We start from the raw sequence: 72089 nt of genomic DNA, 5'->3' as shown, positions 1-72089 counted from the left end.
CCACCATGCCTGGGTAATTTTTTTATTTAGTAGAGATGGGGTTTCATCATGTTGGTCAGGGTGATCCACCACCTCGGCCTCCCAAAGTGCTGGGATTACAGGCGTGAGCCACCACGCCCGGCCTTCTCACTTTACTAATAGAATAATCATATTTAAGAGTCAGAAATTTTCTTTTAAAACAGCAATAAGGAATATGAAACATGAGAATAAAATCTAGAAACTTTCCACTTGAGTAGAGAAAAATAAAGTTGATGATAGATCATTTAAAAAGTGAAAATAAGCTCTGAACTGAAAAGAAACCCACACATCCCCAGGGAAAGCCCAGTGGCAAATACACCAATAGCTTCTTTCTTTTCCCTGTGGACTCCAATTTCTCAGGAATACACATTTTCAGGGAGAGCCAAGATTCTATTCTTGACACTGGAGGCAATAGAGGGAAGTCAATACAAACAGGAAAAAGTCAAGAAGTTAAAGTGAAAAATGCAAGAAAGGTCAAAACCGGTCAACGCTTATCTCTCACCTCCACAAGCTCAAGTCCGGACTCTCAGTGTGGCAAAGGAGACTCCGTGACCCGGCCAGGCCAGCCTCCTCTGCCTTGTCTCACCTTCCCTTTAGCCTTCAGGTACACTGGTTTGTCATGTTCTCGCACAAACCAGGCCGCCTCATCTGACCTGCTTCCTGCCGTGCCACTTTTCCTTTGCCTGCTTCAGGGCTGCCCATCCTCTCATGCTCAGGAAGTCTTCTCTCACGTCCCAGTAGTCCCATAACAATGACATCCTATCTCTGCCCTTGACCCCTGTTTTGTAATTGCACTTTTGTATGACTGTCTCTCGGATCAGCTAGTGACCTGGACAGGGCTGGGTCCATGTTTACTACAACAGCATTCGTTCCAGGCATGTGGCCCTTCGTTAAGTGAATAAATAACTGGGATATTTGTAAACTCTCATTCAGCCATTTATTCAACTTTTGCTGGCAAAAATCTCCTAAGCAATGTTCCAGGGACTGTGAGGGTAACGGGGAAAAGAGAAAGGAAAGGAGGAAAGGAGAGAGGGGATGGGAGGGGAGGGAATCCACAGTGAGCCCTGTGTCCTTAAAGACAATGCCTTTTAATTGTGGAGTGGGTGGTTGGGCAGGGGTAAAGGAGATAAATTTAGGATATGTTTAAAAGTTTGGGAAGGAGAAAAGTATGAAAGAGAAGAAAAACAGAGTACTCTTATAACCACTCATTAAGCTGTAGCCATTCGCTTCACAGTTCTAAGCATGTTTGAAAGAGTTCAAGTCAAAAGGGAATGATGTTGAGAAGTGCTTTGCAGGTAAATTATATCTTATGATTATAATAATGACTACATAAGATATTAAAATATAATTGTGTTATATATGTATACATAATATATAATGCTGTATAATAATAAAAATCATTCAGTACTTTTCACTTTCCAGGCATTGTGCCAAGCATTTACACACACTTTCTCATTTAATTCACACAACTTGATATAGTAGGTATTAATATCCTCACTTCATAAATGAAGAAACTAAAGTTTAGAAAAGTTACATAACTTACCCAAGATCACACAGCTATAGTGCCTACCTATCTTGCATATATATAAATAATCAAAAAGATAAATAAATTAATGAACTAAAATTTCCCATCACCATACATAAACTGACTTATCCAAACAGTAGATGTTCTTGGAAAGAGTTTGCTGATACTATTGTCTTTTACAAAAACATCACCTGTGTCTCCAACAAACCAATAATTCTTCCTCAAAATGGAATGCTACCTTTATTTAGATTCTGGTTAATTATAAATGAATTACAACTAGTGAATTGTTTCCTTGAAATTTGTCCCAAGATTTTCAGGGAAAGGTTTATAAAACAAAATTGAGGTTTTAACCACATAATTTAACCATTCTGTGGGTCTTGAGACATTTATTGACATAAGTACTTCAGAATTACAAAATAGAGAGATCTAGGGCTCTGACTGTTAAAGATTAAAATAAAATTACTTAAGAAGCTTAATGAATGCAAAATACCTTTTTATTTGCTGGGAACACTGAGCAGGAAGTTCTGTGGTTGTTTCATTGTGTGCTCATGAATTACTGTGATTATGTGTTTTAAGACAATTTATTTTTATTTATATATGCTTCTTTGAAATCACTGCTACTCACATTGCCCTTTATTCATCATTTTTCTTATCTAAAAATGTAAATCTTTGTGTTTAGGGATTTCTTTTTTTTTTTTTTTTTGAGATGGGGTCTCGCTCTTTCACCCAGCCCGGAGTGCAGTGGCACAATCTCGGCTCACTGCAAGCTCCGCCTCCCGGGTTCACGCCATTCTCCTGCCTCAGGCTCCCGGGTAGCTGGGACTACAGGCGCCTGCCGCTGCGCCCGGCTAATTTTTTGTATTTTTAGTAGAAACGGGGTCTCACCATGTTAACCAGGATGGTCTCAATTTCCTGACCTCGTGATCCACCCACCTCGGCCTCCCAAAGTGCTGGGATTACAGGCGTGAGCCACCGCGCCCGACCAGTGACTTCTTAATTCAATTAAAATCCTTTGTCTCAAAATTTTGAAATGACTGCTTTTGCAGAATTCAATATTTAAAATCCTTTTATATCCTTTGAGCAGAAACATTAAATGTAATAATGGGCACTAATGAGCAATAAAACTAAAAGGCTAGAATTAAATTGTTTCAAGTCTTTATCAAAATTTATTTTCAATTCAGTTCTCAATGGAAGATTCATTGAGTTCTGCTCTGTCCTCCCTCACAGAAATTGTGGCTGATGGTTCTGGCATTGTATGACCCAGCTCTCTTCTGTCTTCCTTGCATTATTCTTTCCCAGATAGAAAATGTTTGAGTTGACTAATAGCTTCCAGTATGCCTCCTTCATAGCGATCTCAAGGAAAGAAACGCTCTGCCCACCTGACTCCAAATTGAAGGATTTTGTTGTTGTTTTACTGCCCTCGAGCTCAATGGAAAGGTTGGATTTTTGCCCCTGGCTGAAGTCTAGAGCGTTCTTAAGAAACGATGTACTCTCCCTAGTGACTACACTGAGTAATAATGGAGTCCAATCCACCTAGCCCATAGTATTTGTGGATGCAGTGGATGCTATGGTACAATGTCTAGATGTTCCCCACGCTGGACTGAAGAATTTATTTCCTCCTGTTTTGAATTGCCTCAACTGAAAAGAATTTACCTCTCCCCAGGCCGTATCCCCTACCCAGATCAGACCACATTCAACAGTTGGTCCATGTAGGGGTAATAAGGCCCTTCAACCATGCTCCAACCCAGGACAACTCTGAAGGGCCGATATGGTTTGGCTCTGTGTCCCCACCCAAATTTCATCTTGAATTGTAATCCCCATGTGTTGAGGGACAAAGGTGATTGGAACACGGAGGCAGCTTCCCCCATGCTGTTCTCATGATATTGAGTGAGTTCTCATGAGATCTGATGGTTTTATGTGGTGGTTTCCTGGCTCTTTACCCTCCTGCTGCCTCATGAAGAAGGTACCTTTCTCTTCTGCCATGATTGTGAGATTTCCTGAGGCCTTCCTAGCCATGCAGAACTGTGAGTCAATTAAACCTCTTTCCTTTATAAATTATCTAGTCTCAGGGAAGTTCTTTACAGCAGTGTGAAAACAGACTAATACAAGGGCTATGTTAGCTCCCAATCCCTGGGACGCTGAGACAATCCTGAGACTCCATTACAGCCCATCTTCTCCCTCTCCATATCCTGCTTCCTTTCCCTTCCCATCTACATGTGGTGCTCCAAGAGCACTGCCCAATAACTTCCTACACTCTCGTGTCCCTCTCAGAGTTGGCTTCTAGGGGAACTCAATCTATGACAACAGACAAATCCTCACTTTGACAAAGGTACCACAAAACTTAATTTGTTAAATATTTCAATCCCAAACAACATTACATTTAACCTTTTTCTGGAATCTAAAGAAACTACTATATGGTGTTATTGTCACATACTGAATCTTCATTCCATTTCCATTTTCTAATCAAGTCATTTCATTAATTCCTTCAACAAATACATTTTGTTCGCTTTTAAAATTGTTTATAATTTATTCAACAAACATATTTACTTGATACCAAATTTCCTTTCTTAAGGCACTCAAAGCATAATAGAAAGAGAAACAATTTCCCCAATAGCATGAGAAGTATTAGGTGACAGATAAAGAAATGATATCTAAGCTGAGTCTCAAGGGACAGGTAGGCTAGGCAGGATGTGGAGGAGGGTGTCCCTGGTAGAGAGGGCAACATTGAAAAGGCAGGGCGAGATTAGAGTTCATTGCACAATTCAGGGGTGACAAGGAGTTCATTACAGCCATAGCAGAGGCTGCAAGCAGGGAGAGTGGGAAAAGAGGGTGGAGACTGCAAGGTGAGAACAATGTCCCGCAAAGGATGATGGGCCTGTTCTTAAAGGCCAAGTACAGGATGACACGATTATACTTTATTTTTTTTAATGTTACTTTGGTAACAGGATAAAGTTTGGATCAGAACAGTACAAGACTGATGCTGGGAGACTGACTGTAAGGAGGCTATTTTAAGAATCCAAGTAAGAAATAATGAGGGCTTGAACAAAGGCAGTGAAGGAGGAAAGAAGGAAACAGACTCCAAAAACATTACAAAACCAGACTCCACAGGACTTAGCAAACCACTTAGAAATTGAATTGTTACTTCTTGTCATATATGTAAAATATCATATATATTTAAAATCATATTAAAAATATTTTTAAATAACACAGTTATTATTAGGTGATAATGTTATAGGTGATTTTTAATTTACTTACTTTAAAAAATCTGTTTTCTTATGAATTATTAACAGAGACCTTGTACAAATTTTGTAATAACTAAAAATAATTATTAAAAATAAGTAAAGACAGCACAGTACCATTTGGCACAGCCAGCCAGATTTTTATTTCTAGATAGTGCTCTCTAATAAGAGGAAACAGAGCTTCTTGGAGAAATGGCTGATTCCAGGGCTGGGCCAGGGTAAGTACAAGATGAGCCCTAAATATCTTGTGATGCCAGCACACAAGAAAGTGCCTGACAAAATGTTGGAGGCATGTTAAATGGAATCAGGGGCCTCCATCAGCCCAGTTTGAACAATTCATCAGCCAAGTTTGTCTGGCTATAGTTATCACATAAAGCATATTATAAATTAAAATTGAAAAATAATATTTAATAGTCAATTTTAAAATAATAATACGTTATTTGTTAATGTAACGTATTTTTGTAAAAAATAAGTATATTTTCCAAAAAATTGGTTCTGAAGAGTTGTTTTATACTTCATAAACAAAATAATCATACCAACAGATTATAATCTAGAGAATAAAATAAGAATCCTTGATTCTATAACTCTTATAATGGAATGGATAAGTAAGCAGGTGAGGGAGAAGAAAAAGCACTTCCTTACCACTGAATTCCAACGAAACAATGCAGAAGGAAAAAAGGAAATAGAAAATCACCTCTGTAAAAATTGTTTCAGGCAAGAATCAGCAGCAGTTGCTAAAATCAGTGGACAGGAGTATCATGAATGACATACAGAATAGCTCTGTAAGTCTCACAGTGTCTTCTCACAAGGGTAAAACAACAGGTGAAAAAATCTGACAGACATCACGGGGACCAAGTTATAATTTAACATCACCAGTAATGAAAGAAATTGACATCATTTGTCTCCTGATGTGAGGTACCAAGGGGACACAGCACAGGTTCTGTGGTATTCTTACAAAAAATGTATGATCTGAATTTAACCACGAGGAGGCATAAAAAAATTCCAGATCAAGGGCCCTCCTTTAAAATAACTGGCCAATACTTTTTTATTTTCTTGAGATGTTGCCTTGCTCTGTTGCCCAGGCTGGAGTGCAATGGTGCAATCTTGGCTCACTGCAAACTCCGCCTCCCGGGTTCAAGAGATTCTCCTGCCTCAGCCTCCCAAGTAGCTGGGATTACAGGCGCATGCCACCACGCCCGGCTAATTTTTGTATTTTTAGTAGAGATGGGGTTTCGCCATGTTGGCCAGGCTGGTCCTGACCTCAGGTGATCCACTCGCCTCGGCTTCCCAAAGTGCTGGGATTACAGGCGTGAGCCACCGCACCAGGCCTGACCAATACTTTTTAAAAGTATCAAGATATCAAGAGTAGATATCAAGTATCAAGATAGATAAATAAAGAATGATAAAGAAAGAGGAAATGTTTCAAACTAAAGGAAAATAAAGGGGCATGATGACTAAATCCAATGTAAAATCCTGTATTGGATCCCAGATAAGAAAAAAAAAAATTAGACAATTGGGCCCATGAATTAGATCAGCAGTTCTCAACATTTTGGTCCTATGATCCCTTTACCTTTCTAAAATATATTAAGAACCCCAAAAGCTCTTGTTTATGGCTGGCTATAGTTATCATATTAAGGATATTATAAATTAAAATTGACAATTAATATTTAATAGTTCATTTAAGGATAATAATATATTACTTCTTAATGTAACATATTTTGTAAAAAATAACTATATTTTCCAAAAAGAACAATTGTTGTGAAGAGTGGCATTGTTTTACACTTCTGAAAACCCATTTAATATCTGGCTTTCTGGAAGAAAAGTTGTTTCTCTGCCTGTGCACTCAGTCCATTCACATGTCATAAAGCCTCAGGAAAATGCACGAGGAAATGAAAGCGAAGAAGGAAAATCATATGTAGCATTATTATGAGCAAAGTTTTGACCTTATGGTTTCCCTGAAACGTTTTTGAGAACCGCTAGGGGTTCCTGGACCACACTTTGCGAACCATTGCTTTAGATAATAGTATTGTGTCAAAGCTAGTTTCCTGATTTTGACAATGAGACTGAGATTTTGTAAAATGTTAACATTTGAAGAATCTGGGTGAAGAGTATAGGTGAATTATTTGTATTATTTTTGTGACTTTTTTTTTTTTGAGACATAGCCTTGCTCTGTTGCCAGGCAGGAGTGCAGTGGCGTGATCTTGGCTCACTGCAACCTCCTCCTCTCGGGTTCAAGCAATTCTCCTGCCACATCCTCCTTAGTAGTGGGATTACAGGCGTGCCACAATGCCCAGCTAATTTTTGTGTTTTTAGTAGAGATGGGGTTTCACTATGTTCGCCAGGATGGTCTCAATCTCTTGACCTCATGATCTGCCCACCTTGGCCTCCCAAAGTGCTGGGATTACAGGCATAAGCCACCATGCCCGGCCAATTTTTGCAACTTTTTTGTAAGCCTGAAAACATTTCAAAATGCAAAATTTAAAAATACAGTAGTAAACATCAAATAAGTAAAGCATTTCAAATTTCAAAAGCTGAGGAAAAATACATAGAGGTAGAGGGAAGCTGAAATCAAGAATAAATTCCTGGTTTCTGGATAGACGTTGGCAGGGGTAATATTCAAAGTATGTTTCAACCTGCATGGCATTGGTACTGACACAGCAAAAGCCCATGAGCAACCATGACAGTTCTACCAGTACACATCAGCTAAGGCTAGTGGCATTGCTAAACTGGAGAATGTAAGAGGAGAAATAAGCGGGGGAGGTAGTGGGGGAACGGGCAGAAAAGGCATGTTGCGAAAGATGGCAAGTTTTATTCTGAATTGACCTCAATTTGAAGGTGAAATGCAAGTGACAGAAATCCCACTAGAATTAGTTAAGATCAAGGGGAAATTTACTGGGAGGCTCACATAACTACACAAAATGAATGCTTACTGAGCCTCGCTGAGGATGAAACACTTTCAGTCTCCCTTTCTCTTTCTTTCTCTCATCTCTGCTTCATTCTCTTCTACTGCCACCTGGCGTTTCCACTGAGCAGGGAACATGACCACAAATGATTCATGAACCTTACTCCTCCATTCCCAGAAAGAGCCCAATCTCTAATCCCAAATTCGGTAATACGGGGAAACCAGTCTAATTAATCCAGTTGGGTCACTGATTGGCCCATTCTTGGACCAATGGAAGGTGGCCAGGAAAATGAGGAACTATGATTGGCCCAGCACAGGTCAGGGGCCTGTCTTACCTGGAGCATTTCCCTCTCTTCCAGAGAGACAGAGCCAATAAGAAATTTCATTCAAATTACATGTTTGAAAGGAGAGCTTCCCATTGGACCAGTGTGGCTACTCAAAGCAGACAGTACAGTAGGTGGCCACTTCATAGTCCCTGTGGGGAGAGATTCAAGCGGAGATTGCAGGAAACCCTTGAATATACCTTAAAACAAAATCTGAGCTGACGATAAAAATTAAGGTTTCATCAGCACATATGTGATCTTTATATTCTCATTAAATGGCAACTCTCTATTCTCCCCCACCCCAACACAACCCTTGGCAACTACCATTCTGCTCTGTTTCTACGAGTTTAACTATTTTATTTATTTTTTAGTTTTTTTTTTTTTTTTTTGAGACGGAGTCTCGCTCTGTCGCTCAGGCTGGAGTGCAGTGGTGCGATCTCGGCTCACTGCAACCTCTGCCTCCCAGCTTCCAGCAATTCTCCTGCCTCAGCCCCCAAGTAGCTGGAACTACAGGCGCACACCACCATGCCCTGCTAAATTTTTTGCATTTTATTAGAGACAGGGTTTCATCATGTTGGCCAGGCCAGTCTCAAACTCCTGACCTCAAGTGGTCCTCCCGCGTCGGCCTCCCACAGTGCTGGGATTACAGGCGTGAGCCACCATGCCTGGCTGAGTTTAACTATTTTAAGTATTTCATGTATTAATAAGTGGAATCGTACAGTATTTGTTCTGTGACTGCCTTATTTCACTTAGCATAATGTCCTCCAGAGCATATTTCTCTGCCTCCGTGAGTTTAACTTTTTTTAGCTCCGACTTATGGAGTGAGAACAGGTCATATTTGTCTTTCTGTGCCTGGTTCATTTCACTTAACGTAACGACCTCCATCCACTTCCATCCACGTTGTGGCAAATGACAGGATTTCATTCTTTTTTACACATGAATAGTATTCCATTGTGTATATATGCCACATTTCTTTATCCATTCATCCATTGATGGACACATTGGTTGATTCCATATCTTGGCTATTGTGAATAGTCACAATACACATGGACATGAAGACACCCCTTTAACATACGAATTTCCTTTCTTTTGGATATTTACCCAGCAGTGGGATTGCTGGATCATATGGCAGATCTACTTTTAGTTTTTTGAGAAACATTCATACTGTTTTCCATAGTGGCCGTACCAAATTACATTTCCACCAACGTTGTATTAGCGTGTCTCTTTCTCTGCATCCTCACAAGCATCTGTTATTTTTTGTCTTTCTGATAACAGCCATTTTTACTGGGGTAAGATGATATCTCACTGTGGTTTTGGTTTGCACTTCCCTGCTGACCAAATGCTTATTTTCTAAAGCCATCATTCTTTCTACATGTATTTATGTTACCTTTTTACCATAAGGAAGCGCTTTCTCTTCTCCCCATTATTGCTTGTTTATATCAGTACAGACTCATGAGTTTTTATTTCATTCAATGGACCACAATCCATTACTATCATTACGGATTTTGATGCTCAAAGTGTCTTAGATTAGGCCAGAGGGGGCTCCAACAAGCTGGATAGTGTCCTTTAAACATTCCTTCATCAGTCTACTACCTGGCACCACAATATGCTCCAGATTTGTCTTAGTTTATTTGGGTCGCTATAACAAAATACCATAAACTAGGTGGCCTATAAACAACAAAAATTTATTTCTCACAGTTATGGAGCCTGGAACACCCAAGATCAAGGGAGCTTTCCCTGATACATAGATGGTGACTTTCTGCTGGAGAAGGCAAGGCAGCTCCCTGGAGCCTCTTTAATAAGGACACATTCCAGTCATAAGGGCTGCAACCTCATAGCCTAACCACACCCCAAAGGCTCCACCTACTAGTGCTGTCACCTTGGGAGTGAGAATTTCAACATATGAATTTGGGGGGGCGGGACACAAACATTCAGACGATAGCACTGGGGATATGGTAGATCTTTCCAAACAGTTAAATTGATTTTACCTGTAGACAACACTCCAGGAAAAAATGGAGATGTTCAAAAGAAGCTGCCAGGCAAACTATCAGCTTCCAGAATTGCTGATTTGTATGCTGAAATAAGTCTATAATTTAGCAAATTGACTCACTAAAATGACTGGGCAAGTGGAATGTGCTCTAATGGGACTTTTGACATCCCGCCCTCTACACAGGCAGCTGTAAACACATTTACTATCCAATCTCAGAAGCTCACATTGGTGATCATTGCAATACATGCCAGAGATTTTACAAGAATAAACAAAATGCTATTTATACTGACAGCTCGTCTCTCACAGTTCATGACCTAAGATAAACATAATGGTAAGCCCTCTGACTGGACCTCCTATAACCCTCCCCTTGGTGCCCTTGTCAGCCTCCATCCTCACTCCCCTCCGATCCATACCGCATGCTCCTTTCAGAGCAATCTTTCTGTAAATGCAAACCTCATCATGTCATTGCTGGGGAAGAAACTCTCCAGTGGTTTCCCATCACAAACCATTAATGTCTAGATGCCTTAGCCTGGCACACAAGATGCCTGTGACGTTGCCCAGCACACTCCTCTCCAGGCCCTTTAAATAAAACCCCACAAGCCCTCCAAGGCTTTGCTGCACTGTGGCTGCTCCGGATTTGTTCCATGCCATTCTGCCCATCTTCTGCCTTCTCTGTTATGCCAACCATTTTCCAGCTCTGCACCCTGGAGCCTCATGTCAGTCATGCCCTTTGGATCTGCAGCTTGGGCTGGAAATTGCTCTCTGGCTTTCCCTTTGACCAAAGTTCACCCGGCAAATGACTCCTGGCCTCTGCTTTTCTGTGTCAGTACCTGGAACTGTGGGTGAGAGGCGTCCTCCAACAGACCAGTCTCTGCCTTTCTTTTCTGCCCACCTCCTGTTGGCTGCCCCCAAACTGCCTTGTACATAGAAATATCTTCAGTTTCTTAAGAACAGATGCTCTTCTTTAACATCTCCTTACCTCATTGCCTCGTCTACTTGGAATTTCCCCCTCCCCACTACCTGTCACTCTCCTTCCTTCTCACTGCACACTTCTTGCAGGTAAGTTCTAATTCCATTAGCAATCAGCCCTCAACTAAAGCCCCATCCCCATTGAAAGTCCACCCTGGCCCCTACTTTCCTCCATTTTACTCTCATTCTCAACTGCCCAGGCAGAGATGGGCTTTCCCTCTTCTGCCCTCATTTGGACTTTTAAATACCTTTCTTTTTTTACTAATTACACTGTAAGATATTTTGAGTTTATATCTGAGTCTCTCCCTGGAGATTCTAAGACTCTGGTTAAGGAGAGGTTTTATTTGCGTTTTGTACGTCCAGGACTCAGCCTAGTGTCAGCAGGTAGAATAAACACAAGAGTTCTAGATTGAGTAAATAGAAAGAAGAATCGCAACCGAACAAACGAATGAGTTAAATATGCCACTGAGTTCATCATATATGTCTTCTGTTCACTCAAATACAAATATAAAGGGTACATTGATATAGTCTTTCACACTTTCACTTACTGTTTTGAAAAAATGCACGGTAGCATTAAAGGAAATTTTATAAGAATTGATAGGTGTAAGGCCCTACCCCCTCACACTACTGTTTTCTTTACCCCAGGTTTCCTTTTTTTTTTGCTTATATTCTTCTCTTCGGCAGATGCAGAATCAAATGTTGTGTAATTTTTATTTGCCTTTTTAGTTAAAATTGTCCTCTTAATATTTTACACATTGCTAAATCATTTATACTTTTTTAGAAGGATTCTACCAATTTGCAATGTACAGAAACATTTTTTATCACTAAGAGTCAGTCGATCTTTATCTGATTTTACTCCAAGTTCAATTTTATTGCAGCAGTAAATTTTGAGCTCCTAGAATGTTAAAACAGTGTCTCCTATCTCTGTATTCCTGGTGCCTAACAAATAATTGATACTTAATAAATATTTATTGAAAATATGAAGGTATTTTACTTATTGTATATATAAAAATTATATCAATAAGTATTTATAAATTATATGTATTTGTGTGTGTGTATATATATATATATATATATAAAAAATTTGGCAGAGCAATCTAATCTAAGTTCTTTGCACATACCCCGAGCCTGAGCAGATAGGCAGAACCCCACTGAACCAAATCTTTTCTAAAAGCATGATGCTGTATCCTATACTCAAAGACTGCTGAAGGCAACCTCACAATCTTCTTTAATAGCTCATTTTAATGCCAATAACTGCCAAATCAGAAGGCTGTTTGCTTCTTTCTCTCTAACCAAAGTTACCTACAGTACAAAGTAAGTGTATTTTTTTTTTTCTTCCTTTCCCTCCCCTTTTCTCTTTCTTTTTCTGTTCTTGGTGAAAACAAACCAGTTGGCTTCTGGATATAAGCTTGCCAGGTCCTCTCTGAGCTTCTCATTCTCACAAATGAGGTAAGATCTTTCACTCATTTTCTATATGAGATTCTGGGGGTAGTCTTTTGTTTTAAATACACTTTTTTCTTTCCTCTATTTTTATTCCGTCTGATTCTGGAATATGTGTGCTCTAGAAATTCAGAATATGGTTCATGTTATTCTGTATTCTAATCATAAATTTCTAAACTTAAAAAAATACCATTACAAAATAGAATATGATATGATTTACAAGTTATATAAATAAACTTTTTTGGAGTCGGCCATTCAAAGTAACATATATTTACTGGAGTCATTTGAAAGAAGGGCCATGGTAAGGCTGGGTATGGAATAAAACGTAGCTGGTGACTGATCACTCAGAATCCTGCCTCAATGGGAAGCATCCCTTACTCTGAAAAATTTACCAGGTTGTAACTGAACTCTTTGGAAATCTAGAAATTTAATCATTTATGAAAGTTAAATTCACTGAAGTTTGAAAAACAGAAACCAGAGTAACAAACTAGTCATTTGCAATAAGAAACATCACCACCAGCCAGGGAGCTGCGCATTCTGGTTGGCCCAACTTCTGCTCAGGCCAGACACACGGGAGTGCCAGGGAGCTGCGGGACAGCTAGAATAAGCCTAGGGATCTCCCTGCCAGCCAACTTGAAATACCATGTTCCCAAGGCACTGCTCCACGAAAGCACAAACGTATGCTTCCTATAACTGTTAAGAACACAGGCTTCGATGTCTAACAGAGCTGGGTGAAAATCTTGGAGCCATCGCCTTAATATCTATGTGAAATTAACAAATCATTTATCTTCCATGAGCCCATTTCTTCACTTGAAAAACAGCATGTCATAAAGTTGTGTGAAAAATGTACATAAGGCACTTGGCTACATGTCTGGTATATAATGTGGGTTTAATGAAGGTTCTGGTTTCTTAGGGTGATGCTACACACCTTCATTTGATCCATTATATGGGTTGACTTAAAATTTATCCCTCTAAGGACAATCTTGTTTTTCTTCTTTCTATCTTTAATCATTAATTAATCACTTATTCGTACATTCGTTTATTCAGCAACTGTTTATTTTGTGCTAGGAACTGTTCTATGCACTAGAGATGCTGCTGCGAACAGAACATATAGAGTCCTTACCCTTAAGGGACTTACATTCTACTGGTGAAAGACCATAAGCATGAAACAACATACAGTATGTCGACATTTACATTTAATGGTGTAATGATTTATTTTTCCCATAACTTATTTAATTGGTGGTATTTTCCCTTTCATATTTCTCTGATAGGATCTCTCATTTCATTTTCTTTTAGTCATTGACTTGCTTTTATGTGATTTTTTAGATTTCAGTGATTTGGGTTTCAATTTAGAGTTGATACAAGAATGATAGAAAGAAAGCAGACCTTTGCTCCATTGTGAAGAAAGAAAAATCAGGAAAAGGAAATCATAGTGAGGAATTACTAGACATTTACTCTATTATTCTCTCTCTAGAAAGGTCAAAGATTTTGCCTAGTGCTGACTCTGAGGTGAAATTTAGTCATACTAATATATAAACGACTTATAAGAACATAAATTGCTATTCCTCTTCAAAATTTTTGCACTTGATAACTGAAATGTTGCACTTAGGAACATTGGGATTGATTGCATTTATGTGTTAGAAAAGTGGATACTGGAACCTTCTAGAAGTATCTAGATCACACCCTATAGGCAGTTATTAACTTCCATGTGCTTCCAAAAAAGGAACTTAGAATACTCTTTAGAGTCCTAGAGGTGAGAATATTTTCTCTCTATTGGTCCCAGAATTTCTTACCATCATTCCCTCCACTCCAATGTTCACTTCCATGTCTGTCTTTGCATTGGGGCCATCATAAAGAATTGGAACAGTGTTTAAAGGAGGAGAAAAGGGAAGAGGATGACCAGTTGAAGAGAAGTTTCAAAGATTCTCTTTGTTCTTCAATTTTGGCAGCTGTTGAAGATAGGGCTCTAGAAGACAGAAGACCATATAAATGCAAATTTTGAAAAATTATTGCAATATCCTATTCCTTTCCTGAAACCAAAAAGCAATGATTAGTATATGCTTGTACATTCATTCATTCTTTTTTTTTTTAACAAACTTGATTAAGTAACATTTTTTAGAATACAGTCTTCAAAGAGCTTATAATTTAGTTGAATGAATCTAATCTGTGGTTTTCTTTTTTCTTCTTCTGAGACACTTGTTTTGTGTATCTCACAGTACATGCCAGAAATTCTGTTTGCACGTATGTATTAGTCCATTCGCACATTGCTATAAAGGAATACCCGAGACTGGGTAATTTATAAAGGAAAGAGGCTTAGTTGACTCACAGTTCCACATGGCTGGGGAGGACTCAGGAAACTTACAATCATGGTGGAAGGCAAAGGGGAAGCAGGCACCTTCTTGACAAGGCAGCAGGAAAGAGAAGATCAAAGAAGGAACTTTCAAACACCTATAAAACCACCATATCTTGTGAGAACTCACTCATTGTCACGAGAACAGCATGAGGGAACTACCCCCATGATCCAATCACCTCCCTCCCTCGACACATGGGGATTACAATTCGAGATGAGATTTGGTTAGGGACACAGAGCCAAACCATATCAATGTGTGACAAACTCTTGTTCAGTACCTGGGGTTGTACACTAGATACCACACATTGGCTGTAACTCCACCACTTTCTGTTCCATTCAAGAAAGTATATCAAAATGCAACAGAGTGAGAAAGACTATAGGAATTCACTGTATTCACCATAGGAATAACCTTGAATCTAGTCTAAAATAAAAATTAGGATTTGAATCCACATCTAATGGATGCCAAGTGGTGCTTGCAGATGTCATGCTATATGCGTTACTCCATAACACTGAAAAGTTTATACATAGTAGTAGTATTGTCAATCTTTTGTAGATTAAAAAAAAAACTGATGTTCAGAGATTAAATGACATGCCCAACGTCACACAGCTAGGAAGTATCTTTTTAAAAATTTAATCTTGCTTTGTCTGACTCTAAGTGCTTTTCCCACCGTATGACACCATTTCGCCATATCATCTCTGGATCCAAATCCGTCTTAATCAGACCCAGGAAAAACAATATGACTCCAATTAACCAGAGTGCACAGAGATTGGGGAGTTCTGGCTAATGTTTTGGTTAACTAAGACATAACTCTTGCCTTAATTCATCCAAAAGCTTTCTAACAGTTATCAGTTCACTTTCCACCCTAAGTCAGCATAGTATAATGTAATCCTGCCTTGATGATTCAGGATCTTATGTGTCTCAGAGCCATCATTATGAACAGCAGTTGCTACTGAGAAATTTTTTAGTGAATGCAGGAGATACAGGTGATTGGGTTGAATGCATGGGGAGTTCGGGATTACTTGGAGGACAAATTCAATTATACTGTAATCATCTAACTTTTCTGTAATCAGAATGGAAAAAGGCCCCCAAATTAAGACTAATCAAATGTTTCAGTTGAGTTGGGTTCAAATCAATCAAGTTTACTTCAATTTTTGTAACTAGCTGACAAACTTCATTAAAAGTGACTGTTTTTCTCCTTTTGCCACTTGGCAAATAACAAAAAAAATATGAAGCTTTCCCTGATTCCTGCGTACAGTTGTGTTACCCCATCATCAGGGAGAGAAATGAGCTGTATAATTACTGTTTGAGACATGAATCATCCTTGCTCGGAGGGTCCAGACCTGTTTGACTCTATAAAAGGAGCTCAAGGTCGAAGTGCAAACGTGCACTGTCTGCCATCCCCCAGGCTGATATAATTACCAAGCTACTGTGAGGGGATGAAGGTGCTCCCTGCATCTGGCCTTGCTGTCCTCCTCATCATGGCTTTGAAGTTTTCCACTGCAGCCCCCTCCCTAGTTGCAGCCTCCCCCAGGACCTGGAGGAACAACTACCGCCTCGCACAGGTTTGTGAATTTTTGCCCAATTCCTTCTTGCTCCTCTGCCCTAGAAAACCTAAAAGGGCATAGTGAGAAAATAAGAAAAAAATTCTACTGTTCTTTTAAAATCATTTTATGTAAGTCCATTGAAGTCTAACTGATGCTATCTTCTGTCCATCTAGATTGGTGTCTGGTGCATATTAGGTGTACCATGTTACATGACTGAATAAATACATGAATATATATCTACCTAGCTATCTTGCTTCATAAAGAATTCCAGGTGGCTTGTGAAAACCATACAATATAAAAGGAGCAAACAAGTACTTCCCAGGAATGATGTAGGAGGAAAAATAGAAGCAGAAAAATAAAAACCGAGGCATAATCCGCACGCTAGAGGCAGGTTGTGAATTTAGTGCTAAGCTTTAGCAGTCACAACAAAGAGATTTCCTGTGTTTACACTTTTTAAATGGCTCTTATATTCAACGTAGCCCTGATCAAAATTTAAAGTGGACTAAGTTCTTCCTGGGTGCCAACCCACTTCTCATTTGAGGGCCTTTTCTCCCTAAAGCATATTCCCCAAAGAAGTAAAAGTTTATGTACAAAGTACATAACAAACTTTATGTAGTAAGTACAAAGTACAATGTTTATGTACTGAAACTTTTTGTATTTTCCTCTTTTAAGATCTCTCCTCTATGACTGCTGGAAAGGGTCTGATAGAAATGATCCATATTCGAATTTCTCACAAAGACTACTTGACTCAAAATGATTTCTACATGTATATATATATATATGCTTCCAAGCATTTTTTTTTTTTTTTTTTTTTTTTTTTTTTTGAGACGGAGTCTCGCTCTGTCACCCAGGCTGGAGTGCAGTGGCGCTATCTGCATTTTTTGTTTTTAAAAGAAGGGTGGCATCCTTAACCTAAAGAAATGGATGTCTACGGATGGAATTTCCAACATTAGTGAAAGATATGTAGAGGAAATGTTTTTGCACACAAGCCTCTCTTTCAAGAGTCTGCCAACATTACAGCACATCTGTGATCACCAGCTCTGCCTCAGGGCTGCTTTCCTGACTGCCAGGCTGCACCTGTGTACCGCTTAGCTGTCTGCATCGTAGAGCTGATTTGCACCCATGTGCAATGGCATGTCCCTACCGATTGTTTCTGCCACTCATCCTTATTAACTGGTCAGTTCCCCGGCCATACCAGTCATTAAACACTTAAATATCAGCCCCACAGATGAACAGCACAGCTGATGCCCAGCACAACCATGTTGAACTGAACTTCTTTTGACTTTAGCCCACTTTTAGATGAACTAAATTCGAAATAACTCAGGATACTGGGATCTTTATTCAATTGTATTTTGTCCGTGCCACCTACCTTTAGGTGCCTTCTTCCCAAATGTAATTTTCCCTACCCTGCCTCATGCCACTGTGATTCTGAAACTAAAGAGGTTTTGTGACCTCCAGAAGGAGAGCCATGCTGAGGCCAGAATGGATCTGAGGTGTTGGGAGACCCTCCTTCTAATCCACAGTTCAGGGAAACTATAGTTGGCCCTGCCCCTTAGTTTGCAGATTGTCTATGATTGCTTTTGTGCCACAATGGCAGAGGTTAGCCTAGAAGCAAAGAATATTAATTATTGGTCCTTTGCAGAAAAAATTAGTCACCCCTGACCAGTCTATTAAGGAATTAGGCTAGACCAGCCAAGCACCAGTTTCATGGAAGACAGTTTTTCATGGACATGGGAAGTAGGGGGCTGGAGGGATGATGGTTTTGGGATGAAACTGTTCCACCTCAAATCATCAGGCATAAGATTCTCAAAAGGAGCATGCAACCTAGATCCCTCACATGAGCAGTTCACAATAGGGTTCCTGCTCCTATGCGAATGTAATGCCTCTGCTGGTCTGACAGGAGGCAGAGCTTAGGCAGTAATGCTGGCCCACCACTCACCTCCTGCTGTGGGGCCGGGTTCCTAACAGGCCACAGACTGGTTTCTGGGTACAGCCCAGGAGCAGGGGACCCCTGGGCTAGACACTCTTGGGTGGAGCCATTCGTGATGTTCTAGCTGGTCAGGAGTCAGCTAGGCACGTTTAGAAACAGTAGCATGGCCTGGGAATATTGGGGACCTTTAATGATTCCTTACTTCTTCCTCTCCAAAATAAATCGACCCTTCTCTGTACCCCTTATGACATACTCTCAGAAAGACCTTAGACCAAGGAGCAGGAAAACTTGCCCACATCTCCTCACCTGACACACAGCACCTTCTGCCTGCAATGGCCCTGGTCCTCAGCTCTGGGCAGGGAAACTCGTCACTCCTTAGGAGTCTGGAATGATCTGGCCGAATCTCTAATGAGGATCACAGTGACAAGAAAGAATTATTTAATAACATCCCACCTTATAATTTATAGAAACGTTATATAACAACCTCATCAGCCTCATAAAATCACAAACAAAAGCAGTAAAATAGGCAGCATAAGTTCATGTATTGAATGCTTACAGCGTGGCATGTGCTGGAGAAATATGAGGCAATCAAACAAATCAAGCCCCTGTTCTTATGCTCCTTCCATGAGGATGAGGGAGCTGGTGGGAAGGCGCTGGGAGAAGATAAACAAGTCAACCAGTGAGTGCATAAGATTGTTTCAGAAAGTGATCAGTGAGACTGTAAAGAAGTTAATCAGGATGACAGAGAGTTACTTTTACTTCATTAAAAGGTACTATTTCAATCCTGCCCGTATGACCAGCCAGAAACCTTTTGTGCTCTAAGACTAATATCTTGTGCGTATTTTAAAGAAATAAACAACTGGTTATAAAAATTATGCAGGTTCATAGTAAAAAAAAAAAAAGTAAAAACCCTATCTTTAAAAATATATCATCTTAACTCCATTATAAAGGTTTAACCACTGTTAGTCCCTTAGACTATATCTTTCATAATACTTTCCTATGATTCAGGGCCAGGATTAGTGTGAGACAACCAAAGCAGGAATGCATCCTGTATTTAAAATTTTGAAATTTTGTTTATCATGGATTTTTTTGGCATTTATTTTGTTTTTTTTAAATTCTGCATTAAATTATGATTTATCTTGATTACAGAGTTTTTGGTAACCCACCACTGGCCTCATCTCAGCCCTGGTGATATGACTGGGATGGTATGACTAGATATCACTTATGTTTATAAACATGGCTCATGTTGTAATAGCAGTGGTAAACACGGCAAACATGTTTTCCACTTTATTTATCATGAGCATCTTCCCTTATATAACCTATTTTGTGAAACAAAAACTAGAATGTAGAGTGTAACACATAACCTAACAGGAGAACAAAATATTTGAAATCAATGATCTCAGAGACACAGAGGACCTGGTCTTATACATGGAGCTTAACCCTGAGGAGTATAATTGAGACATTATCACAAGCATTGCATTATCACAGCGTCAACTTGCACAGACAGGAACAATTCATCCCATAAACCTCATCTTGCAAAAAAAAAGATGAGAAACATAAATACTTAAGATGGTCTAACTAGAGACGGAATGGAACCAAATAGTCGCAGCTTTGTTTTAGAACACCTAGGCTAGCTTTCAGAGCCTGGGCATTCCATGTTCCCTCTCCCTTTTCCTCCTCTTGGCTTCTCATCTCACCTAAGGTTTTTACAAGGGACAACAACGGGGAAAGTGATCTTCTCTCACGAGGAGGGCAGGGAGTGAAGGATCGGCTGATCCTGCAGTGAAAATATAGTGTACCCTCTCCAAACATATAAGTAATACTTGATCCTTTTAATTTTTTCCCCAATAGTAACTGTTCATGATCATTGTAAAAAATTTTGGAATATAGGAAGGAATAAAGCATAAATTAAGTCATCCGTAATTTCATTACCCAGACATAATCAACATTAATATTCAGGCAGACTTCCTTTTATTATTGTATATGTGGGTGTGTGTATATGTGTGTATATGTATGGTTTATTCAGAAAATTATTATTATAACCTTATAAAGATTTCTCTTCTCAGTATATTGCCGTTACATAAAGAGCATTCTTTCATACCATTAAATATTTATTTTTCAAAACTGATCTTATAGTACTGTCTCATATAAATATAAGATAATATATATAATAAATCCCCTGACATAAGACATTAAGGTTACTTCCAATTACTTATTATCTTTATATATATGTTAAAAATATGTGTGTGTAATATGTAAGTAAACAATTTGCATAGTTTATATGTGGTAATATATGGTTAATAGATAGGTGAATAATATGTAATTTATATCTAATAAATAAACATGTCTATACTATATAAATATAAAATTGTATATAATTAAATACAATCAGTGCTCTGTATCCATGGGATCTGTACATATGGAATCAACCAATTGGGGATTGAAAATATTCAGGAAAAAATCGATGGTTGCATCTGTTTCAGGGAAGACATGTTCAAAACAGACATTTTTTGTAGCTTTTCCCTAAACAATACAGTATAAAAACTATTTACATAGCATTTATATTATAGTACATATTATAAGTAATTTAGAGTGATTTAAAGCATACAGGAGGCTGTACTTAAGTTGTATGCAAATATTATGCTATTTTATATCAGAGACTTGAGCATCTGTGGATTTAGGTATCTGAGAGAGGTCCTGGGACCAATTCCCCCATGGACATGAAAGGATGACTGAACCCTTAGCTGCTCTTTGGTTATTTTCCTAAAATCAGCTGAGTAGGTGAAATTCCTGAGCCAAAGGCAGGCCTCAACCCTGTATTTGCACGCCCCTGCGTCACTCATTTTACCCTAATCCCAGCCCTGAGTCATAGAAAAGTGTTTTGAACAATATATACTGAGGGGCTTTATGTCTTTTTGTGCAAATGAAAGCCTTGTAATTTATGGTTTATTTTATTTGCTTCAAGAGACAAAGAGCCTTGCCTAGGAAAGTTGTCTCATGGAAACAAACTCCCTCATTAAAATGCTCAGCTGAAAAACAGGTGGACCCTCTGCCTTTGTAAAGTATGAGAGGCTGGAATACAACGCCTCCAAGAGTTAAAAGCATACTGATCTTGCATTATGTACAGTGGAAACATGATACCAACAACTGTTTACCAAAGAAACCAGATAGCCTTTGTTTTGCAAATTGGGTAAAGAACTTCAGTGACAAATAAGTGACCCATGGAAATAATGTTCACATCAGTTTCCTTCCCTGAATTTTTTATTTAAAAAAAAATTAAAGCAAAAATGCATATTTGTTATATTCATCGTAGAAAAACTATAAAATGCAGGTGGACAAAAGGAATAGTTTTAAGAAGGAATAGTTTCTAATTTTATTTTTACTTCATTGAAAGGTACTATTTCAGTCCTGCCCGTATGACCAGCCAGAAACCTTTTGTGCTCTAAGACTAATATCTTGTGCATATTTTAAAGAAACAAACAACTGGTTATAAAAATTATGCAGGTTCATAGTAAAAAAAAAAGTAAAAACCCTATCTTTAAAAATATATCATCTTAACTCCATTATTAAGGTTTAACCACTGTTAGTCCCTTAGACTGTATCTTTCGTAATAATTTTCTATGATTCAGGGCCAGGATTAATTATTAAATTAATTATTAATTATTTATTAATTATTTAATTTTAATTAAAATTAATATTAACTATTAATTAATAATAGATTGTTATTAATTAATTATTAAAAGGAAATAATTAAATAATCTATAATCCCCACTACCCAAAACCAATCATCGTTAATAATTTGGAGTATAGCTAAGCTTTATGTATACAGATATGCCTACTTTTTTCATAAATGGGAAAATACTCTACACACTGCTTTTAATACATCAGGAATGCTGTCTCCTGCCTTACCTGAGCATGAGTATTTCCCAGACTACGCTGTAGACGCGTCAGCCTGCCTCTCCATTTCAGGCATATCTTGACACATATTACACAAATAAAGAAGGACACCAGACTGGTGAGATGGTTGCAAGAGGAGGCAATTCCATGATAAGGAAGATTAAGGAGCTACAAGCGTTCTTTGGCCTCCAAGTCACCGGGAAGTTAGACCAGACCACAATGAACGTGATCAAGAAGCCTCGCTGTGGAGTTCCTGATGTGGCCAATTATCGCCTCTTCCCTGGTGAACCCAAATGGAAAAAAAATACTTTGACGTACAGGTAATGAGATCAAGTCTTTCCAAATTCAGAGAAAAACACCCCCCCCTCTCTTTTTCCCTTTTCTTGAAAAAATATCTTCCTTCTCATCTGTATAAAAATCTTGACACCTCACAACCATAAGAAAGAATAAGAACTTTTTACCCCCATCTGTCAGGCAATGACAATGGGCAATTCACCAGAAAATATGGTCTTAGGATTGTCATAATGACTGGCTATTTTAGGCATTCCAAACAATTTTACCAGTTAGAAACAACACAATTATCTTTAATCTAGTCTAGGATTAATGACCTGGCAGTACAAACCAGTTTTCTTAAAACAACCTGCTTAATGAGAAAGAAAAAAATAACCTACTAATAAAGTAATTTATTTCATTGATTCCAAAAATCTTTTATTGATGATTCAAGAAATGCATTCTATATAAAGGTAAAGGGGTCAACTTTCTTGACCTTAGGGAACTCACAGTCCTTTAAGGAGACACAGACGTGCAGACAGACAGCTGTAGCTTTGTGTGAAAAGCGTAAAAGCATAGCTCTAAGCGGTGAACTGTGGGATCACAGTTCACATGGAGAGAGCTACCAAGTGGCCCAGGGACCAGCGGTAACATCTGAGGCTGATTCGAAGGCAAAGCAGAAGCAGTTCCACTCCTAGCCCCAAGCTCCCCTCACTCCCTCCCTGCCCTCTTTCTTCCCTCCCCTAATCCTCTGGCTTCATCCCTTGTAAACTAAGGGGACACACCCAACCAGAACCTCTGTCCCTCCCTGCTGTGCTCAGGGTACAGAGTCTGGAATTCCCTCTCCCAGAGCCAGACCTGATTCTGGGAGCCAGCGCAGACTTCCTCCCCAGGTTGGTCCAACCAAGGGCAAACTATGTATGGTACCTGCCCCTCAGCCTGAGGTAGGGGTGGATGGTGCCTGCCTGCGTGGGCCTCATGCATGACAGATGGGTGCAGGTCAGAAAAGAAGAGTGGCCTCCACTCTTTGTGGTCCTGCCCCAGGCCTTGCACATGTAAGGAGTTTCCTAAGAAGAAAACCAGAGCAAGCATATAGCAGCAGAGAGCGGACAGACTGGCATGTTGATGGGCAGCATTCCCACCACCAGTGCCTAGTGCATGCGGCTGCAGCAGAGGGTGCAGGAAGGGCAATGGCAAAGAAATGAGCTGGAGGGGCAGCCTGAAGGGCAACTAGAGTGTGATGTCAAGGAGTTTGGACTTTATCCCCAGGGTAGTGGAGAGCCAGGCCAGGACCAGGATCAGATTTCGATTTTAGGATGAGCACATCTAGATGATAACTGGAGATGGGGAAAGGCTGGACTCATGCAATAGTCCAAGCAGTGGTGTGCTAGAGCTGCCTCCTAATAGCTCACAGAAGCCAATCCTTAAAATGTCAGGAATTTTACAGCCGCTTATTAAGCTCCCAAGAATTTTGTGAGCTGGTTGCTAAGACAGCCATTGTTAAATTATGTAAATTTACAATTAAATAAAACATATTAAATTATATTAAATAAATTATATTATTTTATATTAAATATATATTAAATAATTATATTATTTCATATTTATATTTATGTATTATTAAAATATATTATTTTGTAGTAATAAAATACTATTTATTAATAATATATTATTAAAATATATTATTTTATAACAATGAAATATATTATTTATTATTATATGTTATATTATTTAATATGTATAGTTATTTAACAAATTATATTAAATACATTATATTAAATAATTACATTAATATAATATATTAAAAACAAAGGTAATAAAAACATATTGCCTCCTATTTCACTACATTTTGTTATTTTCTCTGTTCATGAGGGTATGTAATCCTGTATAATCTGGGTGGTTCATTCATGCTCATCTCTTCACAACCTGGCATTCAATGATGGTAAATTGGTAGCTTGAATTAGCCATAGTGAGAATATTTACAACACAGAAATCAGCAAGTCATACAAATCAAGTGGGTTTTTTTTTTCTCCTTGTAGAGCCACTTGTTAAACTGTTCCAGCACACCAGTGAGTCCGTTTGATCAAATGAGGGGCCAGAACGCAGGGAACAGTCATGAATCCCCTAGGCCACTTGTTACCTGCTATCAGCCAATAAATCCATAAGGTGGCAGGCTCAACAAAAAAATCAAAGCAATTGGGGGAGAAAAACCTCACAGGGAGTTGAACACAAAAGTGATTCTGAAATAGCAGGAATAAGACAAGAAAAACGTGTATGCATCGACAGAGTCTTTTCATAGTTTTCTTAAAGTAAACTGTGTTCTGGAATTTTAGTCCATGACTATGTACAACAAAGACAAGAAGCATGGGTCAAGATAATGTGATGCTTAGGGAAGTATAATATTCTTGCGATAAGCTGGACAGTCATAAAAACCCCTCAAAACACACATTGCCTATCCAGTCTTGCTCTCCAACCACTCCACCATTCCCTCCCCATGAAAAAGGACACTAAATGCTATCACAGTACTCTGCCTGTGTAGCTACCGACTTTTAGAATAACTTCTTACAACATAACCCAGAGAATTACAAAAGGAAAAAAAATACAGCATAGTTCTTATATGCATAAGCTTTGGAGCCAGACAGAACCGGGCTTAAACCTGACTAATCATAACATGTAGATGATGATGATGATCTTCATCTTAGGGATCGTAGTGAGGATTAGATAAATGCCACATTAAAAAGTGCATGCAGCAACAGCACATAGTATGACTTCAAAGAATATTAGCTAGTATTACTATTGCTTTATCAAGCTCCAGACCCTGAGTCGGGGATTTTTCCACGTTCTCTTCTTCTCTGGTTCTATCCCTGTCTCCTTCCTTGTCTTCTCCAGGCCAACACACACAGTCAGCATAAAGATATGGCTGACTTACCAAAAATGCGAGGGCATGTCAAAGTACTAAGTCTACCTAGTTGTGATAAATTGCAGACTCATACTGTGCAGTGGGCTTGGCATATTTTGAAAGCATTAAATAATCCCTTCAAGGGCCTTTCTGGTTTCCCCCTTCAGATCTATAGGTCTCTTCTTTTGGCCCCAACTACTGGGGTTAAAGAGCTCCTTGTTCCTTCCCTCTCAAGTCCTGAATTGAGCTATTTGCTATCCTTTCTGTGGGCACAGTCCTTTCATTTGGGACCCTAGGATTACTGCTGTTGATTTCTCATTGAAATTGCACTATCTGCATTATAATAACCTAAGATGCCTTTCAAAACACAGATTTCTGGACCATACCTGTATTTTTAACAAGCTTCCTAGGTAATTATCACAGGTCCTAAACTTCGAGAGCCACTGAGTGGGCCCTAAAACAGCTAGCTTTAATTCTTTAATTCATTCATTTATTTATCAAGCAATTGCTAAGCATCTGCTATGTGCAAGGCACTAGACTAGGAGCTATAGAGAGAGAGAGAAAGCAGGGCCAGTCCCTGCTCATGAGGTTGGCTCTCACAGACACAGCTTCTCACTTTGCATCATATTCCAGCCCAGCCCAAGGTCTCGGGTAGAAGTTGCCCTCCCTGACTTTCCTTTGTGTGCTGCCAGAAATCCCCAGACCCTGGGCTTCAGAGCAGAAAGTTCTAACAATCACAAACTCTGACTCCACCCACAGTCCAAAAAGCACTACATTTTTCTGCCTTCAGGTGTCATTGTCACACCAGTAATTGCTGAAAGGCTCACCCTTTTTTCAGTTCCAGTGAGCCTCCGTTTTTAAAGCTAGCCCTTCCTCTTTAAGAGTGTATTATTTTGGGCTGGGGGCAGTGGCTCACGCCTGTAATCGGAGCACTTTGGGAGGCTGAGGAGGGCGGATCACCTGAGGTCAGCAGTTCAAGACCAGCCTGGCCAACATAGTGAAACCCTGTCTCCACCAAAAATATAAAAATTCGCCTGGCGTGGTGGCAGGCGCCTATAATCCCAGCTACTCAGGAGGCTGAGGCAGGAGAATCCATTGAACCTGGGAGGCAGTGGTTGCAGTGAGCAGAGATCATGCCATTGCACTCCAGCCTGGGCGACAAGAGCAAAACTCCATCTCAAAAAAAAAAAAAAAAGAGAAAGAAAGAAAAGAAAAAGAAAAAAGAATAGAATGCATTATTCTGAGGGGAAAAAAAACCTTCCCCAACAGCCCTGGGGAAATCCTGATGAGCTTTGAATAAGAATTAGCAAAACCGCAAAACTCCACATTTCAATTTTTTATAATTGAAAACATCCAGTCCCTTTGGGGAAAAAGAGGTCCTCTCTCAATGAAAACGACTTGAAGAAAAATTGACTACTTACTACCTGTGACATTTCACAAGTTTTATTTATCTTATTTATTTAATTATTTTTGAGTGAAGTCTCTGTTACCCAGGCTGGAGTGCAGTCACCCAGTCTCGGCTCACTGTAACCTCCACTTCCCAGGTTCAATTGATTCTTCTGCCTCAGCCTCCCAAATAACTGGGACTACAGGTTTGCACCACCATGCCCAGCTAAGTTTTGTATTTTTAGTAGAGACAGGGTTTCACCATCTAGGCTAGGCTGATCTCGAACTCTTGACCTCAAGTGATCCTTCCACCTCGGCCTTCCAAAGCGCTAGGATTACAGACGTGAGCCACTGCGCCCAGCCACAAATTTTCTTTTAAGTCGGTGGTAGTACAATAACAATGAAAGCTAAATGGTTTCAGTACCGGATTATCCCAACTGTCTCTCATCTCTCCCTTTCATTTGTCTTGTTGTTTCATATGCAGAAATTTAACATATAATAAAGCAAAATAAGAATTATTATTTCAGAGAAAAATCTAAATTGTAGATTTATATTTAACATTTTTTGAATACAGCATATAATTCTTGCCTTCTTTGGAGCAGTTACTGAAAAGAAAACATGTTCCTTCCATTTTCACAGAATATCTAAATACACACCTTCCATGAGCCCTGTCGAGGTGGACAAAGCAGTGGAGATGGCCTTGCAGGCCTGGAGTAGCGCCGCCCCTCTGAGCTTTGTCAGAATAAACTCAGGAGAAGCGGATATTATGATATCTTTTGAAAATGGAGGTATTGTGGTAGTTGGATTCCATCTACTAATTCAAAGGAGAGTTGTCCCAATACTGTTCCTTTTACATCTTTAATTCGAGTGATCACACACTCCTCCTTCACGCAGTGCTGTGATGGGCCAAGGCCAAGACCATGGCAAAGCCATGATCTTCATCTGGCCGGGAAATAGAACCAAAGGAGTTCTTAGCATGTCTTGTCATCATCAGACACAGCTGTAGATTCACTGTAACAAACTTTCATTATGACTTTGCCCCACTAGGGGACAAATTCTTGCAGATTTTGCTTTCCCGTTAGCCACATGACCTCATCCATTCCCATGATAGTGTTTATCACTTATATACCCCCTTCTATATTAGCCAAGGATATCCCACCGTGAATCCTCACTGAAGGAAATACCTTCCACAGTGACCTTGATGCAGCTTTCCCCCTGCAGCAATGGTTAGGAAAGTGTCGTTTCTGTCTTGCCCACACTTGCAGACCACCTTTTGGGAGATATGCAAGAGGTCTGCCTCCAGCTTTCCCACTTCTTCTCCATTCCATTGCTCACCCTGGTAAGGAGTAGAGGCGTAAGTTTGCGAAGGGAGTGGTGAGAGCTCTGAGCCCTTTTCAGGGAAGCAAGTCTAGGAAATAGATAAAGGGAGGGCCAAACAGCTCATAAAATTTCTTTTCCTTCTCAGCTTCCTAATAGTCAGGGTGAAAGCTACTACCTATTCCCCTCCTCAGATAACATTTCTAAGTTTCCTTGTCATTTCAAGTCCAGATCTTAATTTTAATCTGATGTCACTGTGGGGAAAACATGCTTAGGAGCTAGGAGAGAGAAGATCAAGCAAGTCCTGAGAATGGAGCCTTTAGAAATGGCCCTGGGTGTGACCTGGCCCAGGGCAGGTCCTAGTCCTCCCAGAAGACAAAGGCCACCCCTGGTGAAGTGGCAGGGAGGGCAGTGTGACTCGGGGTAGCTTTGAAGGCCAAGGAATGAATGTCTGGCTCTGTCTTGATCTTTCAAGCTTGCAGTCTGTCCCCTAATACACAAGCCAACCAGGGACTGTGCTGCCATTGCATGAAGTCCTCGGTGTGTGCACCTGAGTAGACTGCATTTCACTGAAACCTGAGAAATGGCATACCAGAACTTTGTTCTGTTGGCTTTAAAAAAAAAAAAGAAAAAAGAAAAAAACTAAAACTGCGTATCCTTACTAAGATTTTTTTAAGTGGTGAACTATATCCCTCATTTTGTTCTTCCTCCTCCTTTTCTATTAAATTTGTAATGAATTGTTAATTAAAATAGATAATTAAACAAAAACTTAAAAAAGCTTTAAAAGTTAGGATTTTATAAATACCTTTACGACTTTCATATGTTTTCCACATGAAAGTATGTCAAAATTACAGAGAGATTTTTGACACTTCCTTAAACTGTATTGTGCTATAGAAACAGAAAGCACACGCTTGTTCAATTCACTATCACTGTCTCAGCTGAATCAAGTTTGAAAGGTCATTCCGCTAACAGGTTCACATTCCATCAGTGGAGTAGGTTTTGCTATTGAATGCCCCCCCGTTCATTCTCCTCTTGTAATCTATGGCGCATGCAAAGTCCACAGTATCCTGTGTGTCAGTTAACAGATGTCGTGATGGCAACAATAACACAAAAATGGTGTTTTTTTATTGTTAATGCTTACTATCTTTGCAGTATGAATTAGCCTTTTTTATTTTTCAATGGGCAGTTACTCATTGACAAATGAACTTCCCATTATAACAAATAAATACTGAAAAGTAAATTTAAGTGTCAATGCTATTCAAAATGTCCCTTTTCTGTAATATGATGCGCCCCTCAAAATTGCTTGAAGGACTCAATCCTGTTGGCCTTTCTCCCCACTTCTTTAGATCACGGGGATTCCTATCCATTCGATGGGCCTCGGGGGACTCTAGCTCATGCATTTGCTCCTGGAGAAGGCCTGGGAGGAGATACACATTTCGACAATGCTGAGAAGTGGACTATGGGAACGAATGGTATATATGCACAATTCACCATAACCTGGAAAATATTGTACCTTCTTCTGGGCTCCATCAGGAAACCTTGAGGTTCAACGTCCCAAGCCACCCTTTAACTAGGGGGGCTGGCTAGGAAAAACAAGTAAGCCAAAAATCCAAAAGGGATCACATAAGGGAAAAAAATCCACCCCAAATTGTGTTGTAGACTTGTCTGATCTGTTTCATAGCGTATCATCTGAAGAACCGGTCATCCCCTTCTCAACGCACTGCTCTTGTTTCCTTCAGCAACCTAGTATTTGCGATTTCTTACTTGTTCTTGGAAATAGGCTACATTCAGAAATGACCCGAGAGAATCAGTACTGTTGAGAAGTGTGTTGGGGATGGGAATAAAGGTTCCAGAATATCATACAGGTCTTCTGGAAATCTTCAGTGTGAAACGTGTGGGTCAAAAGGTGTAGGCTGTAATAGCAGGGAACTATTAAGGCATTTGTGGTCTAAATTTATGAATTATTGCCAAATATCATTGCCACTATTTGCTCCAAGGCCCTCCATTATCAGTCTACCAAACATCACTGATGATGAACAAAATGGATTGATATGCATTTCCATCCTCCCCCACCTCCAACCCCCTTCTAGCCAAGGGGGGAAGAATTAAAGCCACCAAAGCTAAGTGCCAGAATAACCTACCAACCTTTGAATAATCCAGTTAGGAAAAGGAGATGGGTTAACTGTAATGTGGGCATAAATTATCCTATAAAGATGGAAGTTGGAGAAAACAAAAACCTGTGTTGATACTGTTTTTTTCTCTCTCATATTGTCTAGGTTTTAATTTGTTTACCGTTGCTGCTCATGAATTTGGCCATGCGCTGGGCCTGGCCCATTCCACAGACCCATCAGCACTGATGTACCCAACTTATAAGTACAAGAATCCCTATGGATTCCACCTCCCCAAAGATGATGTGAAAGGGATCCAGGCATTATACGGTACGATTATTACCTTCTTTGACCACTAACCCTGAAATTGGCAGGCATTCAGTCTCCAAATTACAGAAAGTGCATTTTATCTGCATTGGTAAAGATCAATCTGGAAACCACAGCCCCAACTATGCCTTCTTGTGAAGAGCTCATTTGCTAGTTATAAATATGTGTGTGATGTGTGATTAAATTTTACATCTCTCCTTTAGAGCATATTAGACCTGGATAGCCTTAGAAAATATAGTCATTTGTCTGTTTGTGTTTTTCCTTTGAGTGCAGGTTAGAACTTACACATTGGGAGAGGTTTGATATAGTTTATAGTTCATATGTGGTGCTTACCCATTTGCAGATAAGTGACCTTATCTCCCTAAAAACTGCAATCATGATTAAAATAACTCCACGCCCAGCCATGTAGCCGATCTGCAGTTTACAAAACAGGTTCATGTGTGTAGTCTTACACCAGCCTCACAACCAACGTGTGGGGTGTGAAGTGTTTTCCTCATTTGATAGCTGAGAAAGCTGAGGTTCAAAGACAGTAAGTATCCTAAGATATCCTAAGATAAGTTACCTCAAGTATTAACATTCTTCCAATTCTTCCAAAAGGGAATAAGGGATTATTAGAAACTCTGTATCCAATTTTCCTTAAGGGAAAAACAAACCAATTAATCCATCAGAAGGAATCTTGAAACATCCTTAGAACTTGACAGTTTTTCTTTAATGGATAAAAGGCAAAAAGATCTAGGAAATTGCTTTTCCCTTGAGCCCTGGAGACCTGGTTATTAGGCTTCTGATTATCAGAGCCTCCCTCCATCTTCTCAGGGCCTAGAGACCCAGATTCCCCAGCAGCTTCCTGGGGTGCTAGGAATCTGGCCCCAGGGGATCTGGAGGGTGGGAAGCCCGGAAACGGGCACATCGTTCAAAATTGGTCAGATTTCACCTAAGGCACAAAAGACAAATTTCATCACAAGAAGCCTTCAGCCAGCTCTATCCATTTCCAGGAGGCAGAAAGCACCGGATCTGCCTGACCCTTGAGGGACAGGAAAAACGCTGTGAATGTCTCCATGTCACAAACTCAACTCCAGAGCCTTGGTAGCAGTGTTCCAATGGGAAACAATTCCTGTGGGCCACCGAGAAGGGCTGAGCTCAAACACTTGCCTTTAGAGGTCCTTGTGCCCTGGAAAGTCACTGCCTTTGGATGGCCACTGTCACTCAGCCAGGAGGCAAAGCACATATTTTGGCACAGCTATTATGGCACAGGTGAATGAAATGTGAAAACATGGGTTTATGTTACAAGGGAGCATTCGTATCACCCGCCCGATCGCTTGCCGCTGCTGACCCTCTCCAATTTCCAGCTTCGATATTCTCCCAAAGCCTCACCCCACCTCTGATCTTCGCCTTGATGCTAACCCTACTCCATCCCTGATCTCAAACCTCATCTGACCCTTATCAGAGGCCTGAAACTTTCCCTTCCCTGTGCCTCATTCCTTCCCTGACTCTCACCTGTGGTTATGACAAGGCTTCATCGAAGAGCAGGAACCCGCCAGAGGCGACAGTCCAAGCTGTGCAGGCTCATTCTTCTGGAGCTGGGGCACAGTCCTGAGAGATGCAGAGCAGGAGAGGAGACTCACTGACAGCTCTCGCAAGATTTGGGTCCATGTTTTCCAAGACGATCCACCAGAAGATACCTTTAAATAGCAAACACCTTCAGTGTACTTCAGTTTCACAAGAATTCGCTCAGTTTTTCCTGGATGCCTAGTAAAAGACAAAAGCACAGGTCAGGATGCCAAGGAGTCTATGAAAATAACAGGAAAACACACAGGAAAGTTTTCTTATTGAGAAAAAAAGAAATTACAAAGAAACAATCCATGCGAATTTTTAAATTACATTTCTAATTTGGAACACTTGTAGATATCAAAGAAGTTCTATAATAAAATAATAATCTTTAGAAGACTTAGTATGTGCCAAGCACTCGGCTACCTGCTTTACAGCAATTATTTAATTCTCAAAACAGCCTTCTGAGGTGAGTACTATTATTATCCTTCCCTTTTAACAAATGAGGAAGCTGAGGCTTAAAAAGTTAAATAATGTGCCTCAAATCACACAGCTCAGTAACCAGAAGAGCCAGGACTCAAACCCAGGTCTACCTGCCCTCAACAGCCATGGTCATGATCACATGATCAGCGTGAAAGTGTGCAACCTCCCCTGGGGCTCTAGAACAGAAGTATGTGAACTCCAAATTCCCGTTACCATTTTGACCAACTCATTTTGAATCCTAGGACCTCGGAAACCATTCCTGGGGAAGCCCGCTGTGCCCCATGCCCCCCCTTACAAGCCATCCACCCCCGACCTCTGTGACTCCAGCTCATCCTTTGACGCTGTGACAATGCTGGGGAAGGAGCTCCTGCTCTTCAAGGACCGGTAAGCCTCAGACACGCCACCGACTCTCGTTGGGTTTCATCTCCACTCCCAGACAAACGTCGTCCCAAAGGTCCTTGTCGCTGCCGTGTATGAAGATCATGCAGAAATGCTGTCCTATGCAGCAGAAGGGTAGGAGGCAGAGGTCTTTGGGGGAGATAGAGAACTGCCAAAACTACTGTTCGTGGTGCACCTACTGTGGTCTTGCTACTGTGCTAAGTTATTTCCATATATGGACAATGTTTATTGTAACCCTTTTCACTGTAGAGATTAGAATCCCTAATGTGCAGATAAAGAAAGCAGCTCAAAGAGAGCAAGCAAGTTTCCCAAGGTGACAGTTAAATGGCTGAGCTAGGACACCAGCCTGAATTGATCTGATGTCCATTTTGTTTAACACTTTATCCCTAGTGAGCGTGCATAGCAAATGCTCAATAAATATTTGGTGAATGAGGGTTGGCTAGCTGGACAGATGGACAGATAGGAGATTGGATAAAAGGACGGATGGATGATCAGATGGACAGATAGGTGGGTAGATAATTCCAAGGCCAGCATTCTTCCGAATCTCCTCCTTTTCAATGCCTCCGGGCCTTTCACAGTGAAGGCAGATCCCTCTTCTCCCCCAACTCTGGTTTCTTGGGGAGTATGGCTGCTGTCTCCATGATGCTGGTTACTCTAATTACTTCTTTCCATAGAGGCAAAAAGAAACATAACAACATTCATCCCATTCCTCCCTTTGCTGGAGACAGAATTCAATCACACCAGAATAGGCAGAGGCATCTCAGGAGCATTCATGTGTGGCATTATTTTTTTCTTCTTCTTCGCTATTGCAGAAGTGTTTATGGAGCCCATTGTGGTTTTCAAGCAGTGTAGTCTCGTGTACGAGAAGGTGTATGAGTAGGGGACTCCAAAAGCCCTGCAAGATAGTGAGACATGAGCTCTGAAAGTTAGGCCCATGAAACAAAACAAGAAGCAAGTACCTGGGAAGATCTAGAGAGAGTTCCCTGAAGAGGAGACGTTTGAGAAATGTGATGTTCCTTATCTTGTATGCTTTTGGGGATATATTGTTGAGCTACTGTTGTAAGAATACTTTTTGCTCCTTCAGCACAGAGAGAAAGTAACAAAGTATTTTTTAAAAAGCAAAATTTACCCAGAATCCCACCACCTGGAGTATATCAGTCTGCAGGAGCTGCTATAACCAAGTACCATAGACCAGGTGGCTTAGACAACAGAAATTTATTCCTCACAGTTTTGGAGGGTAAGAAGTTCAAGATCAAGGTATCTGCAAGGTAAGTTTCACCCCGAGGCCTCTTTTCCTGGCTTGTAGGCAGCCGCCATCTTGCTGTGAGCTCGCATGACCTCTTCATGTACAGAGAGATAGAGGGAGCGAGCTTTCCAGTTTCTCTTCTTATAAGTGCACTAGTCCCATCATGGGGCCCCCACCCTCATGACCTCATGAGTCAGGAATGCCCTCTTCCAGCACTAACCCTAATTACTTCTTGAAGGTAATACCATCCCATTGAGGGTTAAGGCTTCAACATAGGAGTTTGGAGGGCACATAACACAGAGCATTCCCATTGTTAAGCATACTGCTGTATGTCTCTCCTGACATTTTCTCTGGATAGAGAGCTAGATATTGTACGTATGGGAGTAGGGTGCAATGATTTCCAAAAAATTGGATTTTACTAATGGTGTTGATTTATAAACTTTTTCACTCACAAAGTTTTATTCTTTCCTGTCAATGAATTTTAATTCTCATCCTTTATATATTATATGTTATTCCAATGAATAGATATATTATTACTTAATCCCATGCTGGATTACTTCTAATTTTTAAAAATTAGAAACAGCTTGAACTAAATCTTTGACAATGGACAGACACTCACTTTTCAAAGGCAAATTACAGCCAAGCCCAGGAACCCAGGCTTTCACAGCAGAGTCAGTGGGTGGCCTCACTGCTTACTGATGAGGTGATCCCCAGCAAGTAACGTGCCAGACACATAGTGTCAATAAATGGCAGTTACTATTCTTAAGAGTGGGAATCAAAAAAATATTTACAATGGCTGGGAGACTTATAAACAACTTCAGGTATTTAGAGAACCCAATTGATTCTTTTGTGTTATTAATTTTCTGATGATTTTTTATTTTTAAGACACTGACCATTGATATTTTTCTGGAATATTACCAAAAAGTACACCAAATGGAATTGGTAAGCAATGACCCAGGAGTGGCAGACCAGGCAGGGCAGGAGGAGCTTGGAGCACATCTCTAAGTAACCTTGGCTTCACCTAAGGGATATCATTGTCAGTCTCCACACTCCCAGACCCTGAAATAGCATGTAGCACTCATTCAGTGGTAAAGCAGTGAGGTGCTAGCCATCATGCAGGGTGTAGCTTATTCTTGTGGTAAATATCAGAGGTTGCAGTGGGGGCAAAGGAGGCAGTGAAGTCAAAGATATGATACCATTTCATTCAATGATCATTGTTTTCTTAAAAAAGGCAAAAAAAAAAAAAAAACTCTATTCATCAAACTGTGAGCATTCAGTAATTACTAATGACTACTTAAAGTCAATACATCTTTTGACATAGTCTTGATTATAAATACTGAGGGTGATAACAGACTAGTAAGTGAGAAATTGGTGCAAGAGACGTCTAGAAATGAAAAATCAGCAGAGGGACTACAGAAGGAGAGATGGCCTGCTACCATGTATGTATCTGCTTAGTCACCACCTTCTCATCTTCTTCCATTTCAGATTCAATGAGCTATTGGGGTAGGGCAGATGATTCCAAAGAACTATAAGCAGGATGGGGAGTCAGGAGTGGCACTGGACTTGCCACTAACTCACCATGGCACCTGGAGCTTCTCTTCCTTTTCTATAAAGTGAGGGAGTTGTCTGTAATAATAGTGACTTAAAAGTGTTCAGTAGTTACTATGCAAAGCACTATATTATCACATCCTTACAATTCTCCTGTGAGGCCTGAAGTATTGTTCCTTTTACAAGTCATAAAAAGGATAAGCAACTTGTTTAAGAGTACATAGCTAGGAAGAGGTGGAGCTGGAATTCAAACCCAAACTAGCAAACTTCAGAGCCCATGCTCCTAACTACCCTGCTGTACTGCCTCCTAAAGTGCTGTCCAGAGCTGGAATCCCATGACTCTATAGCTCTGATCCCCTACCAGCTGCCGCTAAAAGTCCCAGAGTGCTTGCTAAGCCTGGACAAAGAATAAAGAATTCTTTCAAGCCACAGTTATAATTGCAACCAGGGAACCACTGATTATGAAAGAGCTCCCAGTCTCTTCTCTCCCACTCAACAGCCTGGAATTCCCCGTCACCAACAATGATCTGTTGATGGGACATTTCAAGCTGTGGGCATAATAACCACATGGTTTGTTTCCAAAGCAAGATGGAATGCAGTACCTTTTAAAGTCACCGTGAGATTGTCAGATATTCTCCATAGTGTGTAAATGTACATTCAAATGTTCTGTGTGAAGAGAAGTAAGTGTTAGCTATAATAAGTTGAGAGGCATATATATAGATAGATATACTTAATGAACATACACTTACTTTTTATAATAGATGACAAAATTATTAAGGCTATATCAGATTTCCTCAGCCACTTAGGGAAAATAAGAGAGAAATGACTGGAATTGTAGCCATACCGAAATTATATTTACATCTATCACATTATGTTGGGTTTTGCCCAGTATAATTTTAAGGGTAAAATCAAGAATATCACACACAATCGTCTATAAATCTTAGAAGTACAATAGATTTTACAAATAGAGTAAGCATAAAGGTTGATCATGTCCAAATCCTTCAGTGTAGAGATAAGGAAAATAGGCACAGGTTTTTTGGCCTCAGCAGACCCTCCCATGAGATCCAGGTCTTCTGACTCCAGTCCAGAATCTATCCTAGCACTAATATAGAAAGCTTTCTGCCTATGAAATGAAACTACCAAGAAAAGCACTGAAATTTAACCTCAATGAACATATGCCCATTGACTGTTATGCATTTGAGTTAGTAGGAAGAGCACTTACGAGCTGTTCCTTTGCTTCCACGCCCTCTGCTTGCAGGTGGGGTAACCAGCCACAAAGAGGGGGATGTTCATAGACTATCTAGGTTTCCCAAGGATGTCTAACATGTTTCTTCACATTTGTTTTTTTTCCAAAATAGGATTCTATATATTTTTTTAATCTGTCACTAATTGTCACATTTTAAAAGATGTTATGTACCTTAAATTAGAAGGCAAAGAAAAGCATTTTTGGCCAGGCGCGGTGGCTCGAGCCTGTAATCCCAGCACTTTGGGAGGCCGAGGCGGGCAGATCACAAGGTCAGGAGATCGAGACCATCCTGGCTAACATGGTGAAATCCCGTCTCTACTAAAAATACAAAAAAAAAAAAAAATTAGCCGGGCGTGGTGGCAGGCGCCTGTAGTCCCAGCTACTCGGGAGGCTGAGGCAGGAGAATGGCGTGAACACAGGAGGCGGAGCTTGCAGTGAGCCAAGATCGCGCCACTGCACTCCAGCCTGGGCGACAGAGCAAGACTCTGTCTCAAAAAAAAAAAAAAAATTTTTAAGGGTTGTGCAAGTAGGAATTGGAGAGAAGAATGGACGTATTAATAAAAGGCATTCTGAGGACTCACCAGCAGGATTAAGACACTAATTGGGTGAGAAGAACAATGGAAAAGGAAGAGTTAAAGCAGGTAGAAGCCTCATGGCTGAGAGTATAATATACAGCATTGTTCACTTAGAAAAATTCAAAGGATTTGTTGGGAACACAATGTAAAACAGGCTTAGATGTATCGGATTTAAAGCAATGACAATTTTCACGGAGTTTCATAGAAATAAGCTAGTGCTCAGGAAAGAAGTCACAGCTGGAGGCTTCGTGGGTTTTGAATCTCCCACATAAAGGAGACAGTTAAAGATGTGGAGATGAAAAATAGCTCTATAGAGAGAATGAGGAGAAAGAAAAAAAAGTCTAAAGAATGAGCCTAGGAAATGGGAGAAAAGGATTCAATAACAACCAGAGAGATTCAGCACTCCGAAAATAATAACAGTAAGAATAGCCGACACTTCGTGGTCATTTGCAATGTGCAATGTGCTATGTGTTGTGCTAAGCATTTTACAGACATTCACTCATTTAATCCACACTGTCATTGTCCTCAGCTGGAATTATAACTTAGTTCTGTTTGACATCAGAGACAAAACCCCTGTGATGGAATCCCAAATAAACCTGGGAAAAAAGGGTGTATTTTTTTTAAGTGATCAACAGTGGAAAATGTTGCCAAGGTCACCAGACTGAGGACTGAAGAAAAGGGACTGAGTGGTCGGGATAGTTTGGAATATAGTCACAGCAGAGCAGTGAGGAAGAAAGCCAGATCATGGAAAGGGGTTAAATAGCAAATGGGACCGGGTGCAGTGGCTCACACCTGTAATCCCAGCACTTTGGGAGGCGAGGGGAGTGGATCACTGGAGGTCAGGAGTTCAAGACCAGCCTGGGCAACATGGTGAAACCCTGTCTCTACTAAAAATACAAAAAAAAAATTAGCCAGGTGTGGTGGCAGGTGCCTTGTAATCCCAGCTTCTCGGGAGGCTGAAGTGGGAGAATCACTTGAACCCTGGAGGCAGAGGTTGCAGTGCGCCAAGATTGCACCACTGCACTCCAGCCTAGGTGACAGAGCGAGACCCTGTCTTAAAATAAATAAATAATAAAAAGCAAATGGGGGGAAACAAAAGAGTTGAGATAGATCGTTCATTTGAGAAGTTTGTTAATAACAAAAGAAGTTAAGATAATAGTTGGCAGTGGCAGCAGGGCCAAGACAGGATTTCAAAGAGGGAACTGTTCATGCTTGAAGACAGTGGAGATAAAGAAATACAAGATGCTACAGGAAGGAAAACAATAACAGTAACCACTATTTCTGGAGAGTAGATTTGAAATTGGGAATTCCCAGGATGCCATGGGCTTGAGGTAAGCCCACCATGGAACGGGAGGAAGGCTTCCTCCTTCGCATTCTCCTTGAGGATGTGTCTTTTCTGGCTGTAAGATTGCTTCCCTGAAAGCCAATAAATGGCATTATGTGTACTTAGAGCGGTTCTCTGTGATCTATTAAGAATTCAGATAAAGAAGCAGAGGTGAAGTAAGATCCCTGACTCATTGTCCTTTCTTCTGAACCACCTGATTCTGACAGAGGAGGGGCCCTTTGCATGTTCACAGGTTATGGCTTATGAATATGGATTTTCACAGGCTCTTCAGATGGGTACAAACACTCTTAAGGGCACTATGCACAGCTTTGACTATCATTAATCCACACCGCTGGCTACACATGGGTTTTTAGTTGTATGAGCTATATTTTTCATGGGTTCAGTGAGGTGGATGATGCATGGTTGATTTCTTGGCTTCTGACTCATCCTGAACTAAGCAGCCCTGGTTAATGAGTCCTATAGAATGAATGGCTTCTCAGCCAATGACATGACAGTTTGTACTTCAAAGTTTCCAGTGAAACAAACTAAGAAGGAAACTTGGCTATATTGATAAACTCTAAGTTTATATTCTGCATATCATCTATTAATTTGTAGAGTAAAAACGTGTCTTTTTAAAGTATCTACAAATAAGAGTAGTCCTGAGTTTATAAAACACTTTCATATGCATTATCTCAATTGATCCTTTGAAGTGTTTGTGTAGATATTATTCTCACTCTTATTTGACAGTAGGAAATTGAGTCTCAGAAAAATTGAATGACTCACACGAGGTCACACAGCCAGTTATAAAACAAGGCTTCAAGCATTCCCTGTTTTGTTCACTGCACCATATCGCCTAATCTCAGGGGAGTGAGCAGTAATTAAACAGAGAATCAAAAAGATAGAGGCCGGCGTGGTGGCTCATGCCTGTAATCCCAGCACTTTGGGAAGCCGAGGCAGGCAGATCACTTGAGGTCAGGAATTCAAGACCAGCCTGGCCAACATGGTCAAACCCCGTCTCTACTGAAAAAAATACAAAAATCAGCTGGGCAGGTGTGGTGACACGTGCGTGTGGTCCCTGCTACTCGGGAGGCTGAGGGAGGAGAATCGTTTGAACCCAGGAGGCAGAGGTTGCAGTGAGCCGAGATTGCACCACTGCATTCCAGCCTAGGCACCAAAGCAAGACTCTGTCTCAAAAAAAAAAAAAAAAGATAGAAGAAAGATACCCCTTCCCACAAATAGGAAAGAGGATGACAGAGATCAGAATCTAAGAGAGTGTGAGACTAAAGAGGATGAAAAGTGGGCCACTCATTCAGCTTGTGCTGAGTTGCCTTGATTGTCCAGCAAATAAAGGGTGAAGGCATCTCCTGAAAATAAAAGACTGATGGGATCAGCTTAGGTAGGTGGAGAATGATGGCTGGGTATAACAAAAGAAGACCTTTAAGGCTCGACAACATGCATCAAGTCCCTGGATGCACCAGGCAGCATGCTAAGCCCAAGGATAAAAAGATGAATAATACATGATGCTGGAGGAGGAGTTCAAGGAACTAGCAAAGAGCTGCAAGAGGCCAGGTGAAAGTTATCAGAGACCGAATCTCAAATTTGATGAGTTAGTTACTGTTCTTTGGTAAAAGTGAATGAAAATTTTAAAGAATATGAAACTCGTTGATCAAGTAAGTTCCAATCATCTCTCTGGCGCCCGTTCATTTAGCCAACAAATATGTACTGAACCCTGACTATGTGCCAGCACAGCATTGGATAGTGGGTACATGAAGATAAATAGTGCAGCTAAATATCTAATCAGCAGATCTAAAATATCAATAAACTGCATTGTTTTGCCTTCCTTATCAAAGATCAAATTGTAGACTAGTGATATAATCTGTTTATTTTCATTCCAATACATCCTGCAGCTGTTCTTTTCCAAGAGGCTTATAGATTTTTTTGTTTATATTTTAAATCCATTCACAGATATATAAGGAAGTTACTTGCTACAATTGTTTCTGTGAGTTTTACTTCACTTATTACTACAGTCTATAGCTCTAAGGATGCAAATTGTCTGAGTATGTTGCTGTTTTATTGCCAGAAGACATCATTTTTTTCGTTAGTTTACTGAAATTTTTCATGACTACAGATTCTTTTTGAAATTTGTGATAATTTGGCCAGGCACAGTGGCTCACGCTTGTAATCCCAGCACTTTGGGAGGTGGAGGCAGGAGGATTACCTGAGGTCGGGAGTTCAAGACCAGCCTGACCAACATGGAGAAACCCCATCTCTACTAAAAACACAAAATTAGCCAGGTGCGGGGTCACATGCCTGTAATCCCAGCTACTCAGGAGGCTAAGGCAGGAGAATTGCTTGAACCCGGGAGGCAGAGGTTGCTGTGAGCTTAGATCATGCCATTGCACTCCAGCCTGGGCAACAAGAGTGCAACTCCGTCTTAAAAAAAAAAGAAAAGAAATTTGTGATAATTTTTGTAAGTGATGGATAGCATTTATTTCTATCCTATGTGCACACTATATACATTATACTACATCATAGTGGTGTTTAAAGCAGAGTTTCTTAACATTGACACTACTGGTATTTCGAGCCAGATAAGTCTTTGTTGTGTTGAGCTGTCCTTTGCGTTAGGATGTTTAGTGGCATCCCTGGCTCTACTCATTAGACTCCAATAGCACTGCTCATCCCCAGCTGTGACAACCAAAATTGTCACCCGATATTACCTAATGTCCCCCAGGGTGCAAAATCACACTTGATTTAGAATGACTACTTCAATTTAGTCCTCACAATATCCTACATCAAAGTTTCTTTAGTAAGGAATTTAAGAGTCTACCACTTGTGAAAAGTTTCAAGAGTACGGTTTTCCTTTGCCTGAGCTCGTAATTACTACCCTTTACTACCTCTCATGTTGAGTCATTCAAGATATCACTGTCCCATAACTTCAAATAAAAAGTAGGACTTAGCTTTGCCTAGAGTTGCTTGTTGATTTTTAAGTGAGAAATGAAAGAAAATGCATCTGGCTTTAGAGTGATCAAAGAGAAAGCAGCTGGAAGTCAACTACACCTCATCAGAGACATCACTCAGACAGAGCCTAGTTTTGGGAAGACATATCTGCTCCTCTCCCTCCCCACTTTCCCCACATGGCCTCATCATTATAATATTCTGAAATGCACACTTCGTGTCTTAGCACAGCAACTTATAAGAGACAACATTTCAGAGCTATCTATTGAATTGCATTAATTGGAACACACTTGCTATTCAGGTTTCATCCCAGATTCCCAATTAATCCAAGAAGTAGTTGCAGAATTCTGGATACCCAAAACTGTGTTCATTACGAGGTGGTGGAGAGAAAAGAGAAAAGGGAAGCAGTCCCTCTGGCTTTCAGAAAAGCCCAGGTCTGATTGGACAAAGGGTCAAAGTACCGACAAAGAAAAACCAGAGATCACAAAACTGAGCATGAGCAAGTAGGTGAGATCGGGCATGTGACTAACATCAAGGCAGCTAGAGCCTGAGCTGAGCCCTCTCTGCCCCTCACCACCCAGTGTCCTTTGGGCCAGCAGCCTTTCTGGATCTCAGTTTTTCATCAGTTAATGCATACGCTTTAGATAAGGCTGTGATGTTTGGGGCTTGTGTATTGTCTATGGTGGGTGCCCAATTAGTGGGTAATTAAGGCCTAACAAATAATACCTTTTCAAACTAACAGTATCTATCCATACGGCAGCTTACGGTTTATCATACACTTTCATATTCATTATCTCATTTTATCTTGATAATGATCTCATGATATTGGCCAGGAAATTATTTTTCCCACGTAAAATGATGAAACTGAGGCTTGGAGAGGCTGGTCAGCAGTAGAGTTAAAACTCTAGCCCACATCTTCTGAAACACAATGTGCTTTTCCTTCCGCACCATGATGCCTCTTATGAAACATGAGGAAATATTTATCTTTTCTCAATATATTCCTTTTTTGGATTTTATCATCAGCTTAAGTTGCCTCATCGGGGATACCTTTATTAAGCCCCTAAATGCAATGGGATATACTTCTTGTGTGTTCTCAGAGTACCCTGAACTTAACTCTTTGTAGCACCAATCACTCTGATCGTTACTAATCAGTACTACTAGATTGTAAACATATTGAGGGCAGGGCCAACATCTTCTTCAGTGTTTCATCCTTGATGTCCACCACAGTGCCTGATGATAGGTGCTCCAGAAATATTTGTTAGATTAACTGAATAGGAAAACTCTACATAAAATTTGGAGAATTTCTAAATTAGCCACTAGGAAAGTTCAATGTCAAAATTTTGTTACAGTTTCCCAGTCCCCAAATAATCCTGTGCAGTAATTCTGGGCTCCTAAGAAGCCAAGTAAATTATTTGTGTTTTATAAAAATGATTTTCATCTTCAAACTACAAAACAGAGCACATTACATTGTCAGTTTCAATCCAGTACCCTCATGGGTATACTGCCACAATTTTATGACTATAATATTGGGTAAATGGATAGATGAATTGCTAAAACTTAAATCAATATGTGTGTCTAGATTTTCTGTTAACTAGCCATCAGGCTCAAATATGTAAACGCTTCCAGCACACAATTATGTAGGCAACACCATAACTTATGATTATTAATGTTTTCGCTATTTTTACAGGGTCTAATCAGCATGACTCGACCACAGACTTCTGGTTCATTTACATACTATTCACAATGTCCACCTTCTGGATCATAGTTACCTTTGTAAGGTTTTAACTTTTAAAAGATCAGAAACGGAAAGAGACATTTGTATCAAGTGGTATTTGGAATGGGGGGTGCATAGCTTAAATGTGTAAATAATTGATACTATTACTTTGCTACATTCTTTCATTATTTTGAATATCCTTAAATAAACGAAGGAGAGGGAATCGCAGAAATGTTAAGACAATGAAAAGGGAGTAGAAACTGTTTACCAAGGTCCAAAGAGTTGTGTTTTTCCTTAAAAACAAGGCAAGAGTGGGATGGACACGGTCGCTCATGTCTGTGATCCCAGCACTTTGGGAGGCCGAAGCAGGTGGGTCACTTGAGGTCAGGAGTTCGAGACCAGCCTGGCCAATGTGGTGAAGTGAAACCCTGTCTCTACTAAAAGTACAAAAATTAGCGAGGCATGGTGGCACACAGCTGTAGCCCCAGTTATTCGGGAAGCTGAGGCAGGAGAATCGCTTGAACTGGAGAGGTGGAGGTTGCAGTGAGCCGAGGTTGCAGTGAGCTGAGATCATGCCACTGCACTCCAGCCTGGGCCAAACAGCGAGACTCCATCTCAAAGAAAAAAAAGAAAAGAGAAAGAAAAAAAAACAAGGCAAGGCAAGGCAAGAGCAAAGGGCATTTAGTGAGTGGCCTCTGAGTACATTTCAGTCAAAGTGCAATTTTATATGTAAATCAATCACTGATCTTGATTTTTTTTTTTTTTTTTTTTTTGGAATGTCCCATAGGATTTTCTGGAGACGGCAGGTTCACTTGCGGACAGGAATTCGGCCCAGCACTATTACCAGCTCCTTCCCCCAGCTCATGTCCAATGTGGATGCAGCTTATGAAGTGGCTGAGAGGGGCACTGCTTACTTCTTCAAAGGTACCCTACAGATCCCTCAATGAAAGAAATGGCAGGGCTGCAGTGCCCCATTCATTTGGCATATCTAGCCCTGCCAGCATTTTTCCAGTCATCATGGAGCACATTTCAGTTGCTCTTTGTCCTCAGGTTGGGTATGAAATGCCACCCTACGTTTGTTATGCTCGACATTGTGTAACAATGGAAATGATGGCAGTGGCCCTTAGAACCAAGCCTGTTAGGCTAGTAAGGCACTGTGTTAGGTGATAGTGCCTAGGGAGCTAGAAACCTGGTCCCTGCCACACAGGACCTCTGCTCAGAGTGACAGTGTATAGTCTACTGAGACCTTTTAATAAATAAAAGCCAGTGTGGAACTCGGTGGGAGGTAAACAATGCCCTTACTTCTTTGCTGTGGTCAGAAGCAGCCAGGAGAGGAGGACGCCTTTGACTTCAGGAGGTGGACACACATACCAGTCTCTGGCTCTAGCCCTTTACTATTTGAGTGACTTTGGAAAGTTATCTAATGGCTCTGAGCTTCATTTATTCCTCTGCAAAGTGATTATAGCAATATAAACCTTGAAGATGTGTTGTGACAATGGCGAGCCAATGGAAGTTATCCAGTAGGTGATAACTATCAGTTTTAGCTTGTATGTTCTTGATACTGAGGGATAAGGTTAGAAAGCAAGTGCCAATTTAAGTAAAAATCATGACATTTGCATGTCGCTTGCCCATTCTCTCTCGTACATCTATGAAGGTGAAATGAGATTATAAATGAAGGATATCTTGAAAGACATAATATGTTAAATGTAAAACACAATTTTATCAATGTTATTGCTTTCTTAAGGCATAACTAGGGACTTTTGCCTCCAGGGAAGTTTGAAGTCTTTTACTGAACTGAATAGTTAGAAGCTTATATCTCCTGTTGGGTTATAGCCAAGGCAAGTATCCCATAAACTAACCCCATTTAAGAGCCTTCATAGAAATCTTTATAAGAGAAGTGCATCACCAAGTGGTGCAGAGTTTTCGTAAACTTTAATTTCTGTTTTCAGGTCCCCACTACTGGATAACAAGAGGATTCCAAATGCAAGGTCCTCCTCGGACTATTTATGACTTTGGATTCCCAAGGCACGTGCAGCGAATAGATGCTGCTGTCTACCTCTGGGAGCCACAGAAGACCCTTTTCTTTGTGGGAGATGAATACTACAGGTATGGCTTTTTTCCTTTTTACTTTCTATCTGTATTTAATGAGAATGATTTTAAAAAGAAAAAATCTCTTCCATGAAAGAATGCAAGGCAAGTTTGCAATAGGCCCGTTGACTCTTCTCAGCCACTGGGGTGCGATTTACAGATGGTTGACTGTCTTCAAGATATGGAACCATCCAAATAATGAGTGAAACCTTCATTCAATAATCCCATTGTTTGGTCTGTAGGACATGACACATCCTGATATTTCAATGCACTCATTAACTGGATGCCTAGTGGCCTGAAAGGGTAGATGCAGCATCACCAAATCCCTAACTACCCACTGAGAATGCCTGACTTTGCTGTTATGTGAGCATCAAATGCATCCCACAATACTCCATGATTTGGGGCAAAATGGAGATGGTCCTGACCGTGGGTCTCTTTGAAGGATAGTTCTGCTGGAAGGAAAAGGCCTTATTGCTTAGTCCTTTTATCCAGCCTAGAATATGAAGATCCTTCTTATCCAAAGGAAACCATATAATTTCAATTCCTGTCCTCAGGGGCTTCGTATGAGTAAATCTGAATCAGGTGTCATCTGTTATCCAATCACTGAACATAGGGTCACACCTTATCTTAGCTACTGAGTTTCTATCCTTAGTTGACTCATGTTGAGGAACGAGTGGAGCTCCTTCAAAGCTCACCTCTGCCTCTGCACACCTTTCCTCTGTTCCCAGTTTTCTCTTTTTTGCCTGTTTACCTAAACATCCGAAGAGAAAAGCAAAAGCAGATTCTAAGCAGGTGACAAAGCTAGACACCTTAGGCTCATGAAAGGGTCTTGAAGAAAACAGGAGAGCACCCAACTTTGTTCCAAGAGCTTTCATTTTATTTCCTATCACGTATTTTAAATAACCATTTTTGTGGTATAAAAGAAATTTAAAAACAAATATTTGTCATCTTATTCTATCTGATTCATATTTTCTTCCCCAATTTGGAGTTGAGAAAATAATATAAGTGAGGCACATAAATATATTTCATAAGAAAGCAAATTTCTTTTATAAAGAAGGAATTGCAAACAAATATGGACTCTGCTGACTCTTCTGGGCCACTGAGAGCCCTGGAAACATTGCTCAGTGTCATGTGGTATCATGAGCTGTCACTTCCAGACCAGTGTTTAAACCACTAGGCCAGTGGGTTTTTTTTCTCTCAGACCTTCCTTTTTAAAACATGGTGACAAGAATTCACTTATTTAGGCCCTAATATCTGCAAGACAGAGTATGATTCTCTAAAGTCTTTCTTTAAGATAAGGTGGCTGTAGTCACAGAGCAGATATATAGGAAGATAGGTATTGAGAAATCCAATTCCCCCGGTGAATTTTCAGAGAATAAAATCAAGAGAAGCATGCGTAAGCATGTGTGCTGGAGTATGAGGGCGTTTATGTTAGGATTATTCAGTTAAATGTTTTAAAGTGTGTTCGCAGTGTGGTTCTCAGTGGGGGAATTATCCACTCTCCCATTGTATCTCTTGCCCATTTATCACCTGATCTTTGGTCTAATCTACCACCCACCAGCACCTGAAGTAAAGCATATACCTTCAGCCAGGCTGGATTGAAGCTTAACGGCTAAATTAAGAGATGTGGGCAGAGGTTTAAAATTCTCTGTAAGTTTTAGGATGGGGAGGTCAAGGCTCTCTGATTTTAGTGACGCTCATTGCCCCCAGAGAAAATCATACTGTGACTTTCCAACTGGGCCTCTGTGAGTATCTACTAAGAAGAAGTCTTTCATAATCTAGATAAATAGATTCACCAAAAAGTTGGTCTACGGCATTAACTAAAATGTTAACAAGCTCATTTTTCTGGTTAAGAAGGGAAATCACGGTAGGCACTTCTAACCTTCCCAGGTTACAGAGGGTGTTAAGTGAGGTAATGCATGCAGACACAGACACCTAGCAGTGTCTGCACAGAGTAGGTGCTCAAAAACAGTTATTTTTCAGCAACAGAACTTATATGGTAACTAACAAATAATTTCTTAACAACTTGTGATGCTTAACAAATTGCTTAAACCTCAATATTTCTCTGAGCGGCGATTCAGTCAAAAATCTGGTCAAAGAGCATTTCCTTTTTAAATACTGAAGGCCCCAAACATTGGACTGAAATTGCTGCTTTTGGCAAAACATAGACAATCTCTTCAGCAATGGCAGTCTTCTACTTTACACACTCCAACACACACACTGGTGTATGCAACAAGGGGTAAGACAACCCTGACCTATAGCTCAAAAGTTTAGAGAAAGCTATTGTACTGGCCCTATTCATAAACACCCCTGAATTCTGCACAGTGTGCTTTACAGGGCCTCATATGTGTGACATCTTATTGTCATGTGAAGCCCTCTATTGGTTTGAAATTTAATTTAGCCACTAGTATCAGAGACCCCAAAATAATTGTGGCTTAAACACATGAGGGTTTGTTCTTCTCATATATGTAAAAAGTCCGACAGTTTAGAGCCAGTATGGCAGGCTGGTGATCACCAGGGACCCAAGTTCCCTTAAACATTTTGCTCTGCTATTTTTAACACATATTTCCATTCTCCTGGTTGCCTCATGACTCGAGGTGGCCAGGGGAGCTTTAGTTATTATGTCCCTACTGTAGAAGGATGGAACTGAGAAGAAAGGACAAAGGAGATAAATGAAGTTTTGTAGGTAAGCACATGGCCACACTCAAAAATATGGAAGGTCCCAAGCCTCAAGTTATGGAATAAGAATTTCACATTGACATCCACTGAAAGTGTGTTAGGTCTTATTTTTCTTAGACATTTCTCAGGTTCTTCCTTGCTCCTCATGCTAGTTCAGTCTGTGACATAAGTAATGTGCCAAGGGAAGAAAAGTCTCTGGAAACTTCCTCCACAGAGGACTGAAGGTTGGCTTGGGGCCAGGTTGGATTAGGCTCTAAAAGGGAGAACCCATGTCTCTGTGTGGTAGTTACTTACAGGGGAGCAGCACACAGACGACCACAATGTCAAATCCAAATAGGAGGCTCTACTATGTTGATGCCGTTACATGCTACATCAGCAAACGACATATTGGTTAAACTTTGCCAACTAGAACCACTTCCCCTTACTTTTATTCCTTCCTTTTCTCTTTCTAGCAGGCCCTAATGGTTCCATCAGTTTTTCGTTTTTTACATTATTTCCACTACCTATGGCTAATTTCTCCTTTTAGATGTTCTCCCTCGCCTACCAGTAGCAGAGCAGTGGCTACATCAAGGGATTTCTGGGAGCAGGGCGTGTCACCACCTCCATAATTCTTCAAGATAGTCAATGATTTCTGAATTTTATGTAAAGTGACTTGCAAATCTGCAGGTGCTACCCCTTTTCAATCATATTGCCCCTCTACCCTGAATCACTATTTCTATACAGTCAGACTCGGGGCATCATTGCTGCAAAGTAGAATACGTCTTCCACATTCTCTCCTTCCTGAATGCCTCAGAAATACTAGAAATAGATGTTTTTATCTGAGGATTTTATAGTCACCATAAATAAATAAATAATAAGTAATAAAAACAAGATGAAATAGGGTTCAAAAATCTTGTTTTTTCATGTTTTAAATTTTAAAAAATTTATGACTAAACTACCACATTCAACCTACATTTATTAGATATATTATGTGTCAGCCTGTGTTCTAGTGACATTCAAGAGAAGGTGTAGAGTTTGCTGGTTAAGAATGGGCAGAAGTAAAAGAGTCCTAGTGTTAATCTTAACTCTACCATCAATTATCTGGCAATTTGGATAAGCTTTCTGTCTCAGTTTCATCAACTGCAAAATGGGGGTAGAAATAGTACACACTTCCTAGAATTATGGCATTGAAAGAGAAAAATGTGAAATGCCTGTCACATAATAAGCATTCAGCTCATGTTGGGTGTTATTAATGCCCTCAACAGGTCTTACAGTTGAGGGTAAATATATAGATAAATAACAGAAATCCAAGTGCCAAAAGTGCTCTGATACAAGATTTCGTGGAGATCAGTGGGTCGAAACAAATAGGAAATGGCCAACTTAGCAAAATTATCGGGAAATAATTCTTAGAGGAAGTGATGGCTGAGCTCCATTTTGAGAGTTGTGTAGGAGTTTCCCAGACAGAGGGTGAGGTGCGGGTGGGTGGCTTCCAGGCAGAGAAAGCAGCTGAAGCAAAATCACTGATGCACAAAATAGCATGTGAGCATGGGGAAAACCTCAAGCAGTTCAGTATGACTAGAATATAGACTAAAATCAGAACGGTGGCCCAAGGAAACCAGGTTACAGATCATGTAGGGTCAATGCCTTTCTAGGGAGATCAATGTTTATTCTGCAGAGAAGAGGGACACTTTAAATATCTTCGATAAGGGAGAAACTCAATAAAATTAATGTTATAAAAATAAGACTCCCCCAGCAATGTGACTGAATTAGAGGGAAACGGGACTTGAAGCCAGATAAACTAGTTAGGCCAAAAGGCAGTGGAAAGCATACTCAAAGTTCTCAAAGAAAAATCTCAACCAAGAATCTTATATCCACCAGAGTTATCTTTCAAAAATGAAGGAGAAATAAAGACATTCCCAGAGAAACAAAAACTGAGAGAATTTGTTACTTGCAGATTGCCTGACCAGAGATACTAAAGAAAGTTCTTTAGGCTGAAAGCAAGTGAGCCTAGATAGCAATTCAAGCCCCCACAAAAATCCAGAGAGCATCAGTAAGTGTAATTATGTAAAAGACAGTATAAATGCATATTTCTTCTCCTTTATTCCCTTAATTTAAAAATGAAAAATCAATTATATTAAACAATGTGCACATAATTGTATAATTGTATTGTTAAGGCTATAACATGTAGAAATAAATTTGTCAATAACAATATGAAAGAAGTAGGTGGGAGCAAAACTGTATTTGGCTAAAAATAATGACACTAGATATTAACTAAAATTCACAGGAACAAAAGAACAGAACCAAAAATGGCAACTAAGAAAATTAATATAATAAAATCTGCAAATATATACATCTTCTCTTTTCTCTTCTCAGCCTCTTTAGAAGACATTAAATTATATAAAATAATAATTATAACAATTAATCTGGGGCTTCAGATGTATATAGATATAATATGTATAACAATAATAACACAGAAGGAAGGGGAAAGAAGTAGAGTTATATAGGAGTAATGTTTCTATATCTCACTGGAATCAATTTAGTGTAAGTCTGAAGCAGATTTTTGTAAGTTAAGATGTATATGGCAAGCCCTACATCAACCACTAAGGAAATCACTTAGAAAAATATAGTTAAACAATTATAAAAGACATTAAAATGTTACATTAGAAAATTTTTACTAATGCAAAAGAAAACAGTGAGGATGAATAGAGAAACCAAAAACACGAGTTATATAGAAACCAAAAAGTAAAATGGCAAGTATAAGTTCAACTTTATCAGTAACATTAAATGTGAATAGATTAAACAGTCTAATCAAATGGCAAAGACTGCCAGATTGGATTGTAAAAAACAAGACCCAACTATATGCTGTCTACAGGAGATACATTTTAGGATCAAAGATACAAATAGATTGAAAGTAAAAGAATTGAAAAAATATATCATACAAATAGCAACCATAAGAAAGCTTGAATGGCTATACTATTATCAGGCAAAACAGACTTTGAAATAAAAAATGCTACTAGCAATAAAGAAGGACATTTTATAATGACAAAAAGTCAATATACCATGAAGACGTAATTATAAACATATGTGAATCTAATACAGGGCCCCAAAAATGTATGAAGCAGTAATTGACAGAAATGAAGGGATAAGTCAATAATGAAACAATAATAGTTAAAGATTTCAATACCCCACTTTCAATAATGGATAGGACAACCAGAGAGATCAACAAAGAATAAAAGACTTGAACAATACTATAAACCAACTAGACCTAACATATATCTATAGAATGCTATACCCAAAAAGAGCAGAATACACATTCTTTTCAAGTGAATATGAAACATTCCCCAGAATAGACTATATGTTAGGCCACCACACAAGTCTCAACAAATTTAAAACAACTTAAGTCATACAAGTATCTCTTCTGATCACAATAGAATAAAGCCAGAAATCAATCCCAGAAAGAAAACTAGAAAATTTACAAATATGTGGAAATTAAACAACATACTATTAAGCAATCAATGGGTCAAAGAAGAAATCATGAGGGAAATTAGAAAGTACTTAGAAATAAATGAAAATTAAAATACAACATACCAGAACTTATGGGATGCAGTGAAAGCAGTACTCAGAGAAAAATTTATAGCTACAAATGCCTATATTTAAAAAGGAGAAAAATCTCAAATCAATAACTTCACCTTCCACTTTGAGAAAATGGAAAATCAAGAACATATTAAACCTAAAGCAAGAAGAAAGAAGGAAATATAAACATTATAATGGAAATAAATAAAATAGATGATAAATAAACAATTTGAGAAAACCAACAAAACTAAAGGTTGATTCTTTGAGAAAATAAACAAAAGTGACAAACTTTCTACTAGATTGATCAAATAAAAAAGAAAAAAACTTTTTTTCTTTTTTGAGGCAGAGTCTTGCTCTGTGCCCCAGGCTGGAGTGCAATGGCATGATCTCGGCTCACTGCAAGCTCCGCCTCCCGGGTTCACACCATTCTCCTGCCTCAGCCTCCTGAGTAGCTGAGACTACAGGCACCCGCCACCATGCCCGGCTAATTTTTTTTTGTATTTTTTAGTAGAGATGGGGTTTCACTGTGTTAGCCAGGATGGTTTGATCTCCTGACCTCATGATCCACCCACCTCAGCCTCCCAAAGTGCTGGGATTACAGGCATGAGCCACTGCGCCCAGCCAAAAGAAAAAATTTAAATTACTAAAATCAGAAATAAAAGAGGAGACATTACTACCCACCTTACAGAAATAAAAAAGGTCATAAAGGAATACTATGAACAATTGGATACCAATAAATTAGATAAATGAAATGAACAAATTCCTAAGAAGACACAATCTAGTAAAACCGAGTCAAGAAGAAATACACAGTCTGAATATAACTACAATAAGAAAAGAGATTAAAGTAGTAATCAAAAACTATCCACAAAGAAAAGCCCAGGCCCAGAAGGGTTCACTGGTAAATTCTACCAATACATTGAAAGAATAATTAATGTCAATTTTTTACAAACTCCTCCAAACCTTAGAAGAGAACAGAATTAATACCAGTTTTTCACAGACTTTTCCAAAACATAGAGAAGCAGAAAGCACTACCTAACTCACTGAGGTCAGCATTAACCTTATACCAAAACCACACAGAAACATCACAAGAAAATAAAGCTTCAGACCAATACCTATTGTGAATATGGCTACAAAAATCCTCCAAAAGCACTAACAAACTAAATCCAGCAACATATAAAAAGAATTGTACACCAAGACCAAGTGGGATTTGTCCCAGGAATTCAAGGTTGGCTTAACATCCAAAAATCAATTAATGTAATGTTCCATATCAATAGAATAAAAACAAAAATCATATGATCATCTCAGTAGATGCAGTAAAAGCATTTGGCAAAATTCAGCATTATTTCATAATAAAAAAACATTCCACAACCTAGGAATAAAAAGAAACCCTTCTCAAATCAATAAAGAGCATCTACAGAAACCCACAACCGATGGCATAGTCAGTGGTGAAAGACTGGATGCATTCCTCCTAACATCAAAAACAAGACAAAAATTTCTGCTCTCATCTCTCCATTCACATTGTACTGGAGATCCTAACCAAGAGAATTAAGCAAGAACAAATGAAATAAAAATTATCCAGACAGGAAAGAAAGTAAAACTATTTCTTTTTGCATATGGTATTATCTTTTATATAGAAAAACCCTAGAGAATACTCTAAAAAAACTTTTAGAACTAATAAATGAGTTCAGAAAGGTTACAAGGAATGAATTCAATGTGTTAATCAATTGTGTTTTTATACACCTCAACAAACAATTTGGAAATGAAATTAAGAAAGCAATTCCACCTGGGATAGCATCAAAAAGAGTCAAATACTTAAAAATAAATTTAACAAAAGAAATGGAAAATTTTGTTTTGTAGTCTGAAAACTACAAAACATTGTTGAAAGAAATTAAGCAAGATCTAAATGGAGTGATATCTCATGTTCACGGATGAGGATATTTTTAAGATGATAGTAGTCCCCAAATTGATCTGTAGATTCAACACAATCTCTATCAGAATACCACTGGTTTCTTTGTAGAAATTGACAAGTTTTTCTTGAAACTCGAAACTCACAGGCCTAGAATAGCCAAAATATCTTTAAAAAGAACAAAGTTGGAGGATTCATACTTCCCAATTTCAAAAGTTACTACAAAGAAGCAGTAACTAAGACTGTGATATTTGCATAAGGATAGCCATATATGTTAATAGAATAAAATTTAGAGTAAGGAAATAAGGCCATGTATCTATGGGCAACTGATTTTTGACAAGGACATAAAGTCATTCAATGGAGAAAAATGGTATCTTCAACAAATGATGCTGGAAGGAGTGGATAGCCACATGCAAAAGAATGGACTTAGACCCTTACCTCACAACATATACAAAAATTAACTCAAAATTGATCAAATTCCTTAAATACAAGAGCTAATCTGACAAAACTCTTAAAGGAAAATATAAAGATAAATCTTCATGATCTTGGATTTAGCAATGAATGCTCAGATACAACACCAAAAGCATAAGCCGAAAAGAAAAAATGGACAAGTTGGACTTACTCAAAATTAAAAATTTTTCTGCTTCACAGTACACTATCAACAAAGTAAAAAGACAACCCAGGGATGGGAAGAAATGTTTGTAAGTCATATATCCGATAAAGAACTTGTGTCTAGAATATATAAAGGACTATTCATTTAATAACAAGAAAAATAACTCAGTTGAAATATAAGATGCTCAACATCAATAGTCATGAGGAAAATGCAAATGAAACCCACAGTGAAACACTTCTTCACACTTACTAGAATGCCATAGTCAAAAAGTCACATAATAATAAGTGTTGGTGAGAATATGGAGAAATCAGAACCCTCATACATTGGTAGTAGAAATGCAAATTAGTATAGCTACTTTGGAAAGCAGTCTCCTGCTCCTCAAAATGTTGAACATAGCATTACCATTTAACCCAGAATTCCACTTTCTCTTGAGGACATACCCAAGAGAAGTAAAAACATAAGTCCACATAATAGCTGTATACAAATATTCATAGCAGCATTATTCATAATAGAGAAATGCTGGAAACAACCCAAATCTCCATCAAGTGTTGAATGGATATATAAAATGTGATAAATTCATACAATGGAATATTATTTGGCCACAAAAATGAATGAAGTGCTGGTACATGGTACAACATGGATGAATCTTGAGACCATTATACTAAATGAAAGATGTCAGTCATGAAAATCTGCATATTATATAAAATGTCCATAATAGGCAAGTTTAAACAGAAGAAAGTAGATAGTGATTGTCTAGGTCTGGTTGAGATGGAGGGATGAGGATGTGGGATATGGGGACTTACAGTGAAAAGGCATAAGGTTTTTGTGGGGGCGGGTGATGGCAACATTCTAAAATTGATTATGTTGATGGTAGAACAATTCTGTGACTATAGTCATGCATCGCTTGCTTAACAACGGGGCTGTGTTCTGAGGAATGTGTCATTAGGTGATTTGGTAAATCAGTGAACATCATAGAGTGTACTTACACAAACCTAGAGGGTATTGCTTACTACCCACTCAGGCTATATGGTATACCCTATTGCTCCTATAGCTCCTACAGACCTATACAACATGATACTGTACTGAATACTGTAGGTAATTGTAATACAATGGTGAGTATTTGTGTATCTAAATTTAGAAATGGTACAGTAAAAATACAGTGTTATAATCTTATGGGACCACTATCATGTACATGTTTGTCATTTCCTGAAATGTCGATATATGGCAAATGACTACGCACTAAAAAACCACTGAATTGTTTAAATAAGAGAGAGAACTATTGCAAGAATTCTGCCAGAGATGATGAGTTTGGGAGTTGGGGTAGATTTGATTGTTCTTCAAACAGTAGAAAACATAGGTCTGGGTGACTGACTAGTTGGGGGTCATTTCCTTAATAAATGGGTTTTCAATTTTGGAATTTATCAAGACAGTAAACATAAGAAATGAAGCAGATTTAGGGGAACAAGAAGCAGCTTCAACTTGTACATATGGAGTTTGACATGCTGGTGAGAACTGAGAAGAAAAATATCAAGAAGAGATTTGGACATACAGGTCTTGAACTCAAGAGCAGTCAGGCTGGAAAGATAAGTTTGGAATTCATCATGTAATCAGATGGTGATTGAGGCCATGTGAGGACATAAGACTGCCCAGGAAGATGGGGGTCCAAGGACAGCACGTGATGTTTGTTATAGAAAACACAGAATATATGAAAGGGAAAGAAATTCTTCAATGGCCAACACTTGCAACATCTTTTGATACTCATTTAATATTTTTCTTCTACTTTTTTCCTGGCAGTTTTCCCCATTTTTAAGTAATTATGTATGCAATTTTGTGTCCTGACGTTCTTCTACTTAATACTATAGGACACATATTTTTCTATGTTGTTACAAATTATTTGTCCCAGAATCTCCTCACAATCATTTTCCTCATGGGGTCCTGCTTCCTGACCCTCAGCTGGGATTGTACATGGCAGCTTCCTCCTCTCCTGCGTTCTCTTCGTTCCCGATCATTCTCCTAGCTGCCCTTCTCTATAGATCACAAAGGCCACTTCATTCATGACAGTCATGTGATTTCTGGCTGAAATCATTAACTTCAAAATGGAATTTCAGATTTCTATTTCATTGTCCCTCCTGACCCACACTGGAAAGGTCACCTTGAGAAAACTTCCTGAAACCATCTTAGAAACCTTATCAGTAAATTCCCCTTTATGCCACCCTTTCTTGCATTCTCTTTAAGCATCCTTTAGCAGACTCAGTTCCCCATTTAGTGCTTCTAAGAGGGTAGAATGGAGTCAGTTATGCCCTTGACATATGACTGAAATCAGCACAATCAAAACACCAAAAATACCTAACAAATCTAAGTTCTAAGCATGCAGATTAGGTTAAACAAAAATGCAGGCACTTTATCAAAACAGTCCCTGAGTCCTTAGAATACAAATGTGGAGAGTAAGATAACATATCTGAAAAACTACATCAGATATCTGTTGCAGGCAATGATTTATTTAATATATATTAAATGTAAATACCTTGAATCAATATTAAATGACATAACAAATGCCCACAAAAAAAATAAACATAATTCAGATCACTATTTCTAGTTTAGTATTTAGGTTTCACAAACAAGACCTCAGTGATGAGAGGATATATGCAATGATTTTAGCAGATACTCAAGATACAGTTGATTCTCAATAAAAATTGTATTTATTTCCTTAATTTTGAAATTCAGTTACTATTTCTTGATGGCTGGCTCACTATGTGCCAGGAATCATGCTGAGCATTTTCTCATATTCTCTCATTGTCCCATCTACCTTTTCAACAATCTTGAGAAGTAGATATTTCTTTTATTTTCATTGAACATTGTATCTCTGAGAGGTTACATGATTCACTCAAGATCACACAGCTACAGTGGTCCATCTGAAGCTGTATTTCATGTGCTCTGAATCCAAATTCAGTGGGCCTTCCCAACCACCACATATGTTCATTCTTCAATTCTCTCCATCATTTATTTATTGTTAGTCAAAATGCCCATGATCTTCATCCCATCATATAATCTCCTTTTCTGTTACTCTCTCAGCAAAATCCTCACCACACCAGCAGACCTACTTCATCTTAATCCCCTCTCTGACTTGGTTCTCTGGACTGCCTCCAACATTTTTTAGCCCTCCTTTTTCACCCCTTCTCAACCTTGCCTACCACCGCAAATATTATCTTGTAAAGTAAGTTTAAAGATTAAACTCCTTAATGACTTAGAATCCCAGATCAAACCACGAAGTTCACTCAACCTTATACTGACAAGCCAGAGTTCGTTGTTCTTAGGGCCAAAATAAATGACAAAGTCTGCTGGCTTGGGCCTGCTCTTGGTGCTACATGTGCCAGGTGTGTGTGTGTGTGTGTGGTGTGTGTGTGGTGTGTGTGTGTGTGTAAATTGTCTCTTACCCACATGACCAATGTTTTCCAGATGAGAAAAACCAGGGCTCAGAGCTCAAAGTACGTTCTCCTGATCACGGAGTCAGCAGGTAACAGAGTCAGAAATTCAAACCCAGCAGACTGTATATGTTGAGCTCTTTGGACTATAATAGAAATCCTTAAATATCTGTCCACAAACAAAGTTCTCACCAGTTCACAGCTAAATAAGAGCAGCACAATATTATAAATCAGGGAGCTTCAGTCTGTGTCAGCATAAAAACAGATTATTGGCGAGAACCATCTTTTATTCTGAGTTTATGTCCTTTCTTCCTTTTTGGTGTTAACGTTTCTTTGTCTTTGTGAAATGACTATGAAAACAGGTGGTAGTAGTTCTTTTGACGGTTAAATGGTAATGTTCTTACTTAGTAAAATGAAAAGTAGGTAACCTTGTGTTTGTTATGCAGGCCCCTGCATAATGTCTACACATAAGGTCCACGTTAAATATTAATGATTATAGTTAATATGGATAATATGCTGGGACAGTTAGCTTCCACCCCTAGCTCCAGACATTCTGTAAAGCAGCTCAGACTTGCACTTAGTTTCAGCCTGAGTACATCTTTTTCAATGTTTGCCTCCGGCTCAACATCGCTAGAGAGTTGTCCCTGGCCTGTGTAGTCATAGCCACACAAGAGGCACATTTCAAGAGATGGTGGGAGGGATCTGCTGCCACAGGAAATTTTTCAGTAGCCCAAGCACTGGGAGAAATTGTCTGACATTTTGGTGAGAAAGGAGTGGGGTGTCCAGCTGGGAGTGTCCCCATTTGGAACTCTCTGCTAAGGAAGAAGGGACTTTCTCAAACTTTAAATGAAGTCTGATTCTCATACAAGTCATGCTGACTCACACGGTCACAGACTTTTTTAACAATGAGTAATTTAGATCACAAAGAGATGTATTAATCAATCTTCAGAGTTATCACTGAATGTTGGTTGCTGATCCAGAAAAAGAAATCAGGTCTACTATTCAGTCAGTCGTACAAGCTTTCCAGGAAACAAAAGCAAAGGAATTCAAGTAAATTGGTTTAAAATGCACAAGTTCAATTATTACATATTTACTTGCTTCTTATTTACTTACTGTTCACACATTTGTTTATTCGTTCAATGTACATTATCTGTTCAACCGTTTCTCCATGGATACATAGCACTAAGTTCATAAATAAAAGCCCCTATGAAAGGCTTTCAATGGTTTGATGAACCAAGGAATTGATAGAGAGAGAAATAATTACAGCAATAAATAAGGCAATAAAAAATAGAGTTCCTTTCAAATGGCAAGGTTTTTTTGAGTTAACAGAACATGTTGCTATAATATGTAGAGTGAATAATTCTAAACAATGTATGTGGAAATTTTTTGGAGACTGCTTTAAGCAAGTGACTTCCAACCTTGTGGTACCAGAATCTCAGGAACATGGGAGCATAGTGATAAAGGTCTATAATCTCTTTTAGGTATTTTAAGAGCCCGATTTAAACAACAAGGGCCAGGCCCAGTGGCTTATTCCTGTAATCCCAGCACTGTGGGAGGCTGAGGTGGGAGGATTGCTTGAGACCAGGAGTTTGAGACCAGCCTGGGCAACATGGCAAGATCCTGTCTTTATAAAAAATAAAAATTAGCCAGGGTGTGGTGGTACACGCCTGTAGTCCCAGCTACTCAGGAGGCTGAGACAGGAGGATCGCTTGAGCCTGGAAGGTGAAGGCAGTGGTGAGCCATGATGGCACCACTGCACTTCAGCCTGGGCAACAGAGTGAGACCCCATCTCAAAAAAAACAAAAACACAACAAAGAAAAAGTAAATAAACAACAACATAAATGCATGTGTATGTGCATATGACAGAGAGAGAGAAACACCTAAATAAGTTATGTGTCCGTATGCCTGACCAGTATAGTGTCATCTACAACCAGTAAAAACCTCTTAGTAATATTATTTATGAATACTTTTTCTAGCTACGATGAACGGAAAAGGAAAATGGAAAAAGACTATCCAAAGAGTACTGAAGAAGAATTTTCAGGAGTAAATGGCCAAGTCGATGCTGCTGTAGAATTAAATGGTGAGTGTTTCCACTGAAACTTTCTTCATGAAAACTATCATAAGAAATCTGGGCTTTGCTTTAACACAACAGAAAGTGGATTTCCAAGTGGAAGCCCATGGTTTTTATATTTGGTCTTAGGTCCTTTCATAAGTTTATCTAAACAGATTATCCTCTAGAAAGAGTAACTATAAAAGTTCTGCTATTGTAGTTCTCTCTTTTCTAATGGAAAGTTTTTCTTTGTTTTTGTTTTTGTGTGTGTATTTTTTTTTTTTTTTTTTTTTTTTTTTTTGAGATGGAGTATCGCTCTGTGGCCAGGCTGGAGTGCAGTGGCACGATCTCCGCTCACTGCAACCTCCGCCTCCCAGGTTCAAGCAATTCTCCTGCCTCAGCCCCCCAAGCAGCTGGGACTACAGGTACCCGCCACCAGGCCCAGCTAATTTTTGTATTTTTAGTAGAGATGGAGTTTCACCATGTTGGCCATCTAATGGAAAGTTTTTAAAGTATAGCTTCAATCGATTAGTCAGCTAGATCATAAAGTCTACCTGGGTCAAGATAACCTTTTCTATCTTCAAAATACACATAGTCTTGGTCGGGCACAGTGGCACACACTTGTAATCCCAGCACTTGGGAGGATGAGGTGGTAGGATCGCTTCAGCCCGGGAATTCAAGACCAGCCTAGGCAATATGGCAAAACTCTGTCTCTACAAAAAAAGTTAGCTGAGAATGATGGCACACACCTGTAGTCTCAGCTACTCAGGATGCTGAGATGGGAGGATTACTTGAGCTCAGGAGGTCGAGGCTGCAGTGAACTGTGATTGCACCACTGCACTCTAGCCTGGGCAACAGAGTGATACCCTGTCTCAAAAAAAAAAAAAAAAAAAAAACTCTCAAGCTTCTCAGTGCTTTTTCCCACTCCATCATCCAACCCCTGCAATTTAACACATAGCTAGGAAAGTTGAATAGAACTTTGTTGAATAAATTTAATTGAATCTTCTGAAGTAGTCAGTCAGCACACTCTTCTTGAAAAAATAGCACAGGGCTGGACACTGTTTGGAAGTGCAAAGACCATTCCAGATGTGGCCTCTGCTCTCACAGAATCATTCACCCAACACAGATGAAATGACTGGAAAACAGACAATCTATAATTTAGTATTGAGTCATGTGGTAGACTTCACAATCATTGCAAGAACTGATCTGAGAATTAAAATATCAGAATCGGCAGCAGTCATTGGAAATTTTATAGTGGGACTTCAGATGGATTTTGAAGATTGGCCAGAGGCTTAGCTAGGGAAAGAAAAGGGGAGTGGCTTCCTGGAGGAGAACAGCCTGAGCAAAAGCACAGCACATAACTGAGCATGGCACATTGGATGACCCCAACAAGAAGGCCTTACCCTGGCTGGAACAAGGAGAAAGCTCAGAAATGACTGAGAAGTTGAGGAGTCGGGTTCTAGGGCATAAAGACAGAAGACAAGCTAACTGCCGCCTGACAAATTCACAATTCTCCTTTGGTGACACCTTAAGAAAGTGACAATGACAAATCCTTCCATTTACATATGTGCTGGTCATCTTCAGTAACCCAATTTCAACTTTGTCTCTTTCAGGCTACATTTACTTCTTTTCAGGACCAAAAACATACAAGTATGACACAGAGAAGGAAGATGTGGTTAGTGTGCTGAAATCTAGTTCCTGGATTGGTTGCTAAATAGAAAAGCCTAGTCTTCCCAAGCAATGAGGATGACTGCAAGCAGCTTCTAACTGGATCTTAAGGACTAAAGCAGAATGTAGGAGAGGGATTCTTCCCATGGCCTTCAAATCAAATTAGAATTCACTGAGGATAATAATACTTCCAATTTTTTTCATAGTTGTATAATCAGAATTTTAATCCACATTAGAAAGTTTTTATATGGGCAACTTTATACGAAATCTGAATCAACACAATGCACTCTGCAGTTAGACACCATTATTTTTTTCTTACCTAATATGCTGAAGCAAATTGATCAGTTTGATTTTTATTTCCAGGAGGAAGACTAGTGGTGGATTCCATCACATATATTGTAATTCTTTTCATAGGAAATGTCATTACCATATGAATTATAATTATTTGCAAGCAATGGCTTTTGTGGCCATCATTTGTTATAATAAATATAAATTTCCCAATTTTTACTTAAAAGACATCACAACAAAATACTGCATAAGAGTCGTTTCTTGTGTGTTTAACTTTGTGTCTACTCACTGGTCTCTGATGTAGGCTTAGGTGGATAAACCTATTCAAACAAATTTTCATAGTAGGCAGGAGATAGGCACTTTGCAACAGAAAAATTTTTTAACAATAGCTAATAAAATGTTTTAATAGAACAGTTCCTCATTTCTTTTTTCCATTAATATTTACTAGCTTCTATAATACTTTATTTGGCTACCCACACATCCTGTGTACCTATAGCAAAATTAAACCATAAGATAGCATCATAAGTACACAGACCCAGAAAAAAAATAACAGTAACTCATTCTACTTCCTGCTTCCTGAAAACAGCCTCAGTGAAACTATCTTTGACCCAGCTAAGTGAGTGTCTTTTGAATAGTTTTCTATTCAGGGGAGTTCATCTTTTTGTTTTAGTTTTTCTTACTTCAAGCTAAACCTTTTTCCCCTACCTAGTCATCAGTATAGATAAAACTATGGCTCTGTCATTCTTATAATTCTTATAATCTTACTCTCTAGAATGTAAAGATTCTAAAATATTTTAGTGGTTCTAAAATTGAATGATAAAATACTCATAATACTTCATAGACCTCCTGATACATCTACAGTGTTTAACAGATACTACTATTGTTACCATCATTTATTAAATTTGTTTCATATAGTCACTTAAAAGACCTAATATTAAGAAAGGATGGGGTAGTTACTCAAGATTACTCTACACTTTCCATTTGGTTTCTGTTAACTGAAAGTGGCCACTTAGAGTCCACCAGATGATGGATAATTGTTGAAGACAAGGTCTGGCATCCTTGCCTTCTAATGTCAAGGTGCTTCTATAGAGGAGAAAAGTCACTTTTGCAAAAACTGCTAAGAAGGACTTCTTACTATCAATAAGCAAGGAGAAAAACACGCTGGCAATTTCTTAAAATATTTAACATAGACTTACCCTATGACACAGCAATTTCACTCCTAAGTATATACCTATGAGAAATTAAAACATGTCTACACAAAAAAACTTGGACATAAACGTTCATAGCGTCATTATTTATAACAGCCAAAGAGTGGAAAAATGTCCAGTGAGTAATGAATGGATACATAAAATGTGGCAAATTCAGACAATAGAATGTTATTTGACAATAAGCAGAAATGAAGTCCTAACACATGCTACAACATGGAAGAAGCTTGAAAACATCATGCCAAATGAAAGAAGCCAGACAGAAAAGGTCACATGTTGTATGATTCTATTTATATGAAATGTTCATAATAAAAAAATCCATGGAGACATAAAGCAGACCAGTGCTTGTCAGTAGTTGTGGGAGGGGGTTATAACGAGTGACTACTAATGGGTATGAGGTTCTTTTTTGGGGATAATGAAAATGTTCTAAAACTGATGATGGTGATGGTTGTACAACTCTGTGAATATATTAAAAGCCATTAAATTGTACACTTTACATGAGTGAATTATATGTTATGTTAACTATATCTCAATAAGGCTGTTACATGAAAAAAAAAAGGACATCAAAGTAGTGTGATGATCCGTGGAGGTCATGCATTATGGCAACTGTGTCAGGGACCACATGACAATGAAGCACCAGCCTGAGGACATCCAGTGCTGCACAAAACCAGCCAGATGTCCTCCTCATGTCCAGCACTAGCCCAGAATTGTGCATACAGAAGACACTTCGCTAGTCAATGAATTCACTGAAAGCAATAAAGCACATGCTCTCAGGTCTGACTAATGGATTCAAACTCCAGATCATCTATTTTCAGCTGTGTAATGTTGACCAAATTCCCTCATCCTCATTCTCTGTCTCAGTGTCTTCCTTTATAAAATTGAAATAATGGCAGTTTTTATCTCCTAAGGATATTTAGAGCCTTAAATATATGAGTCAAAATATGCAAAGTAGTCCCTGGCACTCTGCAGAGGCTCTATAATTGTTGTTTTTGAAGCCATTAGAGTTCAATTTGTTTTGTGATATTTTGGAGAATTTGTATATATCCCTTGAGATAGCTAAACATCTGATGAGCTATAATATCACAAGAATTGATAATCAATGACCTGAAATTTTTCTCTTCCAAATGTCAAATTAAATCAAATAATTAAAAAATACTATGTTTATCCCCCATCTCCAAAAAATAATTCTTGTAAATCATCATTTTTTGTTGAGTTAAAGAATTCTTGGCTTTCAGGCCAGGCATAGTGGCTCACACCTGTAGTCCTAACACTTTGGGAGGCCAAAGTGGATGGATCACTTGAGCTCAGGAGTTTGAGATCAGCCTGGGCAAGATGGTGAGACCCCATCTCTACTAAAAATACAAAAAATTAGCTAGGCATGGTGGTGCATGCCTGTGGTCCCAGCTACTTGGGAGGCTGAGGTGGGAGGACCACTTGAGCCCAGGGGTCAGAGGTTGCAGTGAGCTGAGATTGTGCCACTGCACCAGCCTGGGTGACAGAGCAAGACCCTGTCTCAAAAAGAAAGCTCTTGGCTCTCAGATATAAAATTATTACGTATTTTGGAAAGATACAGTCTCTTTAAAGCACAAGAAGGGGTGATTGTGTCATAACACAGAGCACTTATCCTCATATGATACAAGAACGTTGTGCAGAAATAGTTTATAACATATACTACTCATTTGACTTCAGAGTAACTGAGTGCAAACATGACTCATTAAATAACAGTTTTGGACAAAGTGTGGTTGAAGTACTCCCTTGAGGATCACGAGGTGGCAAAACAGAGATCATTTCCTGATGAATTCTGTGCATTATCCTGTTAATCTCAGTGATGACTCTTTGTGGGCAGAACCTTTGAAAGCACTACACAGGCTACTAAGGATGAATGGATTCACCTCGGTGGGGAGCTTTCCTAACAGCTCCACATTAAATTTCTTCTGGTATAAATCAAGCCCTCTTCCATTTAGCCTAGTCCTAAATGAAAGACCTAAATTTGTCTTTTGGGTCTTCTGTTTCTTTTCAAATGTTTATTGGGAAACACCTCAGATGTCCATTTCACAAAGCAAATGGAAAACAAACTATGCAATTTTCCATTCAGAATTCTGTGTGTAATATTTTTAAATGGTCACAGGGTGCTTTTATTTATATATTATTATATTATATATATTTATATATATTATATTATATATATTTATATATTATCCAGATGTTTTTCTTTATTCCTGTTAGTTATTTTTCTTTTACAGACACTGATATTGAAGGTTCTTTGTGAATATTCATAGCTAAAATTACCCAACGAAGTGCCATTTGAGAGGAAATGCATACTGCTGGCCAATAGGTTGGTGTTTTAGACTACCACAATGGAGCTTAGAAGAGTCCAGGCCAAAAGATCGTCGGCATTTCTCCCCAGTAGGTCTGGGTAAAAAGTAGAAACAGCATCTTCTGTTCATCTGTCATCTGCCAAGCCTCCTGCCCTTGGTCTCATTCCAATCCCTAAGTGGCTTGTCAACACGATCAGTTTAAAAGGTATCCTGTTATACTCAAAATGTCATAATTTCGGATTTGCTCCCAACACCTAGACCCTTGGAACTGAACTAGAAGCAGAATTGGGAAGCTTGCTGGTAAATAAATTACAATGGGAAATTAGTGAATGCCTTCGGGATCTAAAATAGCACTCTTTTTTTTTTATGCAACATCTCTTCATTTTAATGTCTTCTCCATTAGTCTTAACATTCTTTCCTTTAATCTAATGTATCATTTAGCATGTTTGGAGATGAAAGTAAACTTTTGTTGCACAATGCAGCATGTTGTTCTGACAAGAGTTTGAGGAGAGATGAGAAGAGAAAAGCATGGGAGGGAGTAAATGAGAAACCAATTGCAAAACATCAGTTAAGAAATGTAACACTTAAGTCCATCTCAGATCATTTGCAGTGAATGTCTGTAAAAAAAAGAATGTCTGTATAAATAGTTAGCAATTTGTTTATTCTTGGAAAGTCCCAGGCCTGTAATGCAGTGATAAACAATGTGAGTTTTTGAATTGGGTATAAAATGTGTTTACAGCTGCCTCTATAGAGAATGGATGTCCAAAGTCCCACTACAGCACATTCCAGTTGAATTGCAGACTGCTGAATGATTGTAGCATGTCACTTTGCCAGATTTTAAATGTATTTCTATATATGAATCACCAATTTCTGTGAGTAATTTTATCAGTGGTTTCTTTTGAAATGTTTAATTACTAAAATTAGTTCATATTTACAAACAATCAATTCAGCCTTTTTGAAGGATCTAGCTACCCCACCATCTCTACCCTTAATATTCACTCTCAATTCACTAGAAAATACTTATTAAGCACCTACTTTGTGCTGGCACCAACCTATGCTCAGCTGCTTTCTTGCATAACTCCTGCCCTCAAGGAGCTTACATTCTATTAAAGAGACACACAATATTCAAATGAATAGAGCTCTATAATGAAAGATGGTGGAAGTGCTTTGAAAAAATAAATAAAGCAGTGCAAGTAATAAAGAATGTTGGAGTGCCATTTTATAAAAACATGTTTAGGAAAAGGACATACTGGGTCCAGGGTATTCATGCAGAATGACTAAAGGGAGGGAGGAAGCTGTGGAAGTCTCTAGAGGTTTCAGGTAGAAGAAGCAATAAGCACAAGACCTTGAGGTAAGTAGGAAGGATTTGCACTTGTTTTAGGCACACCAGGAAGGCCAGTGTGGCTGGAGACAGTGAGGGAGAAGGAAAGTACAAACAGATCGGATCAGAGAAGCAGCTAACCAAGCTATGGAAGCCTTGTGGGTCCCTGTGATAAGAAGGGTTTTCAGCAGGTTCATAACATGTTCTGACTGCTTTTATAACAGATTATAAAAGCACATGATGCATTCAAGGACACTAGACAGTGTCATTTTCCAGGGTAGAAATGATGCTGGCACTGACCAAAGAAGTGGCAATGAAAATGCTAAGATTGTCAGATTGAGGAATATTTTCCAGGTAAAGCCAACAGTATTTGTATCTAAAGTGCATGCAGAATTTAATAAAAAGAGAAGGATCCACAATGACTCCAACATTTTTGGCTTAAACAAGTGAAAGAGTAGTGGTGAAATGAGAAAGACCAAAGGAAGAGCAGGTGTACGGGGGCTGGAGATCAAGAGTGCAATTTTGAATTCATTGAGTTTAAGATACCTATTAGACATCCAAGGGGAAATGTCCATATATAAACAGCTTAAGTAGGTAGATACAGATATAAAAAGCTTGGGTTCAAGGAAGAGTTTGAGACCCAAGATAGAAATTTAGGAGTTAAGCCTTAATTTGTTATCTCCATTCCTTTTGATTTCCTCCACATTCTATGTGGAATTTAGGGCAACATAAATTATTAAAATATAGGAAGGCAGATGAAAAATGATCTCAAGTTTTTTTAATTATCATCCAGTGTTAGTAAGCGCATTCTTTCCCACCTCAAGAACATAGTTTAGTTTTCAATAACAATTGCACACTTTTTTTGAAGTTTTTGTTTTTTGGTCTTCGTTTTTCTATTTCTTGTTTCCAAAATCAAAGAAGAAATCAGAAAAGAAAACATAAAATCTTAAAGATTGTTCTGAATGAAAGTTGTTGAGCCGGGCACGGTGGCTCACGCTTGTAATCCCACCACTTTGGGAGGCCGAGGCGGGAGGATCCCGAGGTCAGGAGATCGAGACCATGGTGAAACCCTGGCTCTACTAAAAATACAAAAAAATTAGCCGGGCGTAGTGGTGGGTGCTTGTAGTCCCAGCTACTCAGAGAGGCTGAGGCAGGAGAATGGCATGAACCCGGGAGGTGGAGCTTGCAGTGAGCCGAGATTGCGCCACTGCACTCCAGCCTGGGCGACAGAGCGAGACTCCGTTTCAAAAAAAAAAAAAGAAAGTTGTTGAAAATCTTAAGGATTGTTCTTCAGGAATTAACAAGATCCTATGCTAATAAGTATTACTTATTAATACAGTAATAAGTAGCCTAAGAACTTATTAATACTTTAATAAGTAGCCTAGGAACTTACTAAGAAGGATAAAAGAATTTTTGAGATTTAAAAACATCTGTTTTATTCTTACAGTAAAGACAGTTCTGTTTGTAATCTCATCACGTCTTAAAGAGAAAGTGAGTAGCAAGTTCCCTTAATAAAGTTTTCAAATAAGACAGTTTTTTCAATTAATTTTTTAGTTAACTTCTAATTTAATTGCATTGTAGTTTGAGAATGTGGTCTGAATGATACAAGCTTTTTTAAATTTGTTGAGACTTACCGAAATTTGTCTTGTGACTTACCATATGATCAAATTTTTGTAAATGCTGTGTTCAGATATAGGTTTTCAGTAAGTGAACTTTCTTTTGCACATCTTGTTCTCGGATGTCTCACTGATTTCCCCTGTGAGCTCATATTTTCATGGGATCATCAGTGTCCCCAGCTAGGAGAGGCATGAAGGCCTGTATCTTTTTTGTTCCCTGCTTGATGAGCACAGAGGCTGGGATGGGATTGAAGCACCTCTGGGCAGCATTCTTGGTAATGAGGTCTGGACTCAACCCCTGTCATTCTCATTCACTCTTATCAATGAATCCTCCTCTCAGGGACCCCTCAGAAATTCAGTCTTAGGCTTTGAGTGTTTCTGGGGGCCGCTACTATGTCTATAATGGCCTCCCCAGCCATGAGGAACTGAGTCAATTAAACTTCTTTCCTTTATAAGTTACCCAGTCTCTAGCCTGGGGAGGAGTGAAGGAAGGGATCTCTCAGGAGCTGGTGAGGCTGACTACACACCTTGTTATAGACATCCCATCTCTGCTGACATACAACATCAATTCCACATTAATTTATTCAAAAATATTCATTGAATCCCTATTTGACCCTTGGGTTATATCAGGAAACAAAACAAAATCCCTTGCCTTTGTACAAATTCCAATGTACAAGGAGAAGACAGGCAATAAGCAGTAGATGTAATAAGTGATCAAATTATACAGCATGTTAGAAAAGAAGGCCTATAGAAAACATAATAACTGTAGGGCAGTGCCCAGACATTTGAGAATCATGAGCTGGGGAGGTAGTTTGTAATTTTAAGTAGATCAGCCAGGAAAGGCCTCACTAAGAAGGTATAAAATAGCTTCTTAATGAGAAAGAAAATCCATTTTATTTTCTGGATGGCTCTGTGTTCCCATCCAAATCTCATCTCAAAATGTAATCCCCAGGTGTTGAGGGAGGTACCTGCTGGGGGGTGACTGAATCATGGGGGCAGTTACCTGCATGCTGTTCTCATGATAGTGAGTGAGTTCTCATGAAATCTGATGGTTTTATAAGTATTTGGCAATTCTTCCTTCTATTCCTTTTTCTCTCTTTTTCCTGCCACCTTGCAAAGAGATGCCTGCTTCCTCATCACCTTCTGCCATAATTGTAAGTTTCCTGAGGCCTCCCCAGCCATGAGTAAATGTGAGTCAATTAAACTTCTTTCCTTTATAAGTTACCCAGTCTCTGGTATTTCTTTATAGCAGTGTAAAAAAGGACTAATACAGCAAATTGTTACTGGTAGAGTGGGGTACTGCTATAAAGATACCCAAAAACTTGCAAGTGACTTTGGAACTGGATAACAAGCAGAGGATGGGACAGTTTGGAGGGCTCAGAAGGAGAAAGGGAGATGTGGGAAAGTTTGGAACTTCCTAGAGACTTGCTGAATGGTTTTGACCAAAATATTGATAGTGATATGGACAATGAAGTCCAGGCTGAGATGGTCTCAGATGGAGATGAGGAAATTATCAGGAACTGGAGTAAAGGTTACTCTTGCAATGCTTTAGCAAAAAGACTGGTAGCATTTTGTCCCTGCCCTAGAGATCAGTGAACTTTGAACTTGAGACAAATTATCTGAAACTAGAACTTATATTTAAAGGAGGAGCAGAGGATAAAAGTTTGGAAAATTTGCAGCCTGATCATGCAGTAGAAAAGAAAAACCCATTCAAGCTGGCTGCAGAAATTTGCATAAGTAACAAGGAGCTGAATATTAACAGTCAAGATAATGGGGAAAATGTATCCAGGGCGCATCAGAGATCATCACAGCAGCCCCTCCCATCACAGGCCTGGAGGCCTAGGAAGGGAAAATGGTTTCATAAGCCAGGCCTAGGGTCCCCACTGCTGCTCTGTGCAGCCTCAGGACTTGGTGCCCTGCATCCCAGCCACTTCAGCTCCAGCTGTGGATAGAGGGGCCAAGGTACAGTTCAGGTTGTTTCTTCAGAGGGTGCAAGCCCCAAGCCTTGGTGACTTCCATGTGGTGTTGGGCCTGCAGGTGCACAGAAGTCAAGAATTGAGGTTTGGGAACCTCCGCCTAGATTTCAGAGGATGTATGGAAATGTCTGGTTGTCCAGCTTGCTGCAGGGGTGGAGGCCTTATGGAGAACCTTTGTTAGGGCAATGTGGGAGGAAACTTAGTTTCTATTTCTAGAGAGCTATAAAATAGCCTAGTCATCAGAGAAAGTCATAGGTGCACACCCTGTAGAATCAGATACTCTCTGGAAGAGACATACTTTCATGTATGTGTCAGGGCGATGAAAAACCAACACAGGTACCTTGTAAGCATTCCACTAGAGTTAGCCATTATTTGAAAGTAAGTTCTGATATTAGTTCCTAATATTATGCTGGGACTTGGGGTTTCAATTCTTTAATTTCCTTTTGAAGTAATTTCTACAATTAAAAACAGCATATTGAAAGTTAAAATTAAACAGAAGAGTGTCCCCTAAGTCAAAGAACTGCTTTCTCTTCCCATTTTGAAAAACACTATTCTTCATAAAACTGGTTACTGGGTGAACCTACTGAGGGAGGGGACATCTGAGAGAAGGGACACTTCCTGGGTCAGGACAGGTGATATGGCTCAGAAGTTCATCTGAGCACCCAAAGGCAGTGCTTGGCATCTGGTACCTGCTGCTCCTTCAGGTCTGGGAAAGTGCGGGTGGGTCCAGAGCCTCTAGGCAAGAACTAGAAGATATTCCTCTGTCTGTTTTCACCCCGGAACCACCCTTCAAACCCACACCTGATAGGTAATTGGAGATGAGTACTGAGGCAGTACAATGCCAAAATAATGAGCTAAATAAAAAATTTTCATCAAGTACTTTTGGGTACAACCACAATTTCATCAAAAACATAAGAAACTCTTGGCATTTGAGGTTTTGACAGTTGAGGTTCCAGCTTTTTGCAAGCACAAGATGTCCAAGGACATGAGTTTGCCATTTTGCTAAAGCGCAAATTTGGTGCACTTGCATCATGAGGATGGTATAGATGGGAGAATTACATCAGCAGTAAATCCCCCTGGCCAGTGGGCATCCACATTATAGCATGGCTTACCCATATCCCTCACCAGTGTCAAGGTTCTGCTGTATTTTTAACTATCTTTCATATGCTCTACACTCTAGGGAACAGAAAAACACAAATACCATATAATTGGACAGGAGGTTGTTATTTAAAAAAAAAAAAAGAAAGCAAAGAAAGAAAGGGAAAAAAGATAAATTCCTTACCATCAAAGAACATTCATTTTCATTGGGAAGACAAGATGAAATTAATAAAATGGTCAACACCAGAGATAACATAGCCAAGAGCTGAAGTAGTTCTATAAGAAAATTCCAGAAAAGTCAAGGGGCCCATGAGTGATTTTGGAGGAGTGAGGTTTTGAATCTCATCCTGAAGGAAGTACACAATTTGGGCAGGTGGAAAAGGAAGAGTGGGCATTGCAGAAATAAAAAGGGGAGTTGGAACAGGAAGATAGTACCGGGAAATGGAACTAGTTTAGAATGTGCATGGTGTAGAATAGGAAAAGGACAGCCTTCGGTGTCAGAATTAAAGTAAATAGAAAATAAAATTTTTTCACAGGCGACAAGAAGAAAATAGCATTGAATAAATTCTACATTGTGCCAGGTTCTTTCACCTTATTATTTAACATAATCTTTTTTAAAAAATCCTTTATGAAGGAAAGATCAGCATCATCCCCACTTTACAGATGAGTACACAAAGAAGACCCAAGAAGTTAGGGGTCGTGACCAGCTAAGATTTGTATCCCAGTCCCCAATCCCTGTGACTCTCAACTCTTCTGACAACTCCTAGTGCTTTTTTTTTTTTTTTTTTTTTTTTTTTTCTGAGACGGAGGCTCACTCTG

The 72089-nt window shown here is 39.3% G+C and overlaps 1 protein-coding gene across 1 annotated transcript; it reads left to right on the top strand.

Moving 5' to 3' along the window:
- The first annotated feature begins 16180 nt into the window (after positions 1–16180).
- On the top strand, positions 16181–63437 carry MMP20 (matrix metallopeptidase 20). Its single transcript, XM_055272912.2, has 10 exons — positions 16181–16319; positions 22201–22448; positions 27323–27471; positions 29347–29472; positions 30277–30438; positions 32706–32847; positions 44258–44394; positions 45420–45576; positions 59707–59810; positions 61394–63437. The coding sequence occupies exons 1-10, from the start codon at positions 16194–16196 to the stop codon at positions 61492–61494; spliced, it is 1452 nt and encodes a 483-aa protein (XP_055128887.1). The 5' UTR covers positions 16181–16193; the 3' UTR covers positions 61495–63437.
- The last annotated feature ends 8652 nt before the right edge of the window (positions 63438–72089 follow it).

The sequence above is a fragment of the Symphalangus syndactylus genome, chromosome 3 (assembly GCF_028878055.3).
Source record: "Symphalangus syndactylus isolate Jambi chromosome 3, NHGRI_mSymSyn1-v2.1_pri, whole genome shotgun sequence".
Taxonomy (NCBI): Eukaryota; Metazoa; Chordata; class Mammalia; order Primates; family Hylobatidae; genus Symphalangus; species Symphalangus syndactylus.
Note: the sequence above shows the minus strand (reverse complement) of the source record. Positions and strands in the feature narration are given on the sequence as shown.

Excerpts from the sequence above, each read along its gene's own strand:
- MMP20 (XM_055272912.2), top strand. The coding sequence starts at position 16,194 with ATGAAGGTGCTCCCTGCATCTGGCCTTGCTGTCCTCCTCATCATGGCT. Across the intron at positions 22,449-27,322 it reads AAAAATACTTTGACGTACAG|AATATCTAAATACACACCTT; the intron begins GTAATGAGATCA and ends CCATTTTCACAG. Across the intron at positions 44,395-45,419 it reads CACTGCTTACTTCTTCAAAG|GTCCCCACTACTGGATAACA; the intron begins GTACCCTACAGA and ends TTCTGTTTTCAG.